This window comes from Oryctolagus cuniculus, unplaced genomic scaffold (assembly GCF_964237555.1).
Source record: "Oryctolagus cuniculus unplaced genomic scaffold, mOryCun1.1 SCAFFOLD_50, whole genome shotgun sequence".
In the NCBI taxonomy this organism is placed as follows: domain Eukaryota; kingdom Metazoa; phylum Chordata; class Mammalia; order Lagomorpha; family Leporidae; genus Oryctolagus; species Oryctolagus cuniculus.
Window position 1 is genome coordinate 479,523 of NW_027208298.1, and position 72,089 is coordinate 551,611.

Sequence of the window (72,089 nt, forward strand, 5' to 3'; positions counted from 1 at the left end):
TACTTTATAGGCCGGCGCTGCAGCTCACTAGGCTAATCCTCCACCTTGCGGCGCCGACACACCGGGTTCTAGTCCTGGTCGGGGTGCTGGATTCTGTCCCGGTTGCCCTTCTTCCAGGCCAGCTCTCTGCTGTGACCAGGGAGTGCAGTGGAGGATGGCCCGAGTACTTGGGCCCTGCACCCCATGGGAGACCAGGATAAGTACCTGGCTCCTGCCATCGGATCAGTGCAGTGCCGCAGCCTGCTGGCCGTGGCGTGCCAGCCGCGGCGGCCATTGGAGGGTGAACTAATGGCAAAGGAAGACCTTTCTCTCTGTCTCTCTCTCTCACTGTCCACTCTGCCTGTCAAAAAAAGATACTTTATAGCATTTCATCCTACAGTGAGAAACATTGTTTTTCTGTGATCTGTCATTATAGAGTCTGAGTTGAAAATGTTACATGGAACTAAACTCACTCCCTAGAAAAAGACAGTCTCTTCAACAAGTAGTGTTGGGAAATTTGGATTTCTATTTGCAGAGATTTGAATTCAGACTGTTACCTTACACCCTATAAAAATATCAACTCATATTTTATCAAGGATCTAAGCCTAAATCCAAAACCATCAAATTATAAGAGGCAAATACTGGGGAAACACTGCAGGACATTTACCTAGGAAACAATTTCTTGGACAAGATACAAGAAATAAAGGCAGTAAAGGCAACAAAATACATTAAGCTAAGTAACTTCTGCTCAGCAAAAGATACACTCATCCAAGTGAAGACACTACTTACAGAATGGGGGAAAATATTTGCAAAACATGGATCCAATAAAGTATTAATCTCCAGATTGTATAAGGAGTTCAAGAAACTTAACAACAACATAACCAAAAATCCAGTTAAGAAATGACCTAAGGATAATAACAGGCATTTTTCAAAGGATGAAATACAAATGGCCAAGAGAAATATGAAAAGATGATCAGGACTGCTAACCATTAGGGAAGTGCCAATAACAACTACAGTGAGATTTCACTCCACTCCACCAAGAATGAGTATTATCCAAAATTTGAAAAAACAAATTCTGATGAGGATCTGGAAAAAAATATGCCAATACATTTGATGGGAATGATTGTAAGCTGGCACAACCATAATGGAAGATAGTAGAGAAATTCCTCAAAAAACCAATACTAGTTCTACCACATGGCCCAGTTCTCTCACTCTAGTGAATGCGTCCAAAGGAAACAAAATAAGCACATGAAAGAGTCACTTGCACTCCCGATTCTATAGCAGCTCAATGCACAATACCTAAGATGTGGAATCATCTAAATGTTCATCAACTGATGACTGGGTGATGGAATTCTGATATTTATCTATCTATCTATCTATCTATATTTGTGAGATATATATATTTGAATATTACTTATCCATGAGAAAAATGAAATCTTGACATTTAAAACTGGAGGACATTACAGTAAATTGCATAAGCCAGGCCTACAAAAACATCTTGTTTTCTCTTATTTGTGCTAGTTAATATATAGAGTATAAAATGGTGTGGTTGTCTGATCACTGTCTATGTAATCTTAATATTGTTTCCCTGCAGCATACCATGTTATTGACAATATGCTCATCTATCACATGTAAAAAAAAAAGAAATTGAGTAGGGGATATAGAGCTCTATTTAGGTATTAGTAATGCTATGTTCTATTTTTTGGCATTGGTTATCAGTGTGATCAAATGTCCAAAACTATTTATCTGTAGACTTATGTGCATTTCATAGTATTTATACTATTTTTAAATATTTTCAACATGTTCCATAGCAGAAATTGTTTTTTAAAATGTTCAATAGCAGATAACAAATCCTCCAAACACAGATAACTATTACAGATGTATCTAAACACAGTGAGGTATGAAAGAGCCCACTTTCCATCATACCTGATCATGCCATTCTCAACATGAAAACACGGTCATATGGTAATGCAATAAAAATACCTGAGAATGCTATCAGGTGTTCAGTGCATGTCCTGTTCTGGGAGATGTTTACCTGCCATGGAAGAATCCTAGGTTGAGCTGCATCTCCTGGAGATCCCTTTTCTATTTGCTCTGAAAGCATCTTATGGAGGGCATAGGCCACTGCATACACAGCATTGTAGATGAAATAGCTGGAGTCAGATATGGTCAGCATGTCAATGTGTCCTGGGAAAAACTCAAAGGAAGCATTTGGTGGGCAGACTCCAATTGTTCCACAAAGTGACCCAGGAGGTAAGCAGTGAAAAGCATGAAGCCATAGTTGACTGAGGAAGAAATCTTCTGGGTAGTGGGAAGGGTCCACTGTCTTGACAAAGTGGTTGAGGCCAGGAATTACTCCCTTGTGATGTGAAAATGAGAAGCCTCCATGAAAAGAGTGCAGCATGTGGTCTGTCTCCTTCACAACAATCTCCCACTTTGCAGCCATGATCCACACCTTCCCCAGGGTTAAATAGCATTTGCTTAGAAATTCCATGGTATAGAGGCTCCTCACATCACCATATAGAATATGCACATTTGCTGATGCAATTCGGATCCCCTCTAGGAAAGAGATTTCACTTTCTTCATACCTTGACTTAGCGTCAGGGAGCTTTACTGAATAGGCCAAGCAGACACCTTTCTTTACCATCTCAGCTTCAATATCCTGTAGGAACTGCTCTCCTTTCATGTCATTAGATACAAAGATCGCCACCCAAATCCAGCCAAAATGTAGTAGCAAGGAGAGCATTCCACAGGCCAGAGAGCTGTCACTAGTGGCCATCTGATAGAGCGATGGAAACTTGTCTCTCTCACTTAGCATGGGATCAAAAGGACTGTATGTGATCTGAATGGAAAGGAAACCATGATGATCTGAGGTTTGTGGGTAGAGAAGACCACGTTCTATCATCTGGGTTCAGAGAAATCCATGCTTCAATGCTTATTGCTTTCAGGATTAGAATGGACATCCTCATTCACAGCATGCAAAAATGTGTAAGATACCTGTAAATCTTCATATTCATTTGAGGGAAGAAGAGTGCATGGATTTTGGACCCGGACATTGGTTTTTCCCACTTTTCACCCCATGTTACATCTGGAGATAGCCCCCATTGAAACTGGTGTTAATGTTTCCTCTGAGCCAAACAACCTTTTACTGTGTTGATTTCTTGATAGCTTGAATTTCATTAATTTTTCTGTCATAACCGAAATTGCCTTGAAGAAAACACTCACCTACCATCTCTGAGTTTTCTTAAACTTGCTTTTCAGACCAGAATCCTCCTATGCTACTCTACTGTGAGTTTGCTGGTAATGTGTGTAGATTGCCACCTGTTTGAAGTGGGTTTCCTTTAAGAATCCTAAGAATGTGAATGCAGACCCTTGGAGGTCGCTTGAATGGATTATGTAATTGGGTTCCTGACACCTAATTGGGAGATTTGAATTGAGTTCTAGGCCCCTCAGTTTTTCAAGGGCAGTCAGCAGCAGAACCATAATGGGTATTTGTTGACTAAACTAGTGAATGGGTGTACACTGTGTGTGTCTCATTGTTTCTCAGTTCATGAAACACACAGTAAGATTTAAATCTCTTTGTTGCACATGGAAAGTGAACTGGGAATGCTGTGAAGGAATCTGCTGAATGTGAGGAAGTCAGGATTGGAAGGGTGTGAAATCTCATGCAACTGTAACTCAGCCCCAAACACTCTTTAATGATCATTGGGGCTGTTATGTTCCGTGGAATCCAAAGGAAAGTACTGTCCCAGGTCTTCATATATCCATGTATAACATGGAGTCATCCTAGGACATCTCTGTGCTGTGGGTATTTCCTGTGAACAGTCAACAATCTATATTCCCAAGAGGTGGGGATGGATACATTGGCCCCAGAAGAGTATCTTGGTGGAGGCTCTCAGCTTACACTGTTCCTTCCCTTTCTCATTCTAAGGAATTCCCCAAAATCTTTTTCAACTAATAGTGGAATATGTCACTTGGCTTCCACAGGACCTTACCCCAGATGTAACAGATCTGGTGGGAGATGGAAGTATTTCTCACCAGATTTCACAACCCATTTACCTGTGGGGTTTTGTAGAGCTCCAACATCGTTCCAATTTCAGCCAAAAATGCTGATGTGGTTCCAGCAATGATGGCAACTGTTTTGCCTTGTGTCTGGCAGGTGTAGTTAGGGATGAGATGATGCTTTCCAGTCAGCCAGTGCAGAGTGCTCCTCAGGGTGAAATGACCACTGGTTACAGAATTGTAGAGCTGGAAACCCAGGGTCAGGTTGGGGAGGAGCTGGGGGTCCTTATTGATCTCCTGGATGGCAAAGAAGAAGGCCAGCACATATTGGTAGTTCTTCCACAGCCACCTAAAGAGAGGGGCAGCATCAAGGAGAAGGGAGAGAGTATGGAATTAAGAGCAACACCACAGCCATGCCCTGAAGCAGCAATGGTCAGACTCAGGTTTCCATTCAGTGATGCCTCAGCTCTGGCACATGGAGGAGGTGTGAGTGAGGTTCCAAGGGCTCTAGAAGATCATGGAATGGCCATTGGACTCCTCTGAAGTAAACTGTGCCCATGATCACACTCACCTTCCCAAGCCCTTCAGGAAAGCCTTGATGTGTCCCAACATGGGATTTCACTTCTACTTGAGGATGGAACCCAAGAGGCAAGCATCACTGTTTTCAGTACCTTTTGAAATAATTGAACACCATCTGACTTGTCAGTCATGTTATCATTTGGGAACATCTCTAATCTATTCACCAAAGCCATTTTTATGAGCCCTTTCTGTAATTTTCCACTTAATATACCAACATTCACAGAAGCAATTTTGTTCAAACATAGTTGCTTTAAAAAAGAGCATTTCATTCAGAACGTCAAATTGTCAGAATATTTACAATGTTCACTTTATTTTATTCACTGTTTTCCTCAAGCTCTGAATTCCATGTCATCATTTCACTCTTTATTCTTTAATATTTTCTGCATGTTTCTATAAAGCTTAACCAAAATTATGAGTTCTTGGGATTTAGTAATGGCTCTCAAATTTTACCTGTCCAAGAGTGTGAATGTTTTGTTTTCACATAATGGATACCTCTGCACGTCTTCTTACAAAATGTTTTCTTATTTCTATATTTTATCCATAATTTGAATGTCAAGCAAATACATACTTGTCAATAGATTACGTGGGATTAAATCAATTTATGGAGTCATCTGTTGTTTGGGTGCATTGATCCCTTTTTAAATGTTGAGGTTAATAGATTGTTATTTCAATATGTGTTAAATTTATGAAATATGCCTATACATTTTCTAAAATTCAGTGTTTGATTTTAGGATAAGTGCATTTTTCTCAAGTTTCACACAATTCTGTATTATTCTAACAGAGAATTTGAATTTTTTTTACCTAAAATAGTCAAATTTTGTTACTTTTTATAAACAGGTGATTCAAAAGTTTTTTTTTTTTATTTCAGAAACAGGGTTTATTTGTTATACACTATGTAGACCAATCACAAAATATGCTACTGATGGGGCTGGCACTGTGTCGTAGTAGGTTAATCCTCTGCCTGTGGTGCCGCATCCCATATGGGCACCAGTTTTAGTCCAAGCTGCTCCTATTCCCATCCAGCTATCTGCTATTGCCAGGGAAAGCAGTAGAAGATGGTCCAAGTCCTTGGTCCCTTGCACCCGTGTGGGAGACCCAGAAGATTCTCCTGGCTCCTGGCTTTGGATTGACAAAGCTCTGGCCATTGCGGCTATTTGGAGAGTGAACCAGCAGACAGAAGACTTTTCTCTCTGTCTCTCCCTCTCACTGTCTGTAACTCTACCTATCAAGTAAATAATTTTAAAAATATGCTACTGAAGACTGTTCCATATGTAGTTTTACTTATTTGAATGAAACTTAAGAGCATTGAACTGAAATGTTTCTTGCTTTTAATCATTTTTGCTTAATTGCAATTAATTCCCTGGTACAGGGATTTTTATTCACTGCTGGGTTACTTACAGCACTTGTTGTCAGCTGCAAGCTGACAGGTTTACTTCTTTTTTCCATTACACAAGGCTGCCAGGTCTTAAGTTCAGACCTTGCATATCCATTTCAAGACTCTTGGAGGCTGATCAGGAGGTGAGATCAATAGAGTGGGTAAAAATGTCCATCTCTCACTCTCTGCAGGAATGGAGAGCAAACAGAAAATGTAAAGGGATGGTTGTGAAAGGCAAAAGAAGGGAAGCAAGTGCAGCCTTCATTGACATGCATTCCTTCAACTTCTCTATATGTTCTTTTTTAAGAATTCCCAAGTGCAATTAACCACACACAGGTACAAGCACACACTCTCACAGTCTGAACCACAGTTGACACTTAACTCAGTGTTGGACTTACCGGTCTCTTTCCATTTTATCCATTGGCCTGGATAAAAAAGATAACCGGATCATGTCTGATTCTGGTTCCAGGAAGTAAAGGGGGAAAAACCCACCCAGTACCAAGTCTCCATCTCTATAGACACTTGGCCTCATGGAATTATAACATTTCCAGGGAGATATGTCCTGTGAACTGTATGAAAAATTCAGGAGTGGGTTGAGAAAAATCACAGAAAACAACATGTCAAGTGAACCAAACATAAAGTTAAAGGCTGAAGTCTCTGCTGATATTGGGAGAGAATGGTCTGTATTATCTCTGATGTCTCAGCCCCCTGCAGTGAGACTAGATATCTTAGTAGTACATAACTGGTCCCAGGATTCCTGTATGCCCTCGAGCTGTAGATAGTGTGTGCTAAATACTGGTTCACACAGGGACACAGCTAGAACCACAAGGAAGACATTTCAAATGGAGGCACAGTGTTTAACCTTGCCTTAATGTCACTGAGATCAGAAGAGCTCTGGCTTTTATATATTTCATTGCTGCATTTCTGTCCCATCCAGGAACTCATGGCATCACCCTGCCCTGAGGCTATGCACCTGCCACTCTCCATTATGGGGAAAAACAGCTTTGGAAAACATGCTTTGGACTCTCATTCCTCCCTGGGGCACTGCTGGGACAGAGCTCTGTAAACCTGTGTGCACATGGGCCAAGAGTTGTTAGGTCAGTCTATTGTTTTGATGGATTTGTCAATTGTAGAAAGAATTACTGTTGGAATTAAAAAAAGACACACTCAGTTTTACCTGTTCACACCATCCTTCATCAAGAAGGTGAAAGGTCACATTCACCACTGATGACCCAATATGTACCCAGAAAGTCTCTTCATGGCTGTGCCTAATATCTCTCCCAGGCCTGTAGTAGTCTAATGGAGAAACTGGCTTCATGAATTTTAAATAACTAAGTATATCCAGAGAAGGGCAGTAGTGAATCCCTGCACTTACCCTTAAACATCTTTTTGTGTAATCTAATTGTGTTCAGAGTGCATCAAAATACAGTAAATTTTCTCACCATATGTAATTATGCCTTTCAGAATGTATTCAGGAATATATGTAGCATCCGAGCATGTGTGTGTTCTTCTTTCTTTTTAATTTGCTTCTTTCCCTATTTATTAGCTTTGTTACTACAATTCTCTCAGCTGATGATACAAACTTACACATTCGATAGACACTGGCTGAGGACATGTGTGAGGAACATCATAGTTTGTGCATATAAGTGAAATGAGAATTGAATGCATATTTTAAAATTTCACACCTCATATCCTCTCACCTCCATCTGTTTCTAATTCTCATGGAATGACACCTCCTTGAATACAGTAGGCCATTCTATCATCTCTGCATTGATGACCAAGTCTTGGTCATGTGCACTCTTGCATGGAAACTCTCCAATTTTAGCCAGCAACCCAAGACCCAAAGAAAAATCCACACACTCTGTTTATCATAGTGTACCATACTGTGCCTTGATCATGGAAGGATACATTATCCCGAGCCCTGTTTGCAAATTGGATTTTCCTTGGAAGTTGCTGAAGCTGTACAATAGGCATAATTGGAAAGAGAGAGAACACTCAAATGAGAGGTGGGAGGTGCATGTTTTCTTAGCAGTCATTATTTTTTCTCAAACTCCCTATCCTCAATGTTTCTTTTTGGTAGAAATTAGTTTTTTGTTTTTGTTTTTGTTTTTGTTTTTGTTTTTGTTTTTGGTGGCCACAACCTAATGGGTTCAAATGATTAGAAATGTTTGTCCATGAACCCTTCTAACAAATTGGGAATTGACTTAATACAATCAACATAGGTGTATGATATAGTTCAAGGTTGGCTTGGCTATGGGCTCTTTGCAACTCATCCTAAAGATTTGGTTGCATCTTTATGGAAGCTAACCCTGGTTCTCCAATAACATTAGCAAAACATGGATGGACAGGCCACTATGATTTTTGTGTAGGTTACTCTTCTAGTGGTAGGTTTATTTTAAAATTTTATTTAAATTCAATAAATGAAATTCAAGCTCAGTTTTGGCTCAACACATACAAATCAATCCATAGATTTTTCAGAATTCACAATTTCTGTTTAAAGACACTTTGTTTATTTGGTAGGCCCAAACTTATAAAAATGTGTACATTCTATAAATTTAAACCTATGTATAATACTACTTATGTCATGTTCCATCTCTACCCTTGGACTACTTTATGAAAATGTGATCTTCTTTTCATAATATAAGGATCTGTGTATGACCAAATACAAAACTTCCAAATCTTCACATTATATTACAGCTATTCATAGTGTGAACTAATTCTTGCCTTCTTGGATTATGATGCCTAATATAGGGTATATTAGGAATATATCTTTGGAACCCTTGACAAATTCACTGTAAATTATGCCAAATTACCAACTGTAAATAGGAGCACAGACTATTTCAAGTACTCTTACTATAAGTAAAAAAAGAAATTAGGTGGTGAAATAAACTCTCTGAGGTTAACTTTTACATATGATTATTTGTCTTTTTCCTAGAATTTAATTTCTTCAGCTAATTTAATCTATTTGTACCATGTGCATGCCTATCTGAATTACTAAATATATTTTACATATAAGTAATGAATTCAGATAATGAAGTGGTAAAACCTAAATAAATCTAGGAAGAATTCAAATTCAAAGAAACAAATTCAGGAAGAAAAGCATCCTCAGTATCTAGTGATATTGCTTTCAAGAGGAGCATAAGAGTTTCCTCTGCAAATGTGCACATGCTACACAGTGATGTAGAGTCTTGTAGGTGTATACATTGCAGAAAAATGCTTCTTCATGTGGCTAAGGTGTGGACCATGGCAGCAACGTGGGGCATGGTTGTGGATGAGGCTGTCCCCATGCCGCACTCTGTCATTCTGAGCATAGAGAAGATGACATTTCACATGACCATTGCTTTAAGGAGAGTGACTCTTCACTCACAGCATGGAAGAAAACAGGCAAGATCCCCACATGCTGTGCATGCTTTGCAGTTCCAACTGAGGAATACATGGACTTTGGATGTAGATCATCAGCATAGTGGTCTTTCCCTCATTTTCTCCCCATGTCTCTGGGGAAAACAACCCCCTCTCTCAGCAGTCACTGTTATATGCTCATTATGAGACTAATTTAAATCTTTACTGCATTGATCTCTTACAACTTTGGTGTTCATGTGTTTCCATAGCATAATCTGAGTTACCTTGGAAATAAAATCAACTTCCAGCACAGAATCCTCCAAAGCTACTGTGTTCTGTGTTTGGCATGATATGTTTAAAAGAATCTGGGAAAGCCCTTAAATAGCTTGAGCATTTTATCATCATTTTGTATTATTAAAGAACCTAATTTTCTGGTTTCAGAAAATATTTCTCTTTTTAAAAATAATATAAAGTAAATCAATGAATTATGAAATAGATACTTAAGAAAATAGTTATTAAAAAGCAAGATACTAAGAAATGTCATGAAAAAGTCATATCTCATAAAATACTACTATACTGGCTATACCTTTATAAGTAATGTTTGCCTAGAATTTTAACACTCAACATATTTATATTTAAGTATTTTGTATATTTGGATACTAGAGATACTATTTTGTATGTTTGGATACTATATATATTTGTATATTTGTATACTAGGTTAACCCTAACCATAACCCTAACCTTTATTATTCTTATTATCTTTATTATTCTTAAAAAATTTGATTTACATGTCACTTTTTTTGTTTTTTTTTTTAATTTCCTTTACATTATAGAAACTAGCCTAAAACATGAATAAATAAAAACTAAAAAGTTTTACTAAAATAAACATATATATTCACTGTGTTTTCCTCATAACAATTTGAAATATCCTGTGCATTCAGAAGAGTTGAAGGTGCATACCCAAACATATATTTTTACAAGAATGCTCAGAAAATTCTGCTCATGACACCGAAAGGATGAGACCCCCAAATTGTCACCTGTGAATAATTGAACAAGTTGAATATGGGAAATCCATAACTTTGAATGTTAAACAGGCATAAAAATAATGAAGGATACCTGCTATAAATTAATGAATTGAAAGTGTAATGCCATGTGAAAGAAGGTAGATCTCAGAAGTCGCATATTATCTCATCCCATTGCTGAGAACTATCCAGAAGAGGTAAGCCCATAGAAACTAAAGGAGATGAATGGTTGCATAAACTATGTTCATGGAGGTTTACAAGCAGCTGCTTCATGGAGAAAGGCTTTGATTATAGGGTGATGCAAAAAGCTGCAATATACACAGACATCATAATTGCATAAACTTGTGAATGTACTTTACAAAAATCAATGCAGAATTTTAATGTGAATGTACTGTAATATCACATCATTGTACAATACTTCAGTGGTTCTTATTGGGTATGTGAATTTCACCTCAATAATAGCATCATTGTTGCAAGGAATAAGAATTCTAAGCAAAGACCAAAACAGAAAGCTGTCAAATGATAGAGGGCACAATTATAGAATCATTACTATGTAATCGTGAATACTACCTACAAATGTGATAAATATAGTTTTTCAAAATAGCCAGGCCGTATTATTTACTAAGAGTTTTGTGAACAATACAGTGTCCAAAGAGATGAATGCTCAAGGATTATTTGACTTTTGTATTTGGGAAAGAAATTCCATTACATTATTAACACAAAATAAAAAAAAAATGTTCAATGACCTTCATGGAAGCAACATAAAGCATGTATAACTGAGACATATTTTCAAATATGAGTATTTATAACATCTAAAGTGATAAAAAATCAAATTAATTAGTGTGCATATTTTCAGGGAGAGCCCTATCATATAAAATGTGATTGCTGTTTATAATTTGATGGCCAGCTCTGTTTCAATTTTAAGCAGTGATTCCTTTCATCTTATATTACTATATTTCTGCCAGCTTTGAGTTTTTGAGAGTAAGAGAGAAACAGAGAGATAATTGAGAGACCAACCTTTCACTGCTTCACATCTCAGTGCCTGAAGCTACTGACAATGGATTGAAGCCAGAGCCAGGAGTCAGGAAAAAAATCAACCTACAAGGACCCAGTAACTCTGAGTCATCACCATTCACTCAAAGGGTTTAATTTCCTGGAAATAAGGTGTGAGGGGTCAGAGCCAAATTACAAACTCAGCTACTGTCATGTGGGACAAGGTCATCTTAATTGCTAGGCTAAATGCCTAACAGACAATGATTTATAGATTTCTTATTTGACAATGTAGGAATGCTATTTTCCTTTTGTTTTTGTTTATAAGGTTTGAAAATGTGAAGAAACTCATGAGAAAAATACTTTAGGATCCCCTCGAACTTCTCTGGTTCTTAAAAGGTTTCAAAGAATTTTAGTGAGTTTTTATAAGACTAAAATAGCCATTGGGGGAAAAGATGCAGCCCAGGAGCACTACACTGGAGGCCAAGATGGAGAAGACCTCCACAGCCACCATGATCTTCACGTTGGTGCTGTGATAGACAGGCAGGAAGGTCACCCAGACACTGCAGAACACCAGCATGCTGAACGTCAGGAACTTGGCTTCATTGAACGTGTCAGGCAGATTTCTGGCTAGGAAAGCCACAGTTAAGCTGGCCAGGGCCAAGGACCAGGTAGCCAAGGACACAGTAAAAGGCAGTGACCCAGCCCTTGTTGCATGCAAGGATGATGTGGTCAGGCTCAGGGTGTCTCTAACTCAATAAAGGAAAGACAAGTTCCCAACCAGATGCCACAGAGAGCCAGTTAGATCAAGGAGCAGATGGGAATGATGAAGTTAGAAACTCCTGATACCAGCAATAGCCTCATTGTTCTTCCAGGTCACATCACAGCGATGGTCTTGGCCAGCATGGTGGAAACAGCCACTGTGAACACAAGGCTTTTTTATTTGTTATTTGTTATTTGCCGGAGGAGGCAGGTGGCTGTGTTGGGATGGCCAATGAAGAGTAAGGAGCAGAGGAAGCACAGGAGGAGGGTGATAAGTAGGATGTAGCTGAGGGTCCTGTTATTGGCCTTGGTGATGGGAGTGTCTTGGTGCTTCACCAAGACCCAGAGGACCGCAGCTGTGAGGACAGAGAAGCACAGAGCCATGCAGACCAGCGCCATCCCCAAGGATTCCTTAAAGTCTAAGGAGGTCACCAGCTTGGGGAGGCAGTGGTTTCTCTCCATGTTTGGGTACTCGTGATCTGCACATGGGATTCAGAGCTCTGCATATGTAGGGGGGAAAAGACTCCATGTTTCCTTATCTCAAATTCTTCATTTTTCTCTGTTGTGAAAATTTCTGCATTCCTAACCCAGGGAGAACACTCATCTACAGGTGCCAAGTAGTCCATCCAACAAAACCTTTAGCAGATGGCAGGGCTTAAATTGCCTTTTCCTTAGGTTCACTGATGGACATGGATGCTTCTCAAATCTTTCTTCTACTGTCCACATTGTCTTTCTCATCAACCTTGTATTTACTTGACTTAGAATAGTTGTTTAGGGGCCTGTGCTATGGCATAGCAGGCAAAGCTGCCGTCTGCAGTGCTGGCATCCCATATGGGCGCTGATTCAGGTTCTGGCTGCTCCACTTCCAATCCAGCTCTCTGCTATGGCCTGGGAAAGCAGTGGAGGATGGCCCAAGTCCTTGGGCCCCTGAACCCATGTGGGAGACCCAGCAGCTCCTGACTCCTGGCTTTGGATAGGTCCAGCTCTGGCAATTGTAGCTATTTTTGGAGTGAATCAGGGGATAGAAGACCTCTCCCTGTCTCTCTCTCTTTCTCTGTCTCTCTCTCTTTCTGTCTCCCTCCCTCTTTCTCTCTCGCTGCCTCCCTATATCTCTGCCTTTAAAATTAATAAATAAATCTTTGAAAAAATTATACTTGTATAGTGTCATCAAGTTTAAAACTTTCCTTGCTCATAATCAGATGGAGAAATAAACTACTTAGTACTCCTAGGACATCCTCACTTTAAACAATACTTATTTTCTACGATTTTGTTCTTTATATATCTTGGTATCTGTTAGAAGAAGTCTTTCCTTATTTTATATTTTCCTTTCTCTGGAATTCCTGAGGTCAGCTTTATGTATAAATATTGTGATGTATTGAACAGAAGACACTGCATTGGAATGGAATTTTATTTACTTTGGGTAAAATTGTTATTTTCATTAAAATATTGAAGAAAAGCCTGTATTTAAGAAAATTCAACTCATCTCATTTTCAGTTTAAATTATGGTTTGTTATATGCTTGTGTCATCTGCCTGTCAAGAAGACCTTGAACTCTGCAAATAATATTGTGTATTTTAAGATAGCTCACCACTGTTAATATAGCAGGATAGAGGTTACAAAGCACATGTCAATTAATGGACATGCCCTTATTTTAATTAAATTTTAATCACATACAGATATCAGTATTAGTTTGTCTGTTCATTCCAGAAGAATATTACTCAGTTTTTAATAGGACAGGTTTGGGTGTAGCTGAGCATACTTATTGATCTCCTGGATGGCAAAGTGGAAGGCCTACACATATTGGTAGTTCTTCCACAGTCACCTAAAGAGAGGGGAAGCATCAGAGAGAAAGGTGAGACCATGGAATTCAGAAGAAGTCCTAAGTCAGACTATGGTTGCTACTTAGTGATGTGCCAGCCCTGAGGGCCATGGAAGATCTTGAGATGCCTCTTTGACTCCTATGAAGCAAAGTGTTTCCAAATCACTGTGAGGGATGTTCAGGTTTTGTAACTGGGGTGAGGTAGCACACTCCTGTTTCCTGGACAGATATTTGAAGGTCCTACAAATAGTAGGGGTGTGTCTCCATGTGTGGACCAGACAGCAAGATGTTGCCCTCTAGTGGTGTGCAAAAGTTGTGCACACACTCAGCCTCATGAACTTTTCTGGAAAGGACTTGGTGTATCCAGTTTGCAATCCAATTTCTGCTCAGTAGCAGAAACAAACTTACAGGCATTTCTATTTCCCATAAGGTTTTGAATATTTTAAATAACCACCCAACCTGCCAGTTTTTCCAGCTTTGGAAAGCATTCTCCTCTTTATCCATATTCACCTGAGGAACATTTTTGGGCCCTTTGTATAATTTTCTACTCTAATATGTCAACGATTATGAAAGCAGCTTTGTTCAACTATATTCTCTTAGAAAGATGAGCATTTATTTCAGGACTTGTGACTTAATGTGTAGAATCCAAGCCTGTTACTCAAGTGTCTTTATTTTCAGTCCTGGTAATGAATTTTCCTCTCTTCATTTCACATTTTGCACCTGAATATGTTCTGCTTATTTTCAGTGGTTTAGCCAACTACATTTATTCTTGGAATTTAAAAATAACTCCCACATATCATTTTTCTATGATATTTAATTGTGTTTTCTCATTGTGAATTATTTTTCTCTTCTTCTATTTGAATTATTCTCATCTTTTCTGAATTCTCAAGTTACCTACATAATTTGAATATAAAAACTCTTCCTTGTTAATAAATTATGAAAGACTAACAATGTTTGTCCATTAAATCATTGTTTTTTCCATGATTCTTTTGTTCTAACTAATAAATTACATGGAATTTTATTTTGTGTTAAATCTTTAAATAATTTTGATATTCTTAATGAGATACCAAGACAGAACTAATAGCTGGTGCCCATGTTATATTACCAAGGTCTAGGCATCAAAAATTCTAGGATGTGACAAGCACTTGATGGCTGGGCCACTTCTGCACAGGACGAGGGTGGAGAGATACTTCCCTAGCTTCAGGACAGAAGGCAGAGTGCACCTCCAGCTTTGGTACCTGAGCTAAAGGCTCTCACTCTGATGTTAGGGATTCCTTCATCTTCAGATCACATTCCACCTCCTCATTTGTAACACAATGCAAACAGTCAGTAGCTGTCACCTAACCAAGGAATTCACACACATGAAAGACCTCCCACAAAAATGTTTCCATTCAGATTTTGGGTAGAAATGGAAATACTAAAAGAGATTGGGACACCAAGTGGAAACAGTAATAAGGGATAGGTTATGTAAAGGCACAGGTCAGGGAAACCACAAGGCTGCAATTCTGTCCCCAAAACAAGGAGCTCCCTCCTATGCAAGGTAACCTGCTGAGGGGACAGGTATAAATTCCAAAAGAAACTCACAAGGGCAGACTAACTCCAATTAAACAACTTAAATGTTCCTCACCCTGTTTTGAACACATGAGCGTGTGGATCTCTTGAACGAGAAGCACTCTCCACTGTTGTGACCAACAAGGTGTTAAACCCCCTTGTTAATCAGCAAACTAGCAGCCCAGCCCAGAATTAATGCCATTTCTGTAATGCTCCTAAAAAAGTACCATCAGCATCCTAGAGCAAAAAACATTGACTCCTTAGGAAACATATTTCTTTTTCCTTTTCTTTTCATGATCAGGAACACCAATGCTTCCTCTCTGGTAGAACTGAGTTATTGATTGATGAGGGGTCTGTTTAGAGTGGTAGATCTCAGGCTTTCATAGCTTCTAGTTCAGGCACATCTCAACAATGCCCTTTTAGGCCATGATACCAGGGAGAGCCCCTTGGGATCTAAGCATGACCTTATGCCAGGTTATCAGTGTCTCAGGACAACTGTGAGCTATCTCCATGGACACTGATTAGACTCATTTGCGGATGCCAGCAGTCTCACCCATTCCAATACCCGAAATAATAGATCGGGGGATGTGGCAAGATTAGTGGGCTTAAAAATGTTGACACCTCTCTTCTGTTCTGAGGGACTAGGGAGCAAACAGAAAAGGGAAATGACAGCTGTGGAAGGGAAAATTAATTAAAAGGACTCAACTTTCAAAGGACTGGATTTCTGTCACTTCTTTGTATACTTCTCAAAATTGTTCATTCCCCTGGACCTACCCCTCCACACAATAAATTTATTTCCACAAAAATCTTCTCAGTTCTCTATTCTGCAACAGCAAGGCTTCTTTAAACATCCCATGGCAAGTGGAAAATCACAGGAACTGTGATAAGTGACATATCCTGTGAAAAGTGACAGAAAATGTATTCGTTATCAAACATTGATTTCCTGGTCATATCTATGTTCTCTCACATTTCATAGAAAAAATCTCAAAAGAATTTTCTTAAATACTTTTATATGATTATTTAAAATGTAACAAGTTATGGTTCCATGAGAATGATTTGCAACTGCATACACTGAGTATTGGCTCTATCCAACTATGTGTCTTGTTCATTACCTCACGCCCTTTTCATTTTTCTGTGTGACCACACTTAAAGGATGGTGTCCAAGCACTTTGCAACAGATAATATGTTTTTAGTATATTTTCTATCGTATGTAAAATATATGTAAACCTATAGAAACAAGGAAAGAGGCTGGACCTGTGTTGTACATGGTAAAGCCAACACCTGCAGTGCCAGCATCCCATATGGGGGCTGATTGGATTCCCATCGGCTCCAGTTCCAATCCAGCTCTCTGCTATGGCCTAAAAAAGCAGTAGAAGACAGACCAAGTCCTTGGGCCCCTGCACCCATGTGGGAGACCTGGAAGAAGTCCTGGCTCCTGGCTTCGGATTGGCCCAGTTCCAGCCATGGTGGCCATTTGGGGAGTGAACCGACAGATGGAAGACCTCTCTCTCTCTCTCTGCCTCTGTGTCAGTCTGACTTTCAAATAAATAAATAAAATTTTTAAAAATTTTAAAAAGAACCTGAAGGAGATGGAGGGTTCTATGCCCTGTGGTCTGAGAACTTGCTGGTGGCTGCTTAATGGAGAAGAGATTGACTATGGGATGGTGAAGTGGTTTTGGATCTACATAGAGATGTTGTTTGCACAAATCTGTAAACATGTTGTATACAATGCGAATGTACCATGTAAGTATGAATATGCTTCAGTTCCACTGAGGTTTTCAGTTTAAAATGATACACTTTTTAGCTATGTGAATTATATATCAATAGAAACAGCATTCTCTGCATTTGGAATAATGGAAAAAACTCTAAGCGAAGTAAAAAATGAACAGCAGTCAATAGATAGATTTAGTCCTATGTATTTAATTACAGACTTATTTCTATGTATTCATGAAAAATACATATATGTGTGATAAAGATACCACCTTATTTTTATTTTTTGAGTATGAATAAGAAAAGTTCATTAGTTAAATAATGATTCTACAACGATTTCCCCTGAAGATTATGTTAGCAGCTTTGTGGTTTCATAAAAGCATAGGAATGTGACGTTCAGGAAGAAAACATTGTAAATCATGATTAAAACAGATTCTTTGCATAAGCATATTCTCTGTTAGAGTATGTAGGATTTGGGGGATGGGGGTGGGTGTTGGGGTAGAACATAGTAACCCACAGTCAGCTACTCTGATGTTAATAAAAACAAGGATCAAGACATCTTTGAGAATACCAGCGTGTGTAGATGGGCAATGATTATTCATTAAAAGCTGTGTGGATAGTACAGTATCCATTTCAGGATAATAGCATGATCAATAGACTTTGCTACTGGGAAGGAAACCCCACTTAAATTATGGTTCCAACAGTGAAATGACAAACTCAAATGAGCCGGAGTAAACTGAACAAAAAGCATATGTAGTATAGATATCATATCAAATATGAGTGATTGTAGTGTAAGTAAATTGATTAAGGAAATAGATATTAATTCAATATTCCCAAATTCAGGAATAGCTGCTCATAAATATGACATTATTATTTATATCTTTGCTAGTCAGCTGAGGTTAGATTCACACAATTACTCTTTTTCTTTTATTTCAAAAATTCCCCAGCCATGTTTATGTTTTAATAAGTCTAAGAGGAAAGAGCAAAATCACCCACTCAGCTGGGGCTGGTTTGGGACAGAACCAGATTCCCAGAAATAAATGCACATAGGTGACAGGGAACCAATACTTGATCTGTCACCACTGCCTCACAGAGTCTGAATTACTGAGAAGTTGGGGTCAGGAGCTGGAGCCAAGGTTTGAACTCAGACACTCCACTGAGGACATGGTCATCATAATCACTAGGCTAACATTTTTGCTATCCATTTTGTTAAAAAACAGAGAGAAATCAGCTGGTTGCTAGGTTTTCACAGCATTTGTTTGTCATAGACCCAGAGTTCTGAGATGAGTAGCTGTGAGAGACCACAGTACAGCAGAAACTGCTGAGTGGGAGATCACTAAAGATGGGAGCACAGTGACAGTGAGCATGGCTATGGAAAATACAAGTGAAGCCATTGCCCTTGCCTACAGATTTGGGAAGTGTATGTACCTTGATATAATCTATTCTTACTCTTCATCATGAAGTCATAAAATACTGATTTTAAAATGATGTCAGCCATTGGCATTGACAAAGATTTCTGGAAAAGACCCTAGAGGTACAGGCAATAAAAGCCAAAATTGAGAAATGGGATTACACCTAATTGAGAAGCTTCTGCACTGCAAAAGAATCAATCAGCAAAGTGAAGAGACTCTGACAGAATGGGAGAAATTATTTGCAAACTATGCAATTGATAAAAGATTAATAACCAGAATACATAAAGAGCTCAAGAAACTTAACAACAACAAAACAACCCAGTGATGATATGGGCAAAGCACTTAGACATTTTTCAAAAGAGAAAATCCAAATGGCCAACAGACACATGAAAAAAATTCTCAGGATCACTAGCCATCAGGGAAATGTAAACCAAAACCACAATGAGGTTTCACCTCACCCCAGTTAGGATGGCTTTCATATGGAAATCAACAAACAACAAATACTGGTGAGGATGTGTGCAAAAAGGAACGCTAATCTACTGTTGGAGGGAATGTAACCTGGTAAAGCGGCTATATAAAAAAGTATGGAGAACCAGTTTATACCAGTTACAATGTGGAAAAAAATGAATGTCCTGCTGTAGACAAGTAGATAAAATGAATATGGTAGACAGAAAGACAAATACCACAGGTTCTCCCTAAAATGTGGGAGCTAACTTTAAAATAATCACAAGATGAAAGTTAAAAAAAAAAAAAAAACAACAACACTTGGAGATGCGATGACTTTGAACAGCCCTTTTCTCAATTTTTGAGGAATGGTTTATTTTTTCATACTAGTTGTTGAACTTTTATTTAGCATAGAATTAAGCTTATGTGTATAAAGTTATTTGAAAATACATCTTGAAAAGATAGTTTAATAAAAGTGGAGTTACTGTAATCTGAGGAAAAGGCTCGGAAAAAAATTGCAGAGGAAACACTTCCTGATCTAGTGGATATGACACAGAGGACCTACAGGGAGAGCAAGGATGCCCACGGCACAGAAGCCGAGGTGTGGAGTCTGCATGCCAGCGCTAGAAGGGGAGGTGAGACAAAAACCTCGGTAACCAAGTCATTGGCGGGGAAAGGCAGAAAGAGCCTAGAGGGAAGGAGGCTTGAAGCCCCACTGTGGAAAGTTCACCAGGCTGACTGGAATGAAGAAAAAAAAATAAATAAGGGGAACTGGCATGGACACTAGCCTTTCTCTCTACTCAGCTTACAAAGCCAAGTAAGACAAAGAGCAGGCACCATTTTGGACATACAAAGCGGTGCCCACCATCAGCCAAGCAGAAAAAACTGACTCTGGTGGGGAGAAATAACTGGAGGTTAGAACATAGTGAAAGTGTGGAGCTAATGAAATGAGACTGTGAAAATCTAAGAGTGGGCGAGAGAACTCACTGAGTACACAAACTCGGTAACCTTGGCAATCTGGTGAGAGACTGCAGAGAAATTTGAGACCACACTGAGGGCTGCATAGACCCTTTGTGTGATCCTTGGGGTAGAGCAGACTAATACCCACAGGGGCCAGATTTCATACACAAACTGCCTTAAATTCCACTCAGCTGTGCAAATTACTTCCCTTCTGAGACAAAAGAGAGAGAGAGAGAGAGAGAGAGAGAGAGAGAGAGAACGAGCAAGGGAGAGAACAACATGGGTGAGTCACCTTTTGTACAACCTTAACCCTGAAGAAACAAAAAGAGCTCTCTGGCCACACCCATCACAGCCTCTAAGGATCCATCAAAAGCAGACAGTCCACTTACTCTAGTCATAATACAACAGGAAAAAACACCACAGTGAAGAAACCAAAGAATATCTCTACAATGCCAAACAACAAATGCAGAGACCGAGGTAATAAGAACAAGGAAGACACTATGATGCCCCCAAATGAAAAAAAAAAAAAAAACAATTCAAGATTATGAAGATGATGAGATAGAAGAAATGTAAGAAGCGGATCTCAAAATATTAATAAGAATATTAAGAAATTATCAAAAACAAATTCTTGAACTACAGAATTCTTTACTGGACAGGATAGAAAAAAATGAAAAAATGAAATATTGAGGAGGAATCAAAATGAAATAAAGCAACTAGTAGAACATGAAACTGTGATAGTGAGGGGAAATCATGATGGAATGAAGAATACAATAGATAAAATGACAAACAAATTAGAGAGCCTTAAAAACAGAATGAGTGAAGCAGAAGAGAGAATATCGGACTTAGAAGATAGAGCACAGGAAAACATACAGTCAAACCAAAGAAAAGAAGAGGGAATTAGAAATTAAAAAATATTGTTGGGAATCTACAGGATACTATTAAAAAAACCAACATTCGAGTTCTAGGAGTTCCTGAAGGCATGGGGAGAGAGAAAGGATTAGAAGGCCTTTTTAGTGAGATACTACCAGAAAACTTCCCAGGTTTGGAGAAGGACGGAGACATCCTAGTACAGGAAGCTCATAGAACCCCTAATAAACATGACAAAAAGAGATCCTCACCACGACACGTTGTAATCAAACTCACCACAGTGAAACAGAAAGAAAAGATCCTAAAATGTGCAAGAGAGAAACGTCAAATTACTCTCAGAGAATCTCCAATTAGACTCACAGCTGACTTCTCATCAGAAATCCTACAGGATAGAAGGGAATGGCCAGATACAGCCAACGTATTAAGAGAAAAAAAAACTGCCAGCCCAGAATATTATATCCTGCAAAGCTCTCATTTGTGAATGAAGGTGAAATCAAGACCTTTCATAGCAAACAGAAATTGAAAGAATTTGCGGCCACACATCCGGCCCTGCAAAAGATACTTAAAGATGTGCTGCACTCAGAAACACAGAAACACGGCCATCAATATGAAAGAAGGGAAAGGAAGAACACCTACCAGTAAAAGAGCATGGGAAGCTCAAAGCATATACTAGAAAATATTTCCGGGAAAATGGCAGGGCAAAGTCACTACGTATCAATAGTCACATTAAACATTAATGGTCTGAATTCTTCACTTAAAAGACACCGATTGGCTGATTGTCTCAAGGAACACAACCCAACAATTTGTTGCCTACAAGAAACACATCTCTCTAACAAAGATGCATGCAGACTGAAAGTGAAAGGTTAGAAAAAGATATTCCATGCCAACAGAAAACAAAAAAAAAAAAAGCAGGTGTAGCCATATTAATATCAGACAAAATAAACTTTAATACAAAAACTGTTAAGAGACACAAAGAGGAACACTATATAATGATTAAGGGTTCAATTCAACAGGAAGATGTAACTATTATAAATGTATATGCACCTAATTACAGGGCACCGGTTTATTTAAAAGATATGTTAAGGGACTTAAAGGGAGACTTAGACTCCAATACAATAGTACTGGGGGACTTCAATACTCCACTCTCAGAAATAGACAGATCATCCGGACAGAAGATCAACAAGGAAACAGCAGATTTAATCGACACTATTGCCCAAATGGATCTAACAGATATCTACAGAACTTTCAATCCTACATTTAAAGACTTCACATTCTTCTCAGCAGTGCATGGAACGTTCTCTAGGATTGATCACATACTAGGCCATAAAGCAAGTCTCAGCAAATTCAAAAGCATTAGAATTATACCATGCAGCTTCTCAGACCACAGCGGAATGAAGCTGGAAATTAGCAACTCAGGAAACCCTAGAAAGTAAGCAAACACATGGAGACTGAACAACATGCTCCTGAATGAACACTGGGTCATTCAAGAAATCAAAAATAAATCAAAAACTTTCTGGAAGTAAAAGAGGATAACAACACAACATATCAAACTTATGGGATACAGCAAAAGCAGTATTGACAGCAAGTTTATAGCAATAGGTGCCTATATCAAGAAATTAGAAGGCACCAAATAAATGAGCTTTCAGCACATCTCAAGGACCTAGAAAAACCGCAGCAAACCAGACCCAAATCTAGTAGGAGAAGAGAAATATTAAAACCAGAGAAGAAATTAACAGGATTGAATAAAAAAAAAAACTACAAAAAATCAGCCAAGCAAGAAGCTGGTTTTTTGAAAAAAATAAGGAAAACTGAAAACCCATTGGCCCAACTAACTAAAAAAAAGAAGAGAAAAGACCCAAATCAATAAAATCAGAGATGAAAAAGGAAACGTAACAACAGACACCACAGAAATAAAAAGAATCATCAGAAATTACTACAAGGACTTGTATGCCAGCAAACAAGAAAATGTATCAGAAATGGATAGATTCCTGGACACATGCAATCTACCTAAATTGAACCAGGAAGACATAGAAAACCTAAATAGACCCATAACTGAAACAGAAATTGAAACAGTAATAAAGGCCCTCCCAACAAAGAAAAGCCCAGGACCAGATGGATTCACTGCTGAATTCTACCAGACATTTAAAGAAAAAGTGATCCCATTTCTCCTCAAACTATTCAGAACAATCGAAAAAGAGGGAGTCCTCCCAAATTCTTTCTATGAAGCCAGCATCACCTTAATCCCTAAGCCAGAGAAAGATGCAGCACTGAAAGAAAATTATAGACCAATATCCCTGATGAACATAGAAGCAAAAATCCTCAATAAAATAGAATACAAGAGCACATCAGAAAAATCATCCACCCAGACCAAGTGGGATTCATCCCTGGTATGCAGGAATGGTTCAACATTCACAAATCAATCAATGTGATTCACCACATTAACAGACTGCAAATGAAAAACCATATGATCATCTCAATAGATGCAGAGAAAGCATTCGATAAAATTCAACACCTTTTCATGATGAAAACTCTAAGCAAATTAGATATAGAAGAAACATTCCTCAATATAATCTAAGCAATTTATGAAAATCCCATGGGCAGCATCCTATTGAATGGGGAAAAGTTGGAAGCATTGCCACTGAGATCTGGTACCAGACAGGGATGCCCACTCTCACCACTGCTATTCAACATAGTTCTGGAAGTTTTAGCCAGAGCCATCAGACAAGAAAAAGAAATTAAAGGAATACAAATTAAGAAGGAAGAAGTCAAACTATCCCTCTTTGCAGACGATATGATTCTTTACTTAGAGGATCCAAAGAACTCTACTAAGAGACTCTTGGATCTCATAGAGGAGTTTGGCAAAGTGGCAGGATATAAAATCAATGCAAAAAAATCAACAGCCTTTGTATACACAGGCAATGCCATGGCTGAGAAAGAACTTCTAAGATCAATCCCTTTCACAATAGCTAAAAAACAATCAAATACATTGGAATAAACTTAACCAAGGACATTAAGGACCTCTACGATGATAATTACAAAACCTTAAAGAAAGAAATAGAAGAGGATACCAAAAAATGGAAAAATCTTCCATGATCATGGATTGGAAGAACCAACATCATCAAAATGTCCATTCTTCCAAAAGCAATTTATACATTCAATGCAATTCCAATCAGGATACCAAAGACATTCTTCTCAGATCTAGAAAAAATGATGCTGAAATTTATATGGAGGCACAAGAGACCTCGAATAGCAAAAGCAATCTTGTGCAAGAAAAACAAAGCTAGAGGCTTCACAATACCAGATTTCAGGACATACTACAGGGCAGTTGTAATCAAAACAGCATGGTACTGGTACAGAAACAGATGGATAGACCAATGGAACAGAATTGAAACACCAGAAATCAACCCAAACATCTACAGCCAACTTACATTTCATCAAGGATCTAAAACCAATTCCTGTAGCAAGGACAGTCTTTTCAATAAATAGTGCTGGGAAAACTGCATTTCCACATGCAGAAGCATGAAGCAAGACCCCTACCTTACACCTTAGACAAAAATCCACTCAGCATGGATTAAAGACCTAAATGTATGACCTGACACCATCAAGTTATTAGAGAACATTGGAGAAACCCTTCAAGATATTGGCACAGGCAAAGAGTTTCTGGAAAAGACCCGGGAGGCACAGGCAGTCAAAGCCAAAATTAACATTTGGGATTGCATAAAATTGAGAAGTTTCTGTACTGCAAAAGAAACAGTCAGGAGAGTGAAGAGGCAACTGACAGAATGGGAAAAAATATTTGCAAACTATGCAACGGATAAAGGGTTAATAACCAGAATCTACAAAGAGATCAAGAACTCCACAAAAGCAAAACCAAGAAACCACTTAAGAGATGGGCCAAGGACCTCAATAGACATTTTTCAAAAGAGGAAATCCAAAGGGCCAACAGGCACATGAAAAAATGTTCAAGGTCACTAGCAATCAGGGAAATGCAAATCAAAACCACAATGAGGTTCCACCTCACCCCAGTTAGAATGGCTCACATTCAGAAATCTACCAACAACAGATGCTGGCGAGGATGTGGGGAAAAAGGGACACTAACCCACCGTTGGTGGGAATGCAAACTGGTCAAGCCACTATGGAAGTCAGTCTGGAGATTCCTCAGAAACCTGAAGATAACCCTACCATTCAACCCAGCCATACCACTCCTTGGAATTTACCCAAAGGAATTTAAATTGGCAAACAAAAAGCAGTCTGTACCCCAATGTTTATTGCAGCACAATTCACAATAGCCAAGACCTGAAACCAACCTACATGCCCATCAACGGTAGACTGGATAAAGAAATTATGGGATATGTACTCTTTAGAATACTATACCGCAGTAAGAAACAACGAAATCCAGTCATTTGCAACAAAATGGAGGAATCTGGAACACATCATGCTGAGTGAAATAAGCCAGTCCCAAAGGGACAAATACCATATGTTCTCCCTGATCGGTGACAACTGACTGAACACCAAAAAGGAAACCTCCTGAAGTGAAATGGACACTATGAGAAATGGTGACTTGATCAGCATAGCCCTGACTGTTAATGAACAACTTAATACATTATCCCTCTTAGTAGTTTTTTTGTCTGTTCTACTTAATATGACTGGTTTAATTCTGTAATTAATACACAGTTATTCTTAAGTGTTGAAATTTAACTCAAATGAGATCCCTGTTAAACATAAGAGTGGGAATAAGAGAGGGAAGAGATGTACAATTTGGGACATGCTCAGGCTGACTTGCCCCAAATGGTAGAGTTAGAAACATACCAGGGGACTCCAATTCAATCCCATCAAGGTGGCATGTACCAATGCCATCTCACTAGTTCAAGTGATCAATTTCAGTTAACAATTGATCATAATGAAAGGACTAAGAGTCAAAGGGAGCACATAAACAAGTCTAGCACCTGCTAATACTAACCGATAGAATAAATAAAGGGGAGAGTGATCCAACATGGGAAGTGAGATACTCAGCAGACTCATAGAATCGCAGATGTCCTAAACAGCACTCTGGCCTCAGAATCAGCCCTAAAGGCATTCGGATCTGGCTGAAAAGCCCATGAGAGTATTTCAGGCATGGAAAGCAAATACACTCTGGAGAAAAAAAAAAAAAAACACAACCCTAAATGAAAGATCTCTGTGAGTGAGATCCCAGTGGAAAGAACAGGTCTTCAAAGAAGGAGGTACCTTTCTCTAAAGGGAGGAGAGAAACTCCACTTTGACTATGACCTTGTCTAAATAAGTAAGAGTCGGAGAACTCAAAAGGCTTCCGTAGCCTTGGAATCTCATGAATGGAGAATAGGGAGATTAGTGATGCCATAAACAGGAGTGTCAATTTGTAAAGTCAACAACAGGAGTCACTGTGCTCTTACTCCTCATGTAGGATCTCTGTCCTTAATGTGCTCTACATTGTGATTTTTTTTTTTTTATTTTTTGACAGGCAGAGTGGACAGTGAGAGAGAGAGACAGAGAGAAAGGTCTTCCTTTGCCGTTGGTTCACCCTCCAATGGCCGCCGCGGCCGGCGCGCTGCGGCCGGCGCACCGCGCTGATCCGATGGCAGGAGCCAGGAGCCAGGTGCTTTTCCTGGTCTCCCATGGGGTGCAGGGCCCAAGCACCTGGGCCATCCTCCACTGCACTCCCTGGCCAAAGCAGAGGGCGGGCCTGGAAGAGGGGCAACCGGGACAGAATCCGGCGCCCCGACCGGGACTAGAACCCGGTGTGCCGGCGCCGCTAGGCGGAGGATTAGCCTACTGAGCCGCGGCGCCGGCCCTACATTGTGATTTAATGCTATAACGAGTACTCAAACAGTATATTTCACTTTGTGTTTCTATGGGGGTGCAAACTGTTGAAATCTTTACTTAATGTATACTAAACTGATCTCCTGTAAAAAAAAAAAAAAAAAAAAGAAATTATCAATTCCCAACTTGACTTTCACTGGGATTAAACATAACAATAGTTCTGATCTGATTTCATTATCATTTAAAAAATCATCTATTATTTTTCACTTTATGTTTCTGTGTGGGAGCAAACTGTTGAAATATTTAGTTAATGTATACTAAGCTGATCTTCTGTATATTAAGAGAATTGAAAATGAATCTTGATGTGAATGGAAGGGGAGAGGGAGTGGGAAAGGGGAGGGTTGTGGGTGGGAGGGACGGTATGGGGGAAGCCATTGTAATCCATAAGCCATACTTTGGAAATTTATATTCATTAAATAAAAGTTAAAAAAAAAGAAAGTTACACACTAGGTGAAAATATTTGCAAATCATATACCTAAAAGATATTATATTAATAATATCTAAATATTTCTTTCAACTCAGTATACTGTAAGACAATCTTAAAAAGCATAGAAGAAATCTGTCCAACAGAAATAAAAACATAGGTTCACATAAGAACTGGGGAGATTTTTTTTTTTCTGGCAGTCAGAGTTGGACAGTGAGAGAGACAGAGAGAAAGGTCTTCCTTCCGTTGGTTCACCCCCCAAATGGCTGCTACGGCTGGCACTGCACTGATCCAAAGCCAGGAGCCAGGTGCTTCCTCCCGGTCTCCCATGCAGGTGCAGGGCCCAAGCACTTGGGCCATCTTCCACTGCCTTCCTGGGGCACAGCAGAGAGCTGGACTGGAAGAGGAGCAACCGGGACAGAATTTGGCGCTCCAACCAGGACTAGAACCCGGAGTACCAGCGCCGCAGGAGAAGGATTAGCCTAGTGAGCCATGGCGCCAGCTGGAGATGTGTTTTTGATAATATTATTCATAATAATAAAATCTGAAAGCAATTTAAGGTCTATTCAGGTAGATGAATAAATCAAATTGGTATATTTGTGCAGTGGAATTCTATTCAGCAATAACAACCTAGATACTTGATACATGCCACAGCATGGGTGAAGCTCAAAATGATTATGCTAAATTAAAGAAGCTAGTCTTTTTTTAAACTAGAAACCTTTTATTTAAGGTATAGAAACTTCATGCATTTCATATATACAAATTAAGCATCATAGTGATTCATTCTTCCCACCCCACCCTCCCTCCCACCTTCTTCCTGCTATCCTTCTTCCTCCTCCCTCTTCTATTCCCATTATTATTTTTCACTAAGATCTATTTTTAATTATCTTTATGCACCTAATTTTTAAAAAAATTTTATTTGACAGATAGAGTTAGACAGTGAGAGAGAGACACACACACACACACAGAGAGAAGTCTTCCTTCTGTTGGTTCACTCCCCAAATGGCCACCATGGCTGGTGCTGCACCGATCCGAAGCCAGGCACTTCCTCCTGGTCTCCCATGCGGGTGCTGGGCCCGGGCACTTGGGCCATTTTCCACTGCCCTCCAGGGCCCCAGCAGAGAGCTGGACTGGAAGAGGAGCAACCAGGACTAGAACCCGGTGCCCATATAGGATGCCGGCACTGTAGGCAGAGGATTAACCAAATGAGCCACAGCGCCAGCCCTATACACCTATGATTAACCTTACATTAAGTTAAAGAGTTCAACGAATAGTATGCAAAAGAAGTCTGTTCCTCAATTGTTGAGACAAGGGCTGTTCAAAGTCATCACATCTCAAAGTGCCAAATTCAGTTCTATAGATTACATTTTAGGTACTCTATTATATTAGTTACCACAGATTAGGGAGAACATATGGTATTTGCCTTCTTGGGACTGGCTTATTTCACTAAGTGTAATGGTTTCCAGTTGAATCCATTTTGTTGCAAATGACAGGATTCCCTTTTTTTTTAATTGCTGTGTAGTATTCCATGGTGTAATATACCGTAATTTATTCAGTCTTCAACTGATAGACATCTGGATTGATTCTATATCTTAGCTATTGTGAATTGAGCGGCAATAAATATGGGGGTACAGATAAAAAAAAAGAAATAGATCAACAGGACAGAAGATCAACAAGGAAACAGCAGATTTAATTGACACTATTGCCCAAATGGATCTAACAGATATCTACAGAACTTTCAATCCTACATTTAAAGATTTTACATTCTTCTCAGCAGTGCATGGAACCTTCTCTAGGATTGATCACATACTAGGCCATAAAGCAAGTCTCAGCAAATTCAAAAGCATTAGAATTATACCATGCAGCTTCTCAGACCACAACGGAATGAAGCTGGAAATTAGCAACTCAGGAAACCCTAGAGAGTATGCAAACACATGGAGACTAAACAACATGCTCCTGAATGAACACTGGGTCATTCAAGAAATCAAAAGAGAAATCAAAAACTTTCTGGAAATAAAAGAGGATAACAACACAACATATCAAAATTCATGGGATACGGCAAAAGCAGTGTTGAGAGGCAAGTTTATAGCAATAGATGCCTATATCAAGAAATTGGAAAGGCATCAAATAAATGAGCTTTCACTGCATCTCAAGGACCTAGAAAATCTGCAACAAACCAGACCCAAATCTAGTAGGAGAAGAGAAATAATTTAAATCAGAGAAGAAATTAACAGGATTGAATCCAAAAAAATGCTACAAAAAATCAACCAAGAGAAGAACTGGTTTCTGAAAAAATGAATAGAATTGAAAACCCATTGTCCCAACTAACTAAAAAAAAAGAAGAGAAAAGACCCAAATCAATAAAATCAGAGATGAAAAAGGAAATGTAACAACAGACACCACAGAAATAAAAAGAATCATCAGAAATTACTACAAGGACTTGTATGCCAGCAAACAAGAAAATCTATCAGAAATGGATAGATTCCTGGACACATGCAATCTACCTAAATTGAACCAGGAAGACATAGAAAACCTAAATAGACCCATAACTGAAACAGAAATTGAAACAGTAATAAAGGCCCTCCCAACAAAGAAAAGCCCAGGACCAGATGGATTCACTGCTGAATTCTACCAGACATTTACAGAAGAACACTCCAATTCTTCTCAAACTATTCAGAACAATTGAAAAGGAGGTAATCCTCCCAAATTCTTTCTATGAAGCCAGCATCACCTTAATCTCTAAGCCAGAGAAAGATGCAGCATTGAAAGAGAATTATAGACCAATATCCCTGATGGACATAGACGCAAAAATCCTCAATAAAATTCTTGCCAATAGAATATAACAACACATCAGAAAGATTATCCATCCAGACCAGGTGGGATTCATCCCTGGTATGCAGGGATGGTTCAACATTCGCAAATCAATCAATGTGATTCACCACATTAACAGACTGCAAAAGAAAAACCATATGATCATCTCAATAGATGCAGAGAAAGCATTCGATAAAATTCAACACCCTTTCATGAGGAAAACTCTAAGCAAATTGGGTATAGAAGGAACATTCCTCAATATAATCAAAGCAATTTATGAAAAACCCATGGCCAGCATCCTATTGAATGGGGAAAAGTTGGAAGCATTGCCACTGAGATCTGGCACCAGACAGGGATGCCCACTCTCACCACTGCTATTCAACATAGTTCTGGAAGTTTTAGCCAGAGCCATCAGACAAGAAAAAGAAATTAAAGGAATACAAATTAAGAAGGAAGAAGTCAAACTATCCCTCTTTGCAGACGATATGATTCTTTACTTAGAGGATCCAAAGAACTGTACTAGAGACTCTTGGAATGCATAGAAGAGTTTGGCAAAGTGGCAGGATATAAAATCAATGCAAAAAAATCAACAGCCTTTGTATATACAGGCAATGCCATGGCTGAGAAAGAACTGCTAAGATCAATCTCATTCACAATAACTACAAAAACTATCAAATACCTTCAAATAAACTTAACTAAGGATGTTAAAGATCTCTACGATGATAATTACAAAATCTTAAAGAAAGAAATAGAAGAGGATACCAAAAAATGGAAAAATCTTCCATGATCATGGGTTGGAAGATTCAGTATCGTCAAAATGTCCATTCTCCCAAAAGCAATTTATAGATTCAATGCAATTCCAATCAGGATACCAAAGACATTCTTCTCAGATCTAGAAAAAAATGATGCTGAAATTCATATGGAGATGCAGGAGACCTCAAATAACTAAAGCAATTTTGTACAGCAAAAACAAAGCCGCAGGCATCACAATACCAGATTTCAGACATACTACAGGGCAGTTGTAATCAAAACAGCATGGTACTGGTACAGAAACAGATGGATAGACCAATGGAACAGAATTGAAACACCAGAAATCAACCCAAACATCTACAGCCAACTTACATTTGATCAAGGATCTAAAACCAATCCCTGCAATAAGGACAGTCTATTCAATAAATGGTGCTGGGAAAACTGGATTTCCATGTGCAGAAGCATGAAGCAAGACCCCTACCTTACACCTTACACAAAAATCCACTCAGCATGGATTAAAGACCTAAATCTATGACCTGACACCATCAAATTATTAGAGAACACTGGAGAAGCCCTGCAAGATATTGGCACAGGCAAAGAGTTTCTGGAAAAGTCCCTAGAGGTGTAGACAGTCAAAGCCAAAATTAACATTTGGGATTGCATCAAATTGAGAAGTTTCTGTACTGCAAAAGAAACAGTCAGGAGAGTGAAGAGGCAACGGACAGAATGGAAAAAATATTTGCAAGCTATGCTACAGATAAAGGATTAATTACCAGAATCTACAAAGAGATCAAGAAACTCCACAAAAACAAAACCAACAACCCACTTAAGAGATGGCCCAAGGACCTCAATAGACATTTTTCAAAAGAGGAAATCCAAAGGGCCAACAGGCACCTAAAAAAGTGTTCAAGATCACTAGCAATCAGGGAAATGCAAATCAAAACCACAATGAGGTTTCACCTCACCCCAGTTAGAATTTTTCACATTCAGAAATCTACCAACAAAAGATGCTGGTGAGGATGTGGGGAAAAAGAGACACTAATCCACTGTTGGTGGGAATGTAAACAGGTAAAGCCACTATGGAAGTCAGTCTGGAGATTCCTCAGAAACCTGAATATAACCCTACCATTAAACTCAGCCAACCCACTCCTTGGAATTTACCCAAAGGAAATTAAATTGGCTAATAAAAAAGCGGTCTGCACCTTAATGTTTATTGTAGCTCAATTCACAATAGCTAAGACCTGGAATCAACCTAAATGCCCATCAACAGTAGACTGGATAAAGAAATTATGGGATATGTACTCTGCAGAATACTATACAGCAGCGAAAAACAATGAAATCTCGTCATTTGCAACAAAATGGAGGAATCTGGAAAACATGCTGAATGAAATAAGCCAGTCCAAATGGACAAATATCATATGTTCTCCCTGATCGGTGACAACTATCCGAGCACCAAAAAGGAAACCTGTTGAAGTGAAATGGACACTATGAGAAGTGGTGACTTGATCAGTCCTTGCTCTGACTGTTGATAAACAACTTAATACTTTATCCCTCCTAGTATTATTTTTGTTTGTTCTATTTAATACTATTGGTTTAATTCTGTAATTGATACACAGTTAGTCTTAAATGTTGAAACTTAACTGAAAAGTGATCCCTGTTAAAATATAAGAATGGGAATAAGAGAGGAAAGAGATGTACAATTTGGGACATGCTCAAGCTGGCTTGCCCCAAACAGTAGAGTTAGAAACATGCCGGGGGATTCCAATTCAATCCCATCAAGGTGGCATGTACCAATGCCATCTCACTAGTCCAAGAGATAAATTTCTGTTCACAATTGATCATAATGATAGGACTAAGAGTCAAAGGGATCACATAAACAAGACTATTGTCTGAAAATACTAACCGATAGAATAAAAAAGTGAGAGAACCATCCAACATGGGAAGGGGGATACACAGCAGACTCATAGAATGGCAGATGTGCTAAACAGCACTCTGGCCTCAGAATCAGCCCTTAAAGCATTCGGATCTGGCTGAAAAGCCCATGATAGTATTTCAGGCATGGAAAACAAAGACACTCTGGCAAAAAAAAAAAATTGACCTAAATGAAAGATCTCCATGAGTGAGATCCTAGTGGAAAGAACAGGTCATCAAAGGAGGTACCTTTCTCTGAAGGGAGGAGAGAACATCCACTTTGACTATGAACTTGTCTAAATATGATCAGAATCAGTGAACTCAAAGGCTTGCATAGCCTTGGCAACACATGACAAGAGCCTAGGGTGATTACTGATGCCATAAACAAGAGTGTCAATTTGTTGAGTCAACAACAGGAGTCACTGTGCTCTTACTCCTCATGTAGGATCTCTGTCCTTAATGTGCTGTACATTGTGATTTAATGTTATAACGAGTACTCAAACAGTATATTTCACTTTGTGTTTCTATGTGGATGCAAACTGTTGAAATCTTTACTTAATGTATACTAAACTGACCTTCTCTATATAAAGATAATTGAAAATGAATCTTGATGTGAATGGAATGGGAGAGGGAGCAGGAGAGGGGAGGGTTGCAGGTGGGAGGGACGTTATGGGGGGGAAGCCATTGTAATCCATAAGCTGTACTTTGGAAATTCATATTCATTAAATTAAAGTTAAAAAAAAGAAAATAGATCTCAGTGTAAAGTAGGAATGGAAATTGGAGAGGAAGGAGGAAGAAGGATGTGGAGATTCACAATGTTCCTAAGGTTGTATTTATGAAATGTTTGAAGTTTAGATACCTTAAATAAAAGTGTTCTGGGGAAATAAAAGAAAAATTCATTTTGGCTATGAAATAAAAATAAATTAAAGGAAAGTAAACTGTCTGTGTGTATCATTTTGGTTGAAAATACAATGTTTTGCCATGCTTAGTTTTAAATCTTTGTGGAATAAATTATTAAGAACTACATGGTAGCTTTGGGATCCACAAGGAGAGAAGGCCTATACTTCTGGGAATGGAGAGACCCTACCCGCACTTCTGGGAAAGAAAAGTCCTTGTGAAGGTCCACCGGTTGCCTAAAGGTCAACCCACGAGGATCAGACCTGCCTCAACCTTTTACCTCTATGCCCTATATCTATAAAAGGAGCCCTTCCAACCTCTGACGCTCTGTTGGGGCTGGGAAACCTTGCCCAGGAGCGGAATCCCAATAAAAGCTTGTGAATTAATTGATTCGTCTGCCTGGGAAGGTTTGTTATGTGCCAGAAACCTTCCACTGCACACTACCATAGCATGAATTTTCAAAAGTTATTTTAAAATTTGCTACATATAAGAGAAGTTGAACATTTTTCATTGGATTATCATTTACATCCCCTGCCTATATTCCTGCAGAACTATGGTCTTCTTTCTTGGTATTTGTTGAACACTTTATGTAGTGCAGCATTAAGCCTTTGAGTCAAATGCAAACTAAAACTATACTATCTCAAAATAACAAATAAAATATTACTAGGTTGAGCAATAAAATGAATCAATAAAATTGTAAAACAGAATGATAAAAATCTGTAAGATGGAAAGTTATACAGTTTGAAAAAGAAATAAATGATGCCTGCTGCAATGTGGATGGGTTTGAAGCCAGACTCCTATGCTACATATTGATCAGAATTATTCAGAAAAGGTAAGCTCAGAGAAACTAAAGAAGATGATTGCTTGCATGATATGAGTTTGAAACTGACTTCTTATTGCATAAAGAAATTTTTATAGGGTGATGAAAATGTCTTCAATCCACTTAGAGAAGACTATTGCACGAATGTGTGAACATACTATGCACAATCTGAATGTTCAATATGAATATGCATGTACTTAAATGCTTTTGACTTATCCAGTTTAAAATTGGTTCATCTTAGCTATGAGAATTTCACATTAATAAAAACAACATTGTATCGCATGTGCAAGTGAAAAAATAAAACTTAAAACAAAGACAAAAACAAAAACCAATATATTGATGAAAGAACATACAGTTAATGATTCGGTGCCATGTTTAAATGAATATTCCATATATGTTTGATAAAGACATCATTTCAAAATAGCTCAACAATGAGAATTTATTAAGATATTTTGGGCAACACAATATCTCTACAGAGGAACACTGTATGACCAAGCACCTCCCGTGTCTGGAAAAGGAATCTCACTTAAATGACAATGTCAACAAAGAGATGTCAAGCACTCAATAGCCAGGGCAAACAGAACATAAAGCTTGTATAATTAGATGTCTTAGCAAATATGAACAATTACATTGTCTGTACATTGATAAAAAATATAAATTAATTCAGTCTCCACCATTTCAGGGATAGCCTTTTAATATAAAATAACATTGTCGTTGTAGTCTGGATGAAAATTTACATCATAATTTATTTTTACTCAATATAAAATTTTTCTCTAAAATCCATTACTAACTCTGAGAGGGAGAGAAACACAACCCCATGCCTGTCCTGGACTGAGGCTACAACCAACAACAGGCAGTCAGACCCCAGTTTTTCACATAGGTGGCCAGGACCAAGTTAACATGAAGATTCAACCCTTCCTTCCAGGGTCCCCAGGAGTCAGACGTCCATGACAGGAGCCAAAGCCAAAGGTAGAAATTTATGCCATGCACTCAGAATGCTAGGATAATGTCCAATACAATAAGTTTTTAAAGGAAAAATCAATTTTAGTTCCCCCATATTTCTGGAATGCTATTTCAGAGTGGATTCTTGGTACTAAACTCTAAATATATGATAATAAAACAAGTGGAAAAAATTTAGAATCCTTTAGAACTTGCTTTTTTCTTTAAGCCTTTCAAAGTGTTCTTCTCAGGTCTAATAAGAATAACATAGCACTTGGGAAAAAAGATGCAGCCTAGGAGCCCTGCACTGGAGGCCAAGATGGAGAAGACCTCCACGGCCACCATGACCTTCCCCTTGGTGCTGTGGTAGACAGGCAGGAAGGTCACCCAGACGCTGCAGAACACCAGCATGCTGAATGTAAGGAACTTGGCTTCATTGAAGGTGTCAGGCAGATTCCTGGCTAGGAAAGCTACAGTGAAGCTGGCCAAGGCCAAGGAGCCCAGGTAGCCCAGGACACAGTAGAAGGCAGTGGCCGAGCCCTTGTTGCACACCAGGATGATGTGGTCAAGCTCAGAGTGTGTATCTAACTCAATAAAAGGAGGATAGGTTCCCAACCAGATGCCACAGAGAGCCAGTTGGATCAAGGAGCAGATGGGAATAACAGAGTTATGGCGCTTGCTCTGTGCTTATCATGTGTTTGTAAAGATGAATTGGTTTCATGATCTACAGGCATCAATAGAAAGTCTTGATTATTACACTTCCTGAATTTCTCAGCTGCAATATAGCAGGTTCCACCTGCAAATCTCAGATGATGACTCATCTAATGTGTTGTGATGTCTTTTAGCATCAGTGCTAAAGTTGACTTTCTAGAATGAGCACCACCAGACAACAGCTTAAACATAAAGAAATAGCTGTAGTGATCATAAATTGATATATTGAATTAACAAGTACATATGTGCATAGAAAAAATGATGCACTAAAAATTCACTGGGTCCTACTGAAACTCTTTGGTTTCCCTTTTGTGGAGAATTAATTAGGACCATAAATTATGGATTGGAAATTTTCTACCTGTCTGATTGGCAATTTCTCTATATTATATAATTACATAATGTATATAATTAATTTATATTATGTATAATTAATCAATTATAGATTTGATCAATATTTGCAACAAAATACATGGAATTGAAGATCACTATGCTGAGTGAGATACTGCAGGCCCAGGAAAGAAACATCAGATGTTTTTCTGATTTGTTCAAGTTAATATACAGAGTACAAACACTGTGATGATATCCTAGCATGTTGTTTCCATGAAGCATACCATGTATATGATATATACCCTAATTTCCCTTTATTAGGAACATTGTCATTAATCCCTCACCTTTTTAATTTAATAGTCCTATTCCAAGAAAAAGCTGTATATATGAATATATATAAATATCTACATGTGATGTACACGTAGCAGGATGCCAAAATTGTTAAATTTTACAAATGAAAAATGAATAGAAATGAAAAATAATTGGTCAATATGTCTTTTTTGGCTTTATATAAATTCCAAAGAATATTAGGGAATGACAACTTTTTATCTGTTGTTTACTCATGTGTTTCATTGTATACTTTACAGTATTTCAGCCAGCATTAGAAACTTTCCTAATATGATTTCTGATTAGAAAGTAAACATTCAAAATCTACAGTGACTGAAATTTCCAGCCAAAGCCAACAATCACAGATATACCACTAACCAAAAGAAAGAGCCCATATTCTTTTGTACCTAATCTCTCTGAACTTGAGATGAAAAGCAGGGTCATGATGCTGTACCTCAATAAAACATCTCTAGATTCCATCAAGTGGCCAGTGCTTGTTCTGTTCTAAGGGAGGTTTACCTGCCAGGGAAGAATCATGGGCTGGGCTGCTTCTCCTGGAGATCCCATTTCTACTTTCTCCAAAAGCATTTTATGGAGGACATGAGCCACTGTGTAGACAGCATTGTAGACTAAATAGCTGGAGTCAGATATGGTCAACAGGTCAATATGTCCTGGAAGAAACTCTAAGGAAGTATTTCGTGAGCAGGTTCCAATACGTCCACAAAATGACCCTGCAAGTGAGCAGTCCAGATGGAAAAGCCATAATTTACTAAAGTAAAAGTCTTCTGGGTAGTGGGAAGGGTTTGCCATCTTGACAAAATGTTTGAGGCCAGGGATTTCTTCCTTGTGGGGTGAAAATGAGAAGCCTCCATGTAGAGAGTGCAACATGTGGTTTGTCTCAGACATAACAAGATCCCACTTTGATGTCAAGATCCACACCTTCCCCATGGTTAAAAAGGACCTCACTGAAATATCCACAATGATGAGACCTCTTACATCACCATAGAGTATATGCACATTTGCAGATGAAGCTCTGATGCTACTCATGAAAGTGAGATCACTATCCCCATACAACTTCTTTGTGACAGGGAGCTTCACTGTAAAGGCCACACAGACACTTTTCTTGAGCATCTCTGCTTCAAAGTACTGAAGGAACTGCTCTCCCTTCATGTCATCAGACACAAAGAGAGCCACCCACATCCAGCCAAAATGCAGCAACAAGGAGATCATTCCATGGCCCAAAGAGCTGTCACTGGTGGCCATCTGATAGAGTGAGGGAAACTGGTCCTTATCATTTAGCATGGGATCAAAAGGGCCATAGGTGAGCTGAAAGCAAAGAAAAACATGATCACATTTTTGTGAGATTTGTCTTATCTCACTTGGAAGTGAGTGAAAAAAAATCTCCCCAAGGTGAGCTTTAAGTAGGTTACTATTGTGTGAAAAGAAAAAGTGCAGTGAGATGAAAAATCTTGCTATATTGACCACAGAGAAGACCATGCTTCACATGCACATTACTTTAGGTTAATAAATGTGACTCCTCATCCTTAGCTTTAAAGAAAATCTGTCAGTTTCTGTATGCTCTTCATGTCCTGCAGTGGGGACTGAGGAATAAGAAACTTTGGATGCTGCTTCACCCAGCCAGTGGTCTTTCCCACATCCTTGCCCAGGGTGATTGGTGGAGCAGAGCCACCTTCTCCATGGTAGATAACTTTAGACAGAAATCTCTACTGTGTTGATCTCTTGGTATTTGGTGTACACGGATTACCACAGGAATCCTGCATTGTCTCCAAGAATACAATTACCAACCCTCTTTGATTTGGGGCAAAATAATTTTTCCAAAACAGAAACTTCCACTCACCATGTGGCCTATGTTTGGCAGGCACATTTTCTTGTGTAGTGTGTCCCTGGGGAAGTATTTTTTAGATACTGGTGCAGACCTAGGGAGGAAGTGATAATGTCTCAAGTCATTGGGTCATGGAATTCATGTGGAATGACTTCCTGGTTCTACACATCTGCTCTGGCAGACTCAGCCCAACATCATGGCAGACATTTGGTGAGCAAACCAGCAGAGCTGGTTATATTGGAGCCCCTTGTCTGACTGGCTGCTTCGCTGTCTCCTGAAGATTGGATTCAATGTCCACATGTTTGATATGTAGAGTTGTATATGGCATGGCCACTGAGAATGTGAAAAAAATCAATCTGTGTGCTTGTGACTAATTAGGATTGAAAACATGATTGGTTGAGCTCCAGTATAACTGGATATGAGTCTCAACACTCCATGGTGGAGCCAGCCTTGTGGCACTGCGTGTTAGCCTATCAATGATGATACCAGCATCCAATTTTAAATTGTCAGTTCAAGTCCTGGCTAATAAGCTTCCGATCTACTTGCCTGCCAATGTGCCTGAGCATTCAGCAATGTGTTACACAAGTACTAGGCCCCTTTCTACCATGTGGTATAACTGGACGGAGATAGTGGCTGCTGGCTGCTGGCTGCTGACTGCTGGCTGCTAGCTGCTGGCTGGCTCAGATCTAGCTGTTGTGGGAGTTTGGGGAGTGACCCTGTGGAATAGGAGATCCACCCCACCTCTGTGTGTATGTGTATGTGCCTTTCCTTCTTTCTCTATTGCTTTGCCATTTAGATAAACAAATATAGAAGTCTTTTTAAAAATAATTTTTCACTGTTACACTCAGTGTTTTCCCAAAGAGAACCAAGAGGTAGATCCCCATATCCATTAGTCCTAGATCTCTGGGTGCCACCTGAGACAGTGCTGTCCTAGGATGGGGCATGTCTGTGTGCTGTGGACATTTTTTATGAGGCATAGAGGTGAGACTATTAGATAGTCAATGCTTCCAGCAGGTGGGAGATGGTTACACAGGCCCTAGACAGGAATATTAAGAATATGGTCAGCCGGCACCGCGGCTCACTAGGCTAAACCTCCACCTTGCAGCACCAGAACACTGGGTTCTAGTCCCAGTTGGGGCACTGGATTCTGACCCAGTTGCCCCTCTTCCAGGCTAGCTCTCTGCTGTGGCCAGGGAGTGCAGTGGAGGATGGCCCAAGTGCTTGGGCCCTGCACCCCATGGGAGACCAGGATAAGCACCTGGCTCCTGCCATCAGATCAGTGCGGTGCGCCAGCCGCAGTGCACTGGCTGCAGCGGCCTTTGGAGGGTGAACCAATGGCAAAGGAAGACCTTTCTGTCTCTCTCTCTCACTGTCCACTCTGCCTGTTAAAAAAAAAGGAATATGGTCAACATACCCTGCTATTTGCCTTTATTCCTTATCCTTCCCCTGTTAATAACCTCATGTCCCTGAAAAATCCATGGGATCTCTCCTATACCATGGTGGAATATGCACACTCGGCTGCCCCATTTCCATTTTTCAGAGGTGAGAGAATGGTGTTGGAGGAGATTCAACTATTGTTCTCCAAATTCACAACTCATTTACCTGTGGGGTTTTGTAGAGCTCCAAAAGTGTTCCAAATTCAATGGACAATGCTGATGTGGTTCCAGCAATGATGGCAACATGTCTTCCTTGTTTATGGCAGCTGTAGTTAGGAAAAGCCAGATTCATCCCAGCCAACCAATACACTAAGCTCAATAAGGTATACTGTTCACTGGCAAAGGCATTGAAGAATTTGAAACCCAGGGTCAGGTTGGGGAGTAGCTGGGGGTCCTTATTGATCTCCTGGATGGCAAAGCAGAAGGCCAGCACGTATTGGTAGCTCTTCCACAGCCACCTAAAAAGAGGGGCAGCATCAGGGAGAAGGTTCAGAGCATGGAATTCAGAGCAACAACACAGCCACGCCCTGAAGCAGCAATGGTCAGACTCAGGCTTCCACTCAGTTGTGCCACAGCTCTTGCACATGGAGGAGGTGTGAGGGAGGTTCCAAGGGCTCTAGAAGATCCTGGCAAGGTCCTTGGACTCCTCTGAAGCAAACCATGTCTATGATCACTCTCACCTTCATGAACCCTCTAGGGAATCTTTGATGTGTTCAACCTAAGGACAACACCCAGGAGCAAGCATTTCTGTTTTCAGTAATTTCTGGAGTAGGCTGAATACCACCTGACTCATCTGTTGTCCAAAATTTTAGAACATTCTCAGGGCCACCTGAGCTGTTTTTCCCTAGTCCTCACTTTAATTTTCTACTCTAATATTTTGCTTTGCTCAAATCAGATTTAACATTTTGTTTTCCTTGAATGTAAACATTTGACTCCTGAAATCTGTCAGATAATTGCTGATGATTGCTTAGTTTCCATTTATTTTTTTCTCTATTGAATTCACATTTGTCATTTCATATTTTACACTTGCATGTTGCCTCCTGTTTTCTATATATGTTCTTAAAATTGTTATTAATACAAAGATTTCATATATTTCATAGATATTCTAAGAGGATAACCATATGTCCCTCCCTTAATTATCCCTCCTTCCTTTCTCTTTTTTCATTTAATCTTTGATATAACATAATCTCAATTTACTCTATAATCACAACATATATCTTAAGTGAAAATAGGATTTCTGAGAATTTAGGAACTCTCACATTTTATGAGAGAGTGGATGGTCTATTTCCTCACTATGGATTTCTTTTATCTTCTTCCCTTGGAATTCTTTTGAACTTTTATAACTTATTACATTGCTTCCATAATTTGAAAGCTAAGAAAAGTCATACATGTTAATAAGTTACCTGGGACTCAATATATTCATCCAATCATTCCTTTAGTTACTTTGCATTGGATATTATGTTTCTGTTTTGGGCTTAATTAAGAGTTTGTCATTTATCCTTATCCTCAATATTATAAACACATTCAAAAAGTTTCTAATTGACAGTGCTTTATTTTTAGCTGAACAGTATTTATTGGGTCAGACAGTGTTGTGCATGTTGTTCTTATATGAGGAGTTTAAAATTTAATTTTGTCCTCCAGGTAAAAGTCAGTATTCTAGACACACTTAATCCAAGGAGATTTTCAGATATGTCGAGGACTTACTTGTTAAAAATGAAGTCAACCTGGCACAGAAATCATGCTACTGTCATGTGTCCATAGCTTAAATTTATTTATTTGAATAATAAATTAAAACCATTGAATAAACTTTTTTTCTTTTACACATTTAGTCTTAGTAATAGAATTTTTCATTGTGAAGGGCATACTGCATTCACCCTGGGTTATTTACAGCATGTGCTATCAGCTGAAAGTTGACTAGCTTAATTCTTTTTTTTCCTGAATGCAAAGTTGTGAGTTGTTAAGTACAGAACCTGGCATGCAGAGTTATTTTTTTAAGTAAACAGGAGTGTCTGACACCAAAGCAGACCTAGATATTAAGATATTTTGAGAAAAGTATACTAAATGTTGTTGCAAGCCACAACATGGATAAAATAGGAAAACATGGTGCACTGCAAGATGTTAGTCACAAAAGACCACAAGGGGTATGAATCAGTTCACATGGAGGGGCTATAACAGACTGATCCTCAGACACACAAGACAGATGGGTGGTATGGACTAGGAGAGAAAGAATGAAAAATGTAGAGACACTGAAAAGGACTATGGGGATTTGTGAGTGGGTGATGAACATTAACAGGTTTATCAGCAATGAGTTGGTAACTCTTTTAAAAATCTTGATAAAAGACTTTATCTCATTATTCAATGATGTACCCCAATCTTCTCAGAGAAATATGCAGTTTATTAAATGAAATTGATCATTAGAGTATTACATACAGTCACGCAAAATGAATGCCAAATTAAAGGCCAAACACTGGGTAAACAAGTGTGGGATCTGCACATAAAATAACTCCTTGTAGGCAAATAACAACACATCTTCCATCAGCTTTAAGGGAGTTCAGTCATTGTATTGAAGCTGGAGCTTGAAGCCAAAGTCCACAAAGAATTAATCATCTGGCCCATATTAACTAAAGGAGACTAAAGCATATATAATTTTATTTTAGAGTGTGACAAGCACATGAAGGCTGGCATGTCTGCACAAACAAGGGTGACCAGACACTTTTCTACCTGGGGAACAGAAGGCAGGGCAAAGCCTGTCCTCCTCTTTTTGGCGTGGGCTGACCTCACCCTGAGATCATGAACAAGACAGGTCCTCACTGTCTCCCAGTGTCCCTGAGATGAGAGATTACATGGTAACCCTGTGCCTCAGAGGTTGCCAGGCCCATTATCAGTTGCCCACACTGCATGGCAATCTGCTGAGTGGATAAGCTTTAAATTCCAAAAAGCATGGAAAAGCCAGACACACACCATTTAAACCAACAGCTCTCTGCCTCACCCTCTTCTGAACACATGAGCATGTGGTTCTCTGCAGTGAGTCAGAAACACACTCCACTGTCACCATCAACAAGGGTGCAGAGACAGGATGTTTGTTTCTAATCCTCTTCAGACATCCATGTTAAAAGTTACTAAAACACATGCTGCACAGGTACGTCGAGCCCAGAATTTTCTGTGTGATTCCTGGAGAACCATCAGGATCCAAGTGAAAGAATTGGGGAAGATAAACCCCTTTCTCCTTGTGACTTTCAGAGACTTAATGCCTGCAGTCTGTTGGGGCTAAGTTATTGACATGTGGTGAGACACAGTCTGTCACAGTCTGTTTATGGTGGCACATCTCAGACACACATTGATTCACTATCAAGTACATTTCAACAATGCTCTTGTCAGCACTGACACCCAGAATGACCTCTTAATCCTAACGCTGACCCCAGACCAGGGCCTCAGTGTCTCAGGACACCTGTGCCCACTCCATGCATGCAGGTGGGATGCGATCTGGAGTCCCCACATTTTGACTCATCCCAAGATGTCCAGGGCTACATGGAGTGGGCACATTTCTATTGATGTCACTGCTCTGTCCCTGAAAGACTAAGAAACAAATGGAAAAATGAACAGGAATGTGTGGAAGGAACAAGAGTGGAGGGAACCTATGCCTTTCTTTATTGGCATTTATGCCACTTTCTGCATACCTTCCAGCATTCTCAGAAAGTATTAAACACAGACATAGTAACATACACTCACATTCAAGAATAACCAGACTTAACACATATGCACAATCTTGAACTTACCACGAAACAACAGTTTTATACTGGGGACGATGTAAAAAAGATATCTGGACCTTTTCAGTTTCTGTTTCTGGATAGTAGAGAGGGAAAAAGCCACCCAAGATCAGGTCTCCGTCTTGGTTGATACTTGGCTTAAGGTAATGATGGCATTCCCTGTGAGTCATGCCCTGTAAAGTGTGTATAGTATGCAGGAGTAGGCACAGAAGGCTCACAGACTACATCTTGCCAGTGTTTTCACAATGCAGAGATGAAGCCCAGAACATCAGCTGAGGTTAGGGAACAAGGAGCTGGCAGGTGTCAGCAGGCTCAATCCCCTGCAGAGAATCGCTCTCTGTGCAGGGCACTGCCAAATCCCAGTATCGCTGTCTTCAAGTCTAGTGAGTCAGAAAGGGGCACAACTAGCAACTACAGGGAGTTATTTCTAAGGAAGTCCATGCAGTGAGACATTGCCCTTGGTGTCCATGTGATCAGCAGAGCACTTGCAGCTCAGCCTTTTCATTGCTTCACTGTGTCCCACACAGTAACTCAAGGGATCACCCAGCCCTGGGGCCCTGCACCTGTCACCCTCCATTATTGGGGAAAACATGTTGGAAAAACATGTTTTGGACTCTCTTTCCTCGCCTCCTTGTATGATTTCATCAAGGTCCAACAAAGCACTGGGGACCACTGAATGATTGGACTGTGTACAAAGTGTTAAGTGTTACTCCAGGGGACTTCTTGGTGTGTTTGGCAAGTTTAGAAAGAGTCGATGCTAGGATCAACAAAATATCTAGTTGCATCATTCCACATATGAGTTGGAAAGAAGTCAAGGGCTGATGTCTATCATTGATGACTCTGTGCTCCCCACCCAGTCTCTTCATTGCTGTATCTAATATCAATCTCAAGTCTACAGAACGCTGCTGGGAACATTGGCTTCATGATTAAGAATGAACGGGCATATTCAGAAAAGGGGACCAATTCTTTCACCATGTATACCCCTCCAGACAATTTATCCAGTTACCCACCTCCCTGAGGTTCTCCCCATTTAACAAGCATTTAGCATTGGTATGGTTTCCATGTGACAAGTGAAAGGAATTCTGTTCTGTATCAAACATGGATTTCTCAGGCTGTCTATTTTCTCTCACTTTTTACAGGAAACATTCTAAACAATATTCCTCTACCCTTTTTTAAAACTTTTATTTAATGAATATGAATTTCCAAAGTACAGCTTATGATTACAATGGCTTCCCCCCATAACTTCCCTCCCACCCCCAAACCACCCCTTTCCCTCTCTCTCCCCGCTTCCATTCACATCAAGATACATTTTCAATTCTCTTTATATCCAGAAGATCAGTTTAGCATATATTAAGTAAAGATTTCAACAGTTTGCACCCCCATAGAAACACAAAGTGAAAATACTGTTTGAGTACTTGTTATAGCATTAAATCACAATGTACAGCACATTCAGGACAGAAATCCCGCATGAGGGGTAAGTGCACAGTGACTCCTGTTGTTGACTTAACAAATGGACACTCTTGTTAATGGCATCAGTACTCACCCTAGGCTCTTGTCATGAGTCACCAAGGCTATGGAAGCCTTTTGAGTTCTCCAACTCTGATGATATTTAGACAAGGTCATAGTCAAAGTGGAGGTTCTCTCCTCCCTTCAGAGAAAGGTACCTCCTTCTTTGATGACCTGTTCTTTTCACTGGGATCTCACTCGCAGAGATCTTTCATGTAGGTTTTTTTTTTTTTTTTTTTTTTTTTTTTGCCAGAGTGTTTTGGCTTTCCATGCCTGTAATACTCTCATGGGCTTTTCAGCCAGATCTGTGTGCCTTAAGGGCTGATTCTGAGGCCAGAGTGCTGTTTCCTCTATCTTTTTAATTAATAATCTTCTTACCTGTTTTTAATTGTTAACTTTAAATTGTCTAGACTTATGGTTCCAAGTGAATGAGTTGATATCTGTGCACATTGTGAATCAGTTTATCCAGCTCTTTGCCATGTGTTTACCTCACATCCTCTCATCCTCTTCAATTTTTTGGGTTAACCACATTAAAGTCAACGGCCTCAGACATTTTGCAAGTAAACTGCATGCTGTTCCCAGGCTCCCCATGATGTGCAACACATCACTTGAACTCATTGGTCTTGTCTAAATGAAATTTTATTTCTCTAACTTCTGAGCATTGAAACTCCCAGCCTTGGTAACCTTTGTTCTTTTCTACTTCTGTGAAAAATGACATGGGGATTTTGACATGATTTGAACTAAGTTATTATATGCCTTTTCATATTATGTATATTTTAAGGCTATTAATACTTATAATACATGAATACCATATTTCTTTGCATTTGTTTGTGTGCACATCCATTTATCTTATGAAGATCTTAGTTTGTATATCTTCTACTTCCTTGCTTAAATTTATTGAGTTTAGTTTCCCCATCATGATCATGCCCTTCAAGGTTGTACCAATTACCTATGAGAAATCTGGTAGCAACCAATTACACTCATTCACATAGGCCTCCATTCTACAAGACTCACACACCAACCTAAAAAGAAATGTGAAGAGTACTTAGTGCAGGAAGAATTAGAAATTGAATAAATAACATATCATAAAACAGAAGACAAATGCTTGACAATTTCATTAGATCAGGAAAAAAGGGGGTCATGTAGGTAGTGGGTAAGAATGTGATTTTTTATAGAATTCTAGAGGAATCTTTGATAGAACGGTAGCAGTAGTGGTGGGGAAGGGGCCTGACTTCCAAGGGCCACCATGTAATTGAGAGATGGAGGGTCTAGAATTTGTGGAGGTTGACAGCTGAGCCTTATGCTTCCTGGACTTCATCCAACATCTCTCTAACATGGCAATGATTCAGGGAACATGTATGGCTAATAATATTTTTAGCAAGCTGTCATCCTTATCTGAGCTGGAACTTTAAATTCTATATAAAATATTCTAATGATAGCATATTGTAGGCACAATACTTGGGGTAACTACTCAAAAATATATAGGCCAACAGAGAAATGAATGGTATCACATTGTTCACATGAACACATATAGTCACATGGACATGGTTCATGTTTAAACCATTTCTAAGATTCTGAATCTGGGGTATGAGGGTTCCACTACTTAGGAACTAACTATGCATTAGGAATTCAACCCCTGTTGTTATGGAAAACACTTGAAAAATTCTCTAGGATTCTCCCAATCTGGCAACACAGCATGAAATAATGGCCTTGCCTGAGATCCTCCACAGAGAGGGGTTGAATGGAATAAAAGTCACAAAGGCAAATATGTATGGTATCTACAAAGGATGACTGTATCAATCTTAATCTCTTGAATTAGGGTGTACCATAGTATGATAATTATTCAAATCATATATACCTAAGGTTTTAGAATATATGAAGGAACACTTTTGGTATTTATATAGATGCATTTGGGTCACTGCCTCTTTCTGTACCACTTCCATCTCTATTCATTAGCTTTTTTGGAAAACTTTTATTTAATAAATATAAACTTCAAAAGTACAACTTTTGGATTATAGCAATTTTCCCTCCATAACCACCCTCCCACCTGCAAACCATTCCATCTCCTAATCTTTTTCCCATTTCATTCTTCATTTTTTGAAAGACTTACTTATTTGTGAGTCAGAGTTACACAACAGAGAGAGGAGAGGCAGAGAGAGAGAGAGAGGTCTTCCATCTGATGGTTCATGCTCCAATGTCCACAACAGCCAGAGCTATGCCAATCCAAAGCCAGGAGGCAGGAGCTTCCTCAAGGTCTCATGCAGGTGCAGGGGCTTATGGACTTAGGCCATCTTTTCCTTCTTTCACAGGCCTTAGCAGAGAGCTGGATCATAAGTGGAGCAGCTGGGTCTCAAACAGGTGCCCATATGAGACACCAGTGCTTCAGGCTAGGGTGTTTACCCTCTGTGCCACAGCACCTGCCCCCCATTCTTCATTAAGATTCATTTTCAATCTTTATATACAGAAGATCAACTTAATATACACTAAGCAAAGATTTCAACAGATTGTACCGAAACAGACATACAAAGTATAAAGTACATTTTAATACCAGTTTTACCATAAATTTACATAGGAAAAACATTAAGGACAGAGATCCTACATGGGGAGTAAGTACACAGTGACCCCTGTTGTTGATTTAACAATTGACACTCTTATTTATGACATTTATGACATCTGCCATTCTATGAGTCTACTATGTATCCTGCTTTCCATGTTGGATCTTTCTCTCCTTTTTAATTCTTTCAGTTATTATTAGCAGACAACTAGTCTTGTTTATGTGATCCATTTGACACTTAATCCTATCATTATGATCAATTATGAACTTTGATCACTTTGATGAGTAACATGGCATTGGAACATGCCACCTTGATGGGATTGACTTGGAATCCCCTGACATGTTTCAGCTTTACCATTAGCGGTATGTCCGAGTGAGCATGTGTCTAACTGTACATCTCCTACCTCTCTTATTCACATTCTTATATTTAACAGGAGTCTATTTTCAGTGAAATTAAACACCTAAGAATAATTTTGTATTAATTAAAGAGTTCAACCAATGGTATTAGGTAGAACAAAAAAAATATTAAAAGGAATAAAATAGTAGGTTGTTCCTCAACAGTCAGGACAAGGGCTAATAAAGTCATTGTTTCTCATGGTGTCCATTTCACTTCAACAGTTTACCTTTTAGGTGCTCAATTAATTGTCACCAATCAGGGAGAACATATCATATTTGTCCGTTTGGGACTGACTTATTCACTTAGCATGATGTTTTCCAGATTTCTCCATTTTTTTGCAAATGACTGGATTTCATTTTTTATTGCTATATAGTATTCTATAGGGTACATATCCCATAATTTCATTTTCCAGTCTTCTGTTGATGGGCATTTAGGTTCATTCCATGTCTTAGCTATTGTGAATTGAGCTGCAATAAACATTGAGGTGCAGACAGCTCCTTTATTTGCCAATTTATTTTATTTTGGGTAAATTCCAAGGAGAGGGATGGCTGGGTCATATGGTAGGGCTATATTCAGGTTTCTGAAGAATCTCCAGATTGACTTCCATAGTGGCTTTACCAGTTTGTATTCCCACCAACAGTGAGTTAGTGCCCCTTTATCCCACATCCTTGCCAGCATCTGCTGTTAGTTGATTTCTGTATGTAAGTTATTGTAACAGGGGTGAGGTGAAGCCTCACTGTCGTTTTGATTCGCATTTCCCTGATGGCCAGTGATCCTGAACATTTTTCATGTGTCTGTTGGCCATTTGGATTTCCTCTTTTTTTTTTTTTTTTTTACAGGCAGAGTGGACAGTGAGAGAAAGAGACAGAGAGAGAAAGGTCTTCCATTTTCCGTTGGTTCACCCCCAATGGGTACTGTGGCCAGTGTGCTGTGGCCGCCGCACTGCACTGACCTGAAGCCAGGAGCCAGGTGCATCCTCCTGGTCTCCCATGCGGGTGCAGGGCCCAAATAGCTGGGCCATACTCTACTTCACTCCCGGGCAACAGCAGAGAGCTGGACTGGAAGAGGAGCAACCGGGACAGATTCCAGTGCCCTGACTGGGACTAGAACCCTGGGTGCTGGTGCCACAGGTGGAGGATTAGCCTATTGAGCCACGGCACCAGCCCGGATTTCCTCTTTTGAAAAATGTCTATTGAGGTCCTTGGGCCATCTCTTACGTGGGTTGTTGGTTTTGTTGTTGTGGAGTTTCTTGATCTCTTTGTGGATTCTGGTTATTAATCCTTTATCAGTTGCATAATTTGCAAATATTTTTCCCATTATGTTGGCTGCCTCTTCACTTTCCTGATGTTTCTTTTGCAGTACAGAAACTTCTCAATTTGATGCAATCCCAAATGTTAATTCTGGCTTTGACTTCCTGTGCCTCTGGGGTCCTTTCCAAGAAATTTTTGCCTGTGCCTGTATCTTGGAGGATTTCTCTGATGTTCTCTAAAAATTTGATGGTGTCATGTCATAGATTTAGGTCTTTAATCCATGTTGAGTGGATTTTTGTGTAAGGTGTAATTTTGGGGTCATGCTTCATGCTTCTGCACGTGGAAATGCAGTTTTCCCAGCACCATTTATTGAATAGACTGTCCTTGCTCCAGGAATTGGTTTTAGATCCTTGATCAAATATGAGTTGGCTCTAGGTGTTTGGATTGATTTCTGGTGTTTCAATTCTGTTCCATTGGTCTATCCCTCTGTTTCTGTACCAGTACCATGTTTTGATTATAACTGCCCTGTAATATGTCCTGAAATCTGGTATTGTGAAGCCTCTAGCTTTGTTTTTCTTGCACAAGATTGCTTTAGCTATTCAAGGTCTTCGGTGCCTCCATATGAATTTCAGCATCACTTTTTCCAGATCTGAGAAGAATGTCTTTGCATTTTGATTGGTATCGCGTTGAATGTATAAATTGCTTTTGGGAGAATGGACATTTTGATGATGTTGATTCTTCCAATCCATGATCATGGAAGATTTTTCCATTTTTTTGGTATCCTCTTCTATTTCTTTCTTGAAGGTAATTATCATAGAGATCTTTGACATCCTGGGTTAAGTTTATTCCAAGGTATTGGTTTGTCTTTGTATCTATTGTGAATGGGATTGATCTTAGAAGCAAATTGGGTATATTAGGAGCATTCCTCAACACAATCAGGGCAACTTGTGAAAAACCCCCAGCCAGCACCATATTGAATGGGGAAAAGTTGGAAGCCTTTCCACTGAGATCTGGCACCAGACAGCGATGCCGGCTCTCACCATTGCTATTCAATATAGTAATGGAAGTTTTAGCCAGAGCTATTAGGCAAGAAAAAAAAAGTTAAAGGGATACAACTTGGGAAGAAAGAAGTCAAACTATCCCTCTTTGCAGATGATATGATTATTTAGGGGATCCAAAGAACTCTACTAAGAGACTCTTAGAACTCATAGAAGAGTGTGGCAAAGTAGCAGGATATAAATTCAGTGCACAGAGAGCTGGATAGGACATGGAGAAGCCAGGACTTGAATTGGTGCCCATATTGATGCCAGGACTACAGGTGGTGGCTTTGCACACTATGCTACAGTGCTGGCCCTATGGAATACTTTTGAAGACCATAAGCAAAATTTCTTTCTTCCCTTCAGAGAAAAGTACCTTATTTTTTGAAGACCCCTTTTTTCCCCTGGGGTTTCACCCACCGAGGTGCTTCATGTAGGACATATTTTTTCGAAGTGTCTTGGCTTTCCATGACAGATATGTTCTTGTGGACTTTTTAGCCAGACCAGAATGCCTTGAGGGCTGATTCTGAGGTCAGAGTGCTGCTTAATGTGATTATCATTCTATGAGTCTGCTGTGTGGACTGCTTCCCATGTTGGAACAGTCTCTACTTTTAAATTCTATTATTATTAACAGACACTTGATCCTATTTATATGATCACTTTAACACTTAATTCTATCCAAATGATCATTTTCACACTTAAGGTGGTATTTTTACCACCCAGCCTATGGGGATTTTTGGTTCCTATGGATGCCTACTTCTTTGATTATGGTACTGATATTATGATGTGTTCAATGTCCAAAGTCATCAAAATATATGCATGTAATGTGCTAAATTTGTATACTATACCTAAGGAAAGCTTGAAAAAGCAATAACATACATTTCTCCCCTGTACTCCCATAGCCCAATGAGGAAGTTCAGGGTTGGCCCCTGAGAGATGTTCCTCAGCCCTGGGCTGACTTCTGACACTTCAGCACAGTTTCTCAGAGTCTTCACTAAATTTAAATCAAAGGAATTGTCTGGTATCTCCCTGGTGAGTAGAAATCATTATTGATTTCTTCTGGTTTCTGGTCTGTGAGTTGACCTATCAGGGATTGTTGGAAGGCTGGACACAGCACTACTTCCAGAACCAGGTCTGAGTTTTAGACGTCATCTCAGACCTCTGGTTTTGGTTTTCTGGTTTTGGTTCAACCTAATTTGTATAGGATTCATCTTTATCTGTTCATTCACTGTTGTGCCTTGTGTGCTCAGTGTTTTACTCATTTAGGAGATGGGACAGGGATCTTCTCTTCCAGCTGATCCCTCATTGGGTTTCTTCCTGAAAGACTTTGAGGAAGTCAAAAAGTGTGCGATTGTATCTTTTGGATATTAAATAAATGCTCTTAATGTCCACCTTTTTTGTGAGCAGGAGTGGCCAATCTGTAATGTTGGGTGGCCACCGGAAAGAACCACTTACCTCTTTATAGTTTTACAGTTTCAATGGGTGATTTTTGGGAAGCCAGATCATCCTGCCCAGGCCCCGTATATTGGGGTCTGGATGGATTTTCTCATAGACGCCCCCCAACATGGCTAAAAACCAACCTAAAGAAACAGATAAGGTCATCAAAAGGAAAGAGTGTTTTGGTGGCCCAAGGGAAGGATAAGTCACCCCCTTCAGTCATTCCAAGTCTTCCAGAGGATTCAGATGTCCTAGACACTCCCCAGTTTGGAATTATGCCTATGACTATAAGTGCCCCTGACTCTTCCACTCCAATGTCCCCTGAGGGCCTGTCAACACCAGTAACTCTGAGGACCTCAGTGAGTCCTCTGTTGACAGGGTCTGGAGATGACTGGCCTCATTAGTCCTCTGCACACACAGAGTGGGATGAGGTATTATCTTTACCCAGAGCTGCCAGAGGTTCCAGTCTTCCCTTTATGTCATGTTACCTCCCCATTCAGGGAGGGCAGGACCCCCTGCATTATCTATATTCCCTTATTCACTAGTGATCTGTATAATTGGCAACAGCAAAACCCTTCTTTCTCAGAAAAACCACAGGTTCTAATCTCTCCTCTTGAGAGATTGGGATAACTGCCAGCAGCTTCTTGAGACACTTTTCACCTCAGAGGAGAGATTGTATCTGGCAGGAGACCCAAAAACTGGTCTTGGGCCTCAATGGACAGCCTACCTCTGAACCCATCAGACAGGAGAGCATACTTCCCCTTAGCTGCCCCACAACACATATTCCTTAAAAAAGATTTTATTCTTCAGCTGCGTGAGCTAGAAGAATTGTAAACAATGGCATCAATCAAAATGACAGAGGTGAAACTTGACCGAGCTTTCAAATGTACGAATTGTCACTGATCTCTTCACTTGAAAATACTTCAGAGGCTGACCCTGTGGCATGGTAGGTTAATTCTCCACCTGTGGTGCCAGCATCCAATATGGGTGCTGGTTGGTGTCCCAGCTGCTCCTCTTCCATTCCAGCTCTCTGAAAAGGCCAGGGAAAGTAGTAGAATATAGATGAAGTGCTTGGGCCCCTGCACCAAAGTGGGAGACCCAGAAAAAGCTCCTGGCTCCTGACTTCTGATCAGCACAGCTTCAGCCACTGCAGCCATTTGGGGAATGAACCAGCAATGGAAGACCTTTCTCTCTGTCTCTCCCTCTTACTGTCTGTAACTCTATGTCAAAGTTAAATAAATACATAAACTATTTTTTTTAAAAGAAAATGGAGGATTGCCCAAGTCCTTGGGCCCCTGCACCCATGTGGGAGATCCTGAATAAGCTCCTGACTCCTGGATTCAGATCAGATCAGCTCCAGCCTTTGCAATCAAATGGGAGTGAACCAATGGATGGAAGAACTTTATTTATCTCTTCCTCTCCAGTTCCCTCTGTGTAGCCCTGACTTTCAAATAAATAAATAACTCTTTAAAAAATTCCTCTAAAATTGGACAAGGCTATGGAAAATATAATCATATCAAGCAGTGAGGGTACTTGTTTAACAGAATTGCATACCATAGGGAGTTCTTACTGGATTGGATTTTTCTTTTACTTTTATTGAATAAATATAAATTTCCAAAGTGTAGCTTTTGGATTACAGTGGATTTTCCCTCCCCATAACTTCTCTCCTACCCACAACCCTCTTATCTCCCAAATATTCTCCCATTCCATTCACCAAAATTCATTTTCAATTATCTTTATATGCAGAATATCAATTTAGTATATATGAAGTAAAGATTTCAACAGTTTGCACCTACACAGAAACACGAAGTGTAAAGTACTGTATGAGTACTAGTTATAGCATTAAATCACAATGTACAGCACATTAAGGACAGAGATACTACATAGAGAGTAAGTGCACAGTGACTCCTGTTGTTGACTTAACAATTGACACTCCCATTTATGGCATCAGTAATCACCCTTGGCTCTTGTCATGAGTTGCCAATGATATGGAAGCTTTTTGATTTCACCAACTCCAATCTTATTTACACAAGGTCATAGTCAAAGTGGAAGTTCTCTCCTCCCTTCAGAGAAAGGTATCTCCTTCATTAATGGCCTGTTCTTTCAACAGGGATCTCACTCACGGAGATCTTTTATTTAGATGTTTGTTTGTTTGTTTGTTGGGTGTTTTTTTTTTTTTTCTAAAGTGTCTTAGCTTTCCATGTAGAAATTTTCTCATGGGGCTGGGGCTGGGGCTGGCTATATTTGATTGACTGTCATGGATAGACAGACTGCCAGACTATCATTATCCCAATTGACTGAGTTCTGCTCAGCAAACCCCACCTCTCATCAGCCCATCAGGCTTTAAATACCAGAATGAAGCCAAGGCTACCATTCCTCCCTGGCAAATCGGCTGGCTCTACCTCTGCCTACCACACCTGGAGGCGTTCCCAGGAGCTCACCCTCTTTGAGCTCACTCTGCCAGTGAAAGGCCACAGGAAACCTCCCCAGTGCTCAAGTTGTCTGGGGTACCAGCTATGGAGTGAACCCTCTGACTCAGGTGAAGAGAAGGAGCAGGAACCAATGGGACATCTGCAGGAAGCAGACAATACCTGGGGTTGGCACAGACAGACCAGAGAATCTGTACCATGAGTGGCTGCTGGTGCCCAAGGAGCCCCAGTGACTCCAGTCCAGAAGGGACCAGCAGCCCTGTTGGAGACAGCAGGTATGTTGGAGGAGAGTGTCTATGTGACAGATTGAGTGTGTTTGGGGGGTGAATAAGCAGAGAGAGAGAGAGAAATGCCTCATAGGTTCCTGTCCCATGTCGGTGTGTGCTGAGGTGAGCACAGTTTCAGGGGTGGGAACATCAGCCCCCTGGGTCCAGTGATGCTCTTTTGTTCAGCCTGTGCTAAAGGATCCGTAGGTGGGACCCAGATTGCAGAACAGCAGAGCAGACTCCTTTTTAAGCTGAGTGGTCGGTATGGCCCCCAATTGATGTTGTAATATCCACATGGGCCTTGGCAGATCAGAAGTCCCCACCCTCAGGGGAGAAGAGGGATTCGGGCAGCCCCAGCGTTGGGCGTTGAATCTGGGGGACTGGGATGGGCTCAGGGCTGCAGGGCTGTAATGAGGTAGGGGCTTTGTGTAACAGGTCTCGCCGGTCTCAGCTGACTAAATCCCATTCTCCTGCAGGCCATACGGGACACAAGGCAACCTCCCCAAACGGCAGAGACTGCAGCAGGGTCCCAGGCCAGGTAAGGCATTTTCTATGCCCTCTCCTGAATCCCTCCTCTAGGAAAGGTTTCCCCTTCCAAGGCTGACTGGAATGGGGGAGGGACTGTCTCTAGGATGCCCAGGGCTGGAGCCACCTCAGCTCTGGGAGCAGCTATGCTGTCCTGGGTTTAGGAGTCCCCAAATCAGCCCCTCCACTGGGTCTCCTGAAGGACAGCTGCCTCTCCTCAACAAACTCTGTGTACCCAGAGGTATAGAAGCTACAAAGGTGTGACCATGTTCAGTCCACAGTGAAGTGTTGCCTCAAGTAACACTGAATGTAAGTCCTGGGGTCCCACCCAGCTGTTTGGGCTCAAGCACCCAGGGAATGTCCATAGGTTGAGCTTGCTGAGAGTTTCAAGATGGTGAGGTTTCTGTGCAGCCATGCAGATTCGGTTTCGGGCTAGGGTTGCAGTTTGTGCTGTCCTCTGCCCTGTGCCCTGAGAGCCTCTCCTTGACTAGCCCTACCTGCTGGGTTTTCCTCCCCAGGGCCAACAGAGTGCCAGCCCCTCTATGGTCATTTATGTCTTGGAAGCAGGAACAGAGCTGCAGGTTTGCCTGGGAGCTGAGGGCCTGGTTCTGGCCCCACAGAGACCACTGCAGCTCACGCTGGGCCATGTGGTGGTCGTGGTGGTCCCTGAGCATGTCCTGACAGCAGCAGAGGGGCTCTGGTTCCCTGGCCAGACCCGCTGGCTCCTGCTCACAGGTGCTGACCCCACCTGGGAGATCAGCATGGAAGACGGGTCTGCCGTTCCCCAGGGAGTAGCTGCTGTGTGTGTCCCTCAGGCAGACAGGGTGGCTGGTGCTCCCCACAGCCCCCAGCCATCTTTGAAATTCCCAGCCAATACAGCCCCAGGAGCTTGCTCCTCTGGCCACCCAAACACCCTCTTCCTCACCCCTCGCTACAGCTACAGAGCCGCCGCCCCTCGGGGCTCCTCCCACATGCCCAAGCCTCACTCGGAGAGGCATCCTCTGCCAGCTGAGTTCCAGTTGAGTCTCCATGGCCTGGAACCCCTGGCCTGCTCTGCCCTCAGACCTCTGCCTCCCTCTCCCTCTCCCAGCCCAGGGCCCAGAGCCCCTCCCATCAAGGCCTTCTGCAGGCCAGGCTGCAAGGGGCACAGACATGTCTTCCAACACTGATGCCCCCCACCCCCAGGAGCCCTCAGGCCCCACACAAACTGCAGACAAGCTGACAGCAAGACCATGGACACCTGCCCCTTCCAGGATTGCCCCCTCCTGACCTCACCCCCTGTTGATGAGGGGGACCTTCTGGGTGTGGGGGGCTGTGGAGAAATGCCATGTGCTCTCACATCTGCCTCATGCACTGGAGAAATAGAGGCAATGATGAATTTCAGGTGTCAATGATTTCCGGTGTCCTCAGCTGTCAATGGGATGAGAGTTTTGGTGACACCATTGTTACCCAATTCCAATTGTGAATACCAGGTCACTGTGATGACAATCAAAATAGCAGCACTGTCAGTTCTTACACATCTTGCATTTATTGAAGGTGAATTTGGACAGTTTGGGATTGTCAGGTTAATCTGGGGCCTGTAACTCTTGTGAAAACTGTGTTCGTACCTGGTGTGTTACATGAACTGAAGTTTCTTTTTTTATTTTTAATTTTTTATTTTTTTAACTTTTATTTAATGAATATAGATTTCCAAAGTACAGCTTATGGACTACATTGGCATCCCCCACCCCCCACCCCCGATGACTTCCTTCCCACCCGCAACCCTCCCCTTTCCCGCTCTCTCTCCCCTTCCATTCATATCAAGATTCATTTTCATTTTTCTATATATACAGAAGATCAGTTTAGTATACATTAAGTAAAGATTTCAACAGTTCACACCCACATAGAAACACAAAGTTAAATATACTGTTTGAGTACTCATTAAAGCATTAAATCTCAATGTACAGCACATTAAGGACAGAGATCCTACATGAGGAGTAAGTGCACAGTGACTCCTGTTGTTGACTTTACAAATTGACTCTCCTGTTTATGGTATCAGTAATCTCCCTATGCTCCAGTCATGATGAACTGAAGTTTCTTGTGGAGTCCTTCTGCATGTGTGAAACACACCCTGGATTTAGAATTCAGAAGGAAGGACTTTGATCTGGATTATGTTTGATCTGGATTATGGGGCTCAATCCTTGGATTTCTTGGATTGAATAAAACTACAAATAATCATTTCCATGTGTTTTGTATTTATTTTTTCTCTCTTAGAAATGCAGATCACAGAGAGAGAAGGAGAGACAGAGAAAGAGGGAGATTTCACATACATGAATCACTTCCTAAATGGCTGCAATATTTAGAGGCTGGACCAGACTGAAGCCAGGAACCTGGAGTTTCATTTGGATCTCCCACAGAGGTGGCGGGGACATAAGCACCTGGGTGTTCTTCCACTGTCTTCCCAGGAGTGTTTGCAGGAAGCTAGATCAGAAGTGCAGCAACCTGTGCTCTGAGGACACTCAGCTGGAATGCTGCAGCCATGTGGGTGGCAATGTACGCTGGGCCACCACACTGGCCCTCATGGATTTTGGTTCTTGTGTTCACTGTCACACACAATTTTCAAGGCATATTTTAGCAGTGCCAATGAGCAAGTCTGCAGGATGCCATCTCTACATTGAAAGGACTTAGAGGGCCTCAACCTGGACGCAAGGGTCCAAGCACTGGGGCCATCTTTTGTTGCTTTCCCAGGTGCATTAGCAGGAAGCTGGATGGGAAATGGAGCATTCAGAATGCAAACCTCTGCTCCAATGTGTGATGCTGGCATTGCACAAGGGCTGTTTAACAAGCTCTGACATGATGCTGGCTACAAATGTGTAGTATTTTCATACATGTGAGCAGTGCACAATGACCCAAACCTGCTAACCAGTATATCCATCACCAAAAATATTTATCCATTATGGGGCTGGCACTGTGGTGCAGTGTGTTAAATCCCTGGACTGCAGCACTGGACCCCATTGGGTGCCGATTTAAGTCCCAGCTGCTCCACTTCACTCCAGCTCTCTGCTATGGCCTAAGAAAGCAGTGGAGAATGGCCCAACTCCTTTTGCCCTTGCACCCATTGAGTGACCTGGAGGCAGCTCCTGGCTCCTGGCTTTGGATTAGCTCAACTCTGGCCAAGGTGGCCATTTGGGGAATGAACCAGCAGATGGTAGACCTTTCTGTGTCTGTGTCTCCCTCTCTCTGTAACTCTTTTAAATTAAATAAAATAAATCCTTAAAAACAATAGGTATATTTTTGGTCATTTTAACCCACAAACGTATGAGATGTTTTAAAGATGTTCATGGAAAATATGATTTATAAAGAAAACCAGCCTTTCAACATTTTTACCCATCGTATTTTAAATCCATTCTTCACTCACATTTTAAAGACCTTTGCAGAGAAATTGTCAATTAAAAATAACAAATAGGGACAAGTCTTTGGTGCTGCAGTTAAGAAGCCACTGTGACATGGACAGTGCTGTGGCATAGTGGGTAAATTCACTGCCTGCACTGCTGGCATCACATATGGGTACCAGTTCAAGTCCTGGAGGCTAACCTTCTGGTGCAGCTGTCTGCTATGGCCTGGGAATGCAGCACATGGTGGCCTCAGTTCTTGAGCCTATAAACTCCTGTGAGAGACCTGGAGGAAGCACATGCCATTGGGGAGTGAACCAGCAGATGGACGATCTCTCTCTCTCTCTCTCTCTCTCTCTCTCTTTCTCTCTCTCTCTGGCAAACTATGTGTGTCTACCTCTCTATTTAATTCTGTCTGTCAAATAAATAAAATAAACCTTTAAAACAATAGGTATCATCTTTTGGTCATCTTATCCCAAAAATGTATGAGATGTATTCAAAATGTTCATGGAAAACAAGAAAAAACTATCCTTTCAACATTTTTACCCGAATCATGGATTTTTCAATCCATTCTTCACACACGTTTTTAAGGACCTTGGCACAGTAATTGTCATTAACTTTAGAAATAAGGACAAGTCTTTGGTGCTGTAGTTTAGAAGCCACTGTGATGGTGCCAGTGCTGTGGTGTAGCCGGTAAAGACACCACCTACAGTGCTGGCATCCCAAACGGGCACTGGTTCAAGTCCTGGCTGCTCCATTTCTGATCCAACTCTCTGCTATGGCCTGGAAAAGCAGTAGAAGATGACCCAAGCCCTTGGGCCCTTGCACCCATGTAGGAGACCTGGAAGAATCTTCAGGCTCCTGGCTTCAGATCTGCCCAGCACCTGCCATTGCAGCCATTTGTGGAGGGAACCGACAGAAGGAAGATCTCTCTCTCTCTCTGCCTCTCTGTTACTGTGTCTATAAATAAAATAAATAAATATTTTTTTAAGATTTCTTTATTTTTACTTGAAAGTCAGAGTTACACAGAGAGAGGAGAGGCAGAGAGAGAGAGAGAGAGAGAGAGAGAGAGGTCTTCCATCAGATGGTTCACTCCCCAGTTAGCCACAATGGCCGGAACTGTGCCGATGCGAAGCCAGGAGCCAGGAGCTTCTTCCAGGCTTCCCATGTGGGTGCAGGGGCCCAAGGACTTGGGCCATCTTCTACTGCTATCCCAGGCCATAGCAGAGAGCTGGATCAGAAGTGGAGCAGCTGGGATTAGAACTGGCACCTATATAGGATGCTGGTGTTTCAGGCCAGGGTGTTAACCCACTGTGCCACAGCACCAGCCCCTAAATAAATATTTTTTTTTTTAAAAAATAAGCCACTTTGAATGTCTGTATCCAATATAGAAGGCCTGAGGTCTGGTACCAGCTCTGCTCCCAATTCCAGCTTCCTGCTGATGCGACCTTCAGAGATGAAAGTGGTAGCTGCATGGTTAGGTGCATGCCATGCCTGTGTGAGAGCTGCATTGGGTTACAGGCTTTGGAGTTGGTCCACACCCTGGTATGCTTGTGACCATCTCTCTTCCTGTTGCTCCCCCCCATCCCTCTCATCATTTCTCTTTCAAATACATTTTTAAAAATAATGAGGGGCCAGCACTGTGGCGCAGAAGGGTTAACACCCTGGCTTCAAGCCACGGCATCCCATATGAGCTCTGGTTCGAGTCCCAGCTGCTGTGCTTCCAATCCAGCTCTCTGCTATGGCCTGGGAAAGCAGTAGAAGATGGCCCAAGTCCTTGGGGCCCTGCAACCACATGGGAGACCCAAAGGAAGCTCCTGGCTCCTGGCTTCGGATCGGCGCAGCTCTGGAAATTGTGGCCTATTGGGGAGTGAAACATCTGAGGGAAGACCTCTCTCTCTCTCTCTGCCTCTCCACTCTCTGTAACTATGACTTTAAATACATAAATAAATCTTCAAAACATGAGTAGAAATATACATACAGGAAATAAGAATAAAATGCAAACATAACCACATCTATATTTTAACAATTACAATTTCATCATGGTTATAAAAATACAGAATATTCACAAAGTTAATCCTTCATGAATGAATACGCAAAGTCTCAAGAAAAGGAAACATCATATTATTCAATCCTTATATGATGGGTAGTGGGGGGTTGAACAATGTACAGAGATGATGTCTTTAGGAGCCTTATTTATTTACTTATTAATTGAAAAAATCATATTTACAGGGAGAGACAGAGAGAGCAAGCACAATCTTCCATCTGCTGGTTCAATCCTCCAATGGCCTCAATGGCCGGGGCTTGGCCAGGCTGATGTCAGAAGCCTCAAACTCCATCCTGGTCTCCCACAGGGAAGGTGTAGGCTCAGGTACTTGGGACATTACTTGCTGCCTTCCAGGGCCAGTAGCAGAAACCTAGATGGAAAGTAGAGTAGCTGGGACTCAAGCCAGCACTCCAATAGAGAGTTGCAGTTTCACAAGTTGCAGCTTAGTGCACAGGGCCACATTGCTGGCCTTGTCTTTTCATTCCAAATAAAATGAACCATACTTTTCTTTTTAATTTTTATTCATCTGAGAGATAGAATTGCAGACACAGAAAGACAGACAGACTGCTAAAAAGTTGATTTTCAAAAAGAATCTTGCAAAGAATGTTACTCATAATTTGTAGGAACTCCTCATAGAAGTAGAGATAAACGCATCACATTATGTCACTACCTTCCAGAGCCATTAGCAGAAACCTAGATGGGAAGTAGAGTAGCTAGGATTTGAGCCAGCACTCCAATAGATAGTTTCAGTGTCACAAGTTGCAGCTTAGTGTGCAGGGTCACAATGCTGGCCTTGTCTTTACATTCCAAATGAAAGGAACCCTACTTTTTTTTTTTTTTTTACAGATTTATTCATCTGAGAGGTAGAATTGCAGACACAGAGAGAGAGAGAGATAGACAGACTTAAAGGTCTTCCATCTGCTGGACAACTCGCCAGGTAGCCACAACAGCCAGAGCTGAGCCAATCCGAAGCCAGAAGATTCTTCCAGGTCTTCCATGGAGATGCAGGAGCCCGAGCACTAGGGCCATCTTCCACTGTTTTCCCATGTGATGAGCAGAGAGCTAGACTGGAAGTGGAGCAGCCAGGACATGAACTGGCACCCATGTGGGATGCCGGCACCACAGGTGGAGGCTTAGCCAACTATGCCACCATGCTGTCCCCAGGAACCCTACTCTTGACCCAGCGTCTGGATTGTATCATGCCACAATTCCATAGTCAATTTCTCTGATATGTGACTGTTCTCTGAATCACTGAGTACATGAGCCCGATGCTTAGGAGGAAGAAGAGGCTGACATTTTATGCACACTCATGGAAAAGTGTGCCCCCATCTTATTTGGTCATGGCCCATGCCAGACTCCAGCTGCACACAATTATTTCTAGTTGGACTCTAGACTTCCTGTTTATGCAGCTTCCTCCTTTTAGGTTCTGATTTGTTCCCAAGTTTTGTGGAAAGCATGGGTCATGTTGAAATCTCATGCATTAGTTTCTTTTGACAATTTTCTTGTTTGCAGAACTGGATGTTCTAGCAGATGATATTGGCACATTCCTGGGAGTGATTTAATAATTCCAGAAAGGAGGGACATGTTTATCTGGGTTTCTTTAAGAAGATTTATTTTTTAATTTTTTAAAGGCAGAATAACACAGAGAGGTGTAGGAGGAATATAGAGGGAAAGAATGAGGAAGGAGGAGAGGGAATGAGAGAGATAGAGAACGAGAGGTCTCCCATCCATTGGTTCACTCCCAAAGAGGCCACAACAGCTGGGGCTGGGCAAGACTGAAGCCAAGAGCTAGGAGTTTCACCTGGGTTTCCCACATGTGTGCAAATAAAAGGAACCCTGCTTTTTTTTTATAAAGATTTATCCAGCTGAGAGGCAGTATTACAGAGAGAGAGACTGACAGATTTAAAGGTCTTCCATCTACTGGTTCACTCCCCCAGCACTTGGGCTGTCTTCTGCTGTTTTCCCAGGTGCATTAGCAGGGAATCTAGAAGAAGTGGATCAGCCAGTTCTTGAATCAGTGCCCATATGGACTGCCAGTGTCTCAGGCAGAGGCTACACCCAAACACCAGCCCCAGAAGGAATATGTTGACCACTTGATCCGCTAATCTCGGTGCTTTCTGGTGAGTTGGAAGACTTGCTCTCTTATCCAGAAAATATTTCATAGTAGTGATATTCACTTTAAGCTATACCATATTATTCCTTCCATGAAATAATTGCTTAGGAATGTTTACACTGCTAAAAAGTTGATTTTCAAAAAGAATCTTGCAAAAAATGTTACTCATAATTTGTAGGAACTCCTCAGAGAAGTAGAGATAAATACATCACATTATGTGAGTTTCTGATTAGAACTGCTACCTAATTGTCCAAACAGACCTCCTTGGGTTGTCCTTAAAGGAAAGAGTTTTTTTGGGGAAAAAAGCTTTCCTTATTCATTTTTTATTTATTTGAGAGAGATCAAGATCCCACTTGCTGTTTCATCCCCCAAATGCATGCCATCATGGGGTTGGGCTAGGCCAGATCAAGCGCTGTGAACTCAGGCCTGGTCTACTGCCTAGGTGGCAGGGACCCACCTACTTGAGCCGACACCTGCTGCTTCCCAAGGTACAAGGACAGGGAGTAGAGCCTGAACTTGAATTCAGTTACTCCAGTATTGGAGTGTGCATATTAAGCATGCTCCACAACATCCAGCCCAGAAAAGACTGTAAAAGGGCAAATTCATGCCATTGAGAAATCCTGAGGGAGTATGAAGATGACCTTAAGTGAACTTATGTGGGAGTTGTGGACATCTTTTTGGGATTAGGTACCTGAGGGTGTGGGCCAGATGGTAGAAGGGTGGGTGTGAGCTTCCCTGTCTTTTTTGTTTGTTTGTTTCAAGATTTAACTATTGGGGCTGACACTGTAGGGTAGTGCGCTAAGCCTCCACCTGCAAGGTCGGCATCCCATATGGGTGCCGGTTCGAGTCCCGGCTGCTCCTATTCTGATCCAGCTCTCTGCTATGGTCTGGGAAATTACAGGAAGATGGCCCAAGTACTTGGGTCTCTGCTCATGCGGGAGGCCAAGAAGAGGCTTCTGGCTCTTAGTTTCAGATCAGCCCAGCTCCATATGTTGAGGCAATTTGGAGAGTGTGCCACTGGAAAGAGGAAAAATCTTTCTCTCTATCTCTCCCACACGCTGGATGTAACCTCACAAATAAATACATCAATCTAATTACAGAGAAATGGAGACAAAGAGAGAAAAAGAGATCAACCATCTGCAGGGTCATGTCCAAAGAGATGAAATGGCCCAGGCTGAAGCCAGAAACCAGGAAGTCCATCTGGGTCTCCTTCATGGGTGCAGGGGCCCAAGGACTTGGGCTATCCTGTGCTGTTTTCTGAGGCACAGTAGCAGGGAGCTGCACAAGAGGTGGAACAGCCGGGACTAAAACCGGTGCCTATATGGAATGCCTGCACCACAGCCAGCAACATCATCTGTTGCACCAAAATTCCATCCACGAACTTCTAACTCATGGAGGTGGACACCACTACCTTGAGAATGTCCCTCCCTGTGTGTTCACTGTGACTTTGTCAAAAGGTGACATCTTCCAGCCAACAATTTGCCTTTTCAAATGTCTGCTTGGGAAAGAAAATAAATACAACACACACACAACTCATTTTTCTGCTTAATTCAAGCCAAAGAATCCAAGTAGCATGATTAGAAACAAAGAAATCATGTAGTGAATATGTGAATAAATTTGTCCTTTTTTTTCACAGGCAGAGAGGAGAGACAGAGAAAGAGACAGAGAGAAAGGTGTACCTTTTTCCATTGCTTCACCCTTCAATGGCTTCTGCAGCAGGCACGCTACGGCCGGTACATCTGGCTGATCTGAAGCCAGGAGACACATGCTTGTCCTGGTCTACCATTCGAGTGCAGGGCCCAAGGACTTGGGCCATCCTCCACTGCCTTTCTGAGACACAGCAGAGAGCATGACAGGAAGAGGAGCAACCAGGATGAGAACCCGAGGTGCCAGTGACACAGGCAGAGGATTAGCCTATAGAATGGAGTGCTGGCCTCTCCTTTTTCTGAATTCTAAAGGCAGAGTATATACCACAAAGAGTATGAATCTCCATATACCATTTGAATACCAAGGAGTATGGATACATTTCGTGAGTTACAAACAAGAGAATGATTGTATATGGGCAAACTGTCTCATGTAGCGGAACATTTCCTGCCATTGGAAAGTGGAGCAGCAGATGGAAGATCACACACTCTCTCTCTCTCCCTACTCTCTCTCCTTCTCCTCCCCCTACTCTCTCTCTCTGCACCTACCTCTCTCTATGTCTGTCAAATAAATAAAATCACTCTTTACAAACAATAGGTATCATTTTTTGGTCATCTGCAAGGTGCCTTTTAAAATGTATGCTTGGGAAAGAAAATAAATAGAACACACACAACTCATTTTTAAATCTTTTTTAAAAAAAAAGGCATCCCACCTGGCTCCTGGCTTCGGTTCAGCACATTACCAGCCCTAGCAGCCATCTGGGGAAGCGAACCAAAGGAGGGAGGACTTTTCTATTTGTCTCTCTCTGTCTCTGTCTGTCTACTCTCTCTCTCTCTCTCTCTCTCTCTCTCTCTCTGTGTGTGTGTGTGTGTGTGTGTCTATCAATCTATCTGTCAAATAAATAAACAAACTCCTCCGGGGGCCGGTGCTGTGGCATAGCGTGCAAAGCCGCCGCCTGCAGTGCCGGCTCCCATATGGGCGCCGGTTTGAGTCCTGGCAGCTCCATTCTGATGCAGCTCTCTGCCATGGCCAGGGCAGGGAATGCAGTACAGGACGGCCCAAATGCTTGGGCCCTGGCATCCCTGTGCGAGACCCAGGAAGGCTCCTGCCATTGGGGAGTAGACCAGCAGATGGAAGATTTTCTATCTCTCTCTCTCTGTCCCTCTCACCCTCTCTCACCCTCTCTCCCTCCCCCTCACTCTCTTTCTCTCTCTGCACCTACCTCTCTCTATGTCTGTCAAAGAAATAAAATCACTCTTTACAAACAAGAGGTATCCTTTTTTGGTCATCTGCAAGGTGCCTTTTGAAATGTATGCTTGGGATAGAAAAGAAATAGAACACACACACAACTCATTTTTCTGTTGTATTCCAGCCAAAGTATCCAAGTAGCATCATGAGAAACTAAGGCATCACACGTTGTGACTCTCTCCCCTTTTTCTGAATGCTCAACCCAGGGTGTAGATCACAAAGAGAGCACATCTCCATAGAACATTTGCATACCAAAATGTGTTGATAGGATTCACAAGAGTTACAAACACGAGAATGATTGTCTATGGGCAAACTGTCTCATGGAGCGGAACATGTTCCAAGGACTGCGTAAGTCTCAGTTCTTGATGGTGGCTTTTCCACAGAGACAATGGCAGCGCACAAAATTCTCATCCAGATACAGCAGAGGAGACAATCCTCCCAGCGGGTCACAGTTGGTGAGTTCTCTCACTGTGGAGTGAACTTGGAGTCTCTTCTTTCAGCCACTAACAAGGCAAGTGCTAGGAGCCTTTCCACCATCTTCCCCAGCCAGCACAACGGGAGGGTCGCTGGCAGCATTCCACCCCCACCCTCTCCCCCACCCCCACTCCAGCGAATCCGGAGCTCCACTTCTCCTCCAAGCATCTCCAGCTGGTGACAGTCTGGCGAGAGCCCACGGCATTTCTCCACAGCCCCCCACACCCACAGTGTCCCCCTCGTTCAGCGGGGCGTGAGGTCAGGGAGGCGGCAATCCCAGAAGGGGCAGGTGTCCATGGTCTTGCTGTCAGCTTGTCTGCAGTTTGTGTGGGGCCTGAGGGCTCCCGGGGGTGGGGGGCATCAGTGTTGGAAGAGACGTCTGCGCGCCTTGCAGCCTGGCCTGGGGCGGGCCTTGATGGGAGGGGCTCTGGGCCCTGGGCTGGGAGAGGGAGAGGGAGGCAGAGGTCTGAGGGCAGAGCAGGCCAGGGGTTCCAGGCCATGGAGACTCAACTGGAACTCAGCTGGCAGAGGATGCCTCTCCGGGTGAGGCTTGGGCATGTGGGAGGAGCCCCGAGGGGCGGCGGCTCTGTAGCTGTAGCGAGGGGTGAGGAAGAGGGTGTTTGGGTGGCCAGAGGAGCGGGCTCCTGGCGCTGCATTGGCTGGGCGTGCCGAGGGTGGCTGGGGGCCGTGGGGAGCACCAGCCACCCTGTCTGCTCCCTGGGGAACGGCAGACCCGTCTTCCATGCTGATCTCCCAGGTGGGGTCAGCACCTGTGAGCAGGAGCCAGCGGGCCTGGGCAGGGAACCAGAGCCCCTCTGCTGCTGTCAGGACGTGCTCAGGGACCACCACGACCACCACATGGCCCAGCGTGAGCTGCAGGGCTGTCTGTGGGGCCAGCACCAGGCCCTCAGCTCCCAGGCGAAGCTGCAGCTCTGTTCCCGCTTCCAAGACCACCACGATCATCTGGGCGCTGGCACTCTGCGGGCCCTGGGGAGGAAAAGCCAGCAGTTAGGGCTTGTCGTGCAGTGGCTGGCAGGGCACAGGGCAGGGCACAGCCTGAACTGCAAACCCAGCCCCCAATCCAGCCCTGCATGGCCACCCAGAAACCTCACCGTCCTGACACCCTCAGCGAGCTCAACCAATGGACTTTCCCTACACCTTGGATCCCAACAAGTCACGTGGACCCCAAAACTTACCCTCGAGCTTCCACGGGGCACCACTACAGCATGGCATGGACACGGCCGCCATTCCTGGGCAGCTTCTGCACCTAGGGGAACACGGAGTGTGTTGAGGGGAGGCGGCTGTCCCGCAGGAGTCCCAGTGGAGGGGCATAGTTGCTCCCAGCGCGGAGGTGGCTGCAGGCCTGGGCATCCTAGAGAAAGTCCCTCCCCCGTTCCAGTCAGCCTTGGAAGGGGGAGCCTTTCCTAGTGGGGGCAGTCAGGTGAGAGCATAGAAAATGCCTTACCTGGCCTGGGACCCTGCTGCAGTCTCTGCCGTTTGGGGAGGTTGCCTTGTGTCCCGTGTGGCCTGCAGGAGAATGGGACTCGGTCAGCTGAGACCAGCGAGACCTGTTACACAAAGCCCCTAACTCATTGCAGCCCTGCAGCCCTGAGCCCATCCCAGTCCCCCACATTCAATGCCCAACGCTGGGGCTGCCCGAATCCCCCTTCTCCCCTGAGGGTGGGCACTTCTGATCTGCCAAGGCCCATGTGGATATTACAACATCAATTGGGGGCCATACCAACCACTCAGCTTCAAAAGGAGTCTGCTCTGCTGTTCTGCAATCAGGCTCCCACCTGCAGATCCTTTAGCACAGGCTGAACAAAAGAGCATCACTGGACCCAGGGGGCTGGTGTTCCCACCCCTGAAACTGTGCTCACCTCAGCACACACCGACATGGGACAGGAACCTACGAGGCATCTCTCTCTCTCACTCTCTCTCACACACACACACACTCAATCTGTCACCTAGACACTCTCCTCCAACATACCTGCTGTCTCCAACAGGGCCGCTGGTCCCTTCCTGGCAGGAGTCACTGGGACTCCTTGGGCGCCAGCAGCCACTCATGGTACAGATTCTCTGGTCTGTCTGTGCCAACCCCAGGCGATGTCTGCTTCCTGCAGATCTCCTGTTGGCTCCTGCTCTTTCTCTTCACCTGAGGCAGAGGGATCAGGCCCCCAGCTGGTACCCCAGGCAACTTGAGTGCTAGGGAGATGTTCCTGCAGCCTCACACGGGCAGGGCAGAGTGAGCTTGGACAGAGGGAGCTCCTGGGAACGCATCCAGGTGTGGGAGGCAGAGGTGGAGCCAGGGAGGAATGGTAGCCTTGGCTTCCTCCTGGTATTTCAAGCCTGCTGGGCTGGTGAGGGGCGGGGCTTGCTGAGCGGAACCCAGTCAATCGGGATAATGATAGGCTGGCAGTCTGTCTATCCAGGACAGTCAAAATCCAATAGAACCCTCCCTGATGAAAATCCCATCCAGGAAGAACTGCCTATGGGATGCAGTTCTGGTCAACAGGTCCTCTCACTCCTTGATGTGGTTATCTTTTCCCATGAGGCTTGTGTGATTTTACAGGAATGGATTTTTTAAAAGAACACTTTTATTTATTTTTATTGTATTTATGTTTTTGAAAGTCGGAGTTCCACAGAGGGAGCTGGAGAGGCAGAGACGGAGAAAAGTCTCCCATGCACCGGTTCGCTCCCCAGTGAATTGCAAAGCCATAGCTGTGCCGATCCGAAGCCAGTAGCCAAGAACTTCGACTGGGTCTCCCCCGTGGGTACACAGGCCCTAGGACTTGGGCCAGGCTCTCTGGCCTTCCCAGGCTCTAGCAAAGAGCTGGATCAGCAGTGGAGCAGCCAGGACTCAAACCAGCTTCCCCCTGGGATGCTGACACGGCAGGCGGTGGCTTGACCTGCTACACCACAGCCCCGGCCCCAGGATGGAATGGTTGAGATCAGTCTTTTCCCATCTTTACTACTGGTTTCCTTCCTTCTGTATTGATTGAGAAAGGCGGAGGGACAGTGTGAAAGGGAGACCCAAAGAGCCATCTTGCATCCACTGGCTCTTCCCACTGCTTTTCCAGGCGCATCAGGGAGCAGGATTGCAAGGGCAGCAGCCAGGACTCCACCCTGTGCCTCTATGGGATGTGGGCATTTCCACAGGTGGCTTCCTCCCCTGGGCCACAACAGCAGCACAGTTTCTCCTGTAGCCTAGTAAAACCGATGCCCTATGCAAATTGGTGTGTCTGCAAACTTGCTATTGTTTTCCAGAGAGAAAATATGTTTCCCACCCAGAGTTTTGCCTTGGCCTGTGGCTTCACCGCTGATGGGATTGTGACCGGGGAAAGTGACTGCATTTTTCCCGGGAGCTGTGGAGTTCCTGATGAGTTGGTTGTGTACTGTCTTCCTCTCGAAAGATGAGCCAGACGGCAGAGCTGCAGCAGCATTGTCCAAGGATCCACAGGCTGTGTGCGCATCCCGCACTGAGGGCAGCCAGGCAAACCTTGTGAGCATGGGAGAGAGAACCTGTGTCCTTCCATTCTGCAAGCCAGCCCTCCCTGGTGAGTAGAGAATGATTGTGACTCCCCAGTGTCCACTGGTATACTTCTGCCTTCACTCACATTTCTCTCCATAACTGACAGGATGTTTTCCTTCAGATTCAGTGATCTATTTGGAAGGCTGGGTTACAGATGGGGTGGGGGGAGGGCTGGGGAGAAGCCCTCCCCCTGCTGGTTCACTCCAAACATGGCCACAACCTCAAACAGTATTATCTCATGGGTCTTCACTCCATGGTGTCGAGGGACAGGCAATGTCATCTACTCTTTGTCATGTGAACTTTCTTGGGGTCATAGACCAGATTGTGCTGACACATTTCTTAATTGATTTCAAAGAAAGAGTTACTGAGAGCAATTGGAAGAGCAAGCGTGACACCATCTTCCACCTCCCCTTCTCTCCTTCACTCTCTGTGACTCTGCTCTCCAAGAAAAGCAAACCCTGCAACACACAGCTTTGCTTTCTCATCCCCACAAACTGCCCGTGGTCCCCGTGCGCCTGGCTCCAACCTTCTGGATGACAGTGGTGCCCAGTGGGAGGCAGCCTCACCCAGGAGAAGGGGAGGTGGAGGCAGCGGGGACCCCATCCACCGCTGGCGGGCTGCGTCTTCCACCTCACCTCGCTCTGCTTTGCCCACCATTGCAGCAATCTGGCGAGTGAACCAGCAGATGGAAGACCTACCACTTTGGAACTCTACATTTAAGATAAAAGAAATACATCTTTAAAAAAAAAAAAAAAGGCGTCCCTCCTGCTCCTGGCTTCGGTTCGGCACATTACCAGCCCTAGCAGCCATCTGGGGAAGCGAACCAAAGGAGGGAGGACTTTTCTATTTGTCTCTCTCTGTCTCTGTCTGTCTACTCTCTCTCTCTCTGTGTGTGTGTGTGTGTGTGTGTGTCTATAAATCTATCTGTCAAATAAATAAACAAACTCCTCTGGGGGCCGGTGCTGTGGCATAGCGTGCAAAGCCGCCGCCTGCAGTGCCGGCTCCCATATGGGCGCCGGTTTGAGTCCTGGCAGCTCCATTCTGATGCAGCTCTCTGCCATGGCCAGGGCAGGGAATGCAGTACAGGATGGCCCAAATGCTTGGGCCCTGGCATCCCTGTGCGAGACCCAGGAAGGCTCCTGCCATTGGGGAGTAGACCAGCAGATGGAAGATTTTCTATCTCTCTCTGTCCCTCTCACCCTCTCTCACCCTCTCTCCCTCCCCCTCACTCTCTTTCTCTCTCTGCACCTACCTCTCTCTATGTCTGTCAAAAAATAAAATCACTCTTTACAAACAATAGGTATCCTTTTTTGGTCATCTGCAAGGTGCCTTTTGAAATGTATGCTTGGGATAGAAAAGAAATAGAACACACACACAACTCATTTTTCTGTTGTATTCCAGCCAAAGTATCCAAGTAGCATCATGAGAAACTAAGACATCACACGTTGTGACTCTCTCCCCTTTTTCTGAATGCTCAACCCAGGGTGTAGATCACAAAGAGAGCACATCTCCATAGAACATTTGCATACCAGAATGTGTTGATAGGATTCACAAGAGTTACAAACACGAGAATGATTGTCTATGGGCAAACTGTCTCATGGAGTGGAACATGTTCCAAGGACTGCGTAAGTCTCAGTTCTTGATGGTGGCTTTTCCACAGAGACAATGGCAGCGCACAAAATTCTCATCCAGATACAGCAGAGGAGACAATCCTCCCAGCGGGTCACAGTTGGTGAGTTCTCTCACTGTGGAGTGAACTTGGAGTCTCTTCTTTCAGCCACTAACAAGGCAAGTGCTAGGAGCCTTTCCACCATCTTCCCCAGCCAGCACAATGGGAGGGTCGCTGGCAGCATTCCACCCCCACCCTCTCCCCCACCCCCACTCCAGCGAATCCGGAGCTCCACTTCTCCTCCAAGCATCTCCAGCTGGTGACAGTCTGGCGAGAGCCCATGGCATTTCTCCACAGCCCCCACACCCACAGTGTCCCCCTCATTCAGCGGGGCGTGAGGTCAGGGAGGCGGCAATCCCAGAAGGGGCAGGTGTCCATGGTCTTGCTGTCAGCTTGTCTGCAGTTTGTGTGGGGCCTGAGGGTTCCCGGGGGTGGGGGGCATCAGTGTTGGAAGAGACATCTGCGCGCCTTGCAGCCTGGCCTGGGGCGGGCCTTGATGGGAGGGGCTCTGGGCCCTGGGCTGGGAGAGGGAGAGGGAGGCAGAGGTCTGAGGGCAGAGCAGGCCAGGGGTTCCAGGCCATGGAGACTCAACTGGAACTCAGCTGGCAGAGGATGCCTCTCCGGGTGAGGCTTGGGCATGTGGGAGGAGCCCCGAGGGGTGGCGGCTCTGTAGCTGTAGCGAGGGGTGAGGAAGAGGGTGTTTGGGTGGCCAGAGGAGCGGGCTCCTGGCGCTGCATTGGCTGGGCGTGCCGAGGGTGGCTGGGGGCCATGGGGAGCACCAGCCGCCCTGTCTGCTCCCTGGGGAACGGCAGACCCGTCTTCCATGCTGATCTCCCAGGTGGGGTCAGCACCTGTGAGCAGGAGCCAGCGGACCTGGGCAGGGAACCAGAGCCCCTCTGCTGCTGTCAGGACGTGCTCAGGGACCACCACGACCACCACATGGCCCAGCGTGAGCTGCAGGGCTGTCTGTGGGGCCAGC

At 42.2% G+C, this 72,089-nt stretch overlaps 1 pseudogene; it reads right to left on the reverse strand.

The window, feature by feature from the left end:
- Positions 1-11,650: 11,650 nt before the first annotated feature.
- On the reverse strand, positions 11,651-43,781 carry LOC138848179 (vomeronasal type-2 receptor 116-like; annotated as a pseudogene).
- Between the last annotated feature and the right edge of the window lie 28,308 nt (positions 43,782-72,089).